The sequence below is a fragment of the Oncorhynchus kisutch genome, linkage group LG21 (genome assembly GCF_002021735.2).
Source record: "Oncorhynchus kisutch isolate 150728-3 linkage group LG21, Okis_V2, whole genome shotgun sequence".
Taxonomy (NCBI): domain Eukaryota; kingdom Metazoa; phylum Chordata; class Actinopteri; order Salmoniformes; family Salmonidae; genus Oncorhynchus; species Oncorhynchus kisutch.
Genome location: NC_034194.2, coordinates 30,194,698 through 30,266,786, shown reverse-complemented (window position 1 = coordinate 30,266,786; position 72,089 = coordinate 30,194,698). Strand labels below are relative to the sequence as shown.

General features: G+C 43.4%; 3 protein-coding genes across 4 annotated transcripts; 2 read left to right on the top strand and 1 right to left on the bottom strand.

The window, feature by feature from the left end:
* Positions 1 to 27,525: 27,525 nt before the first annotated feature.
* LOC109878076 (N-alpha-acetyltransferase 30) lies at positions 27,526 to 32,970 on the top strand. Its single transcript, XM_020470296.2, has 4 exons — positions 27,526 to 28,758; positions 30,502 to 30,625; positions 30,800 to 30,855; positions 31,190 to 32,970. Exons 1-4 carry the CDS (start codon positions 27,901 to 27,903, stop codon positions 31,325 to 31,327), a joined length of 1,176 nt encoding a protein of 391 aa, XP_020325885.1. The 5' UTR covers positions 27,526 to 27,900; the 3' UTR covers positions 31,328 to 32,970.
* Positions 32,971 to 36,509: 3,539 nt separating this feature from the next.
* LOC109878074 (armadillo-like helical domain-containing protein 4) lies at positions 36,510 to 46,514 on the bottom strand. 2 transcript variants are annotated; one of them, XM_020470293.2, is made up of 8 exons: positions 46,260 to 46,514; positions 41,560 to 42,767; positions 39,588 to 39,950; positions 39,247 to 39,402; positions 38,970 to 39,122; positions 38,770 to 38,801; positions 38,337 to 38,489; positions 36,510 to 38,063 (listed from the first exon to the last, which is right to left on the bottom strand). In XM_020470293.2, exons 2-8 carry the CDS (start codon positions 42,662 to 42,664, stop codon positions 37,989 to 37,991), a joined length of 2,037 nt encoding a protein of 678 aa, XP_020325882.1. In that variant the 5' UTR covers positions 42,665 to 42,767; positions 46,260 to 46,514; the 3' UTR covers positions 36,510 to 37,988. The 2 variants fall into 2 exon arrangements, with proteins under 2 accessions (XP_020325882.1, XP_031656041.1); XM_031800181.1 differs by lacking the exon at positions 46,260 to 46,514 and adding an exon at positions 45,024 to 45,146.
* Positions 46,515 to 46,936: 422 nt separating this feature from the next.
* LOC109878075 (actin-related protein 10-like) lies at positions 46,937 to 66,880 on the top strand. Its single transcript, XM_020470295.2, has 12 exons — positions 46,937 to 47,159; positions 47,575 to 47,647; positions 61,046 to 61,128; positions 61,290 to 61,398; positions 61,843 to 62,018; positions 62,393 to 62,472; positions 63,485 to 63,520; positions 63,731 to 63,810; positions 63,992 to 64,065; positions 64,469 to 64,550; positions 65,499 to 65,700; positions 65,831 to 66,880. The coding sequence occupies exons 1-12, from the start codon at positions 47,083 to 47,085 to the stop codon at positions 66,010 to 66,012; spliced, it is 1,254 nt and encodes a 417-aa protein (XP_020325884.1). The 5' UTR covers positions 46,937 to 47,082; the 3' UTR covers positions 66,013 to 66,880.
* The last annotated feature ends 5,209 nt before the right edge of the window (positions 66,881 to 72,089 follow it).

The following is a 72,089-nucleotide window of genomic DNA, read 5'->3' as shown; positions in this document are numbered from 1 at the left end:
GTGACCCTGCTATAGAAGATATAGAAGGTAATTAAGAGCAGAATGTTGAAGTAGATGGGTCTGGAAAGGAGATTTAAGAGGGGAACTGATTGTGCATGTCTGATTCCAGCTCTTCAGAGAGTTCTCAGTCCCAAGGCTTATAGCTTTCAAAGGACTGGTTCTCTCTCTCTTTCTCTCTCTTTCTCTCTCTTTCTCTTTCTCTCTCTCTCTCTGTTTTCTTTTCTAAATCAAAACCACTTTATTCATACTTGTTACAGATACTAAGAAAGAGGGTCGCTGTTTGCCTCGCTCAGATGCTTTCTCTGGTGAAATAGGTTCAGCCTCTTGCGAGTTGAACTAAAGGTGTGAAACGATAGACACGAATGAGAAATAACTTGTATATTTGTTTGTTTCTTTTTTTAATGTAAATTGTTTTTGGTAAGCCTGGCTTTCCTTGCCATGCAGGAATACACACCACTTTGTAGGTTGAATGTCACTACACTTATGGTGTTTGTAATAGATGTCCCATTCCATTCAAATGGGGGAACTAATCGGATGCTGGACTTATTTTGAAGTAGAAGAACTTATGCAGGTAACCTACTTAACCTACTTTTTTAAGTGAATTGTTTGACAACCAGATGACAACATCATGACTGGTTGTGTTCATGACACATTAAAAGTTCATACATTTTTACAGTTAAATTGCATGTCTTTACTTATAAAACATTTCACACATAGGAGGTCCCGTTGAAAAAGTTGAGACTCCCGAATGACATCATGAAGTGCTTTGAAAGGCTAGTTAAGGATCATATCAACTCTACCTTCCCTGACACCCTAGACCCACTTCAATCTGTTTAGCGCCCCAATAGATCCACAGATGATCGCAATCACACTGCACCCCGCCCTATTCCATCTGTACAAGAGGAATACATATGTCAGAATGCTGTTCATTGACTATAGCTCAGCCTTCAAAACCATAGTACCCTCCAAGCTCATCATTAAGCTCGGAGCCCTGGGTCTGAACCCCGCCCTGTGCAACTGGGTCCTGGACTTCCTGACTGGCCGCCCCAAGGGGGTGAAGGTAGGAAACAACACCTTCACTTCGCTAATCCTCAACACAAGGGCCCCATGCTCAGCCTCCTCCTGTACTCCCTGTTTATCCTGTGGGGCTGTATCAATGCCTGGTAAGACAACTGCACTGCCCGCAACTGCAGGGCTCTCCAGAGGGTGGTGCGGTCTGCCCAATGCATCACCGGGGGCACACTGCCTGCCCTTCAGGACACCTACAGCACCCGATGTCACAGGAAGGCCAAAAAGATCATCAAGGACATCCACCACCTGAGCCACAGCCTGACCACCACACTATCATCCAGAAGGTGAGGTCAGAACAGGTGCATCAAAGCTGGGACCGATAGACTGAAAAACAGCTTCTATCTCAAGGCCATCAGACTGTTCAATAACCATCACCAGACGACTACCACTCAACCCCTGCACCTTAGAGACTGCTACGATATAAAGTTGAAGTTTACGGAGGTTTACATACACCTTAGCCAAATACATTTAAACACAGTTTTTCACAATTCCTGACATTTAATCCAAGTAAAAACTCCCTGTCTTAGGTCAGTTAGGATCACCACTTTATTTTAAGAATGTCAAATGTCAGAATAATAGTAGAGAGAATTATTTATTTCAGCTATAATTTATTTCATCACATTCCCAGAGTCAGAAGTTTACATACACTCAATTAGTATTTGGTCGCATTGCCTGTAAATTGTTTAACTTGGGTCAAACATTTTGGGCAGCCTTCCACAAGCTTCCCACAATAAGTTGGGTGAATTTTGACCCATTCCTCCTGACAGAGCTGGTGTAACTGAGTCAGGTTTGTAGGCCTCCTTGCTTGCACACGCTTTTTCAGTTCTGCCCACTAATTTTCTACGGGATTGAGGTCAGGGCTTTGTGATGGCCACTCCAATACCTTGACTTTGTTGTCCTTAAGCCATTTTGCCACAACTTTGGAAGTATGCTTGGGGTCATTGTTCAATAGGAAAACCCATTTGCGACCAAGCTTTAACTTCCTGACTGATGTCTTGAGATGTTGCTTCAATATATCCACAATTTTTCCACCTCATGATGCCATCAATTTTGTGAAGTGCACCAGTCCCCCCTGCAGCAAAGCACCCCCACAACAAGATGCTGCCACCCCCATGCTTCATGGTTGGGATGGTGTTCTTCTGCTTGCAAGCATCCCCCTTTTTCCTCCAATCGTAACAATGGGCATTATGGCCAAACAGTTCTATTTGTTTCATCAGACCAGAGGACATTTCTCCAAAAAGTATGACATTTGTCCCCATGTGCAAACCGTAGTCAGTCTTTTTTATGGAAGTTTTGGAGCAGTGGCTTCTTCCTTGCTGAGCGGCCTTTCAGGTTATGGCGTTATAGGACTCATTTTACTGTGGATATAGATAATTTTGTACCTGATCCTCCAGCATCTTCACAAGGTCCTTTGCTGTTGTACTGGGATTGATTTGCACTTTTCGCACCAAAGTATGTTCATCTCTAGGAGACAGAACACGTCTCCTTTCTGAGCGGTATGACAGTTGCGTGGTCCCATGGTGTTTATACTTGCGTACTATTGTTTGTAGAGATGAACGTGCTACCTTCAGGCGTTTGGAAATTGCTCCCAAGGATGAACCAGACTTGTGGAGGTCCACAATTTTCTCTGAGGTCTTGACTGATTTCTTTTGATTTTTACATGATATCAAGCAAAGAGGCACTCAAATGATGTCAATTAGCCTATCAGAAGCTTCTAAAGCCATGACAACATTTTCTGGAATTTTCCAAGCTGTTTAAAGGCACAGTCAACTTAGTGTAAGTTAACTTCTGACCCAACGGAATTGTGATACAATGAATTATAAGTGAAATAATCTGTCTGCAAACAATTGTTGGAAAAATGACTTGTGTCATGCACAAAGTAGATATCCTAACTGTAACGGTTCTCTTGTGGTGAAGGAGAGTCGAACCAAAATGCGGCGTGTAGTTTGCGATCCATGTTTAATAAACAAACGTAATCAATACAAACACTACAAAAACAAAGAACGTAATGAACGTAACGAAAACCGAAACAGTCCTATCTGGTGCAAACACAGAGACAGGAACAATCACCCACCAACACACAGTGAAACCCAGGCTACCTAAATATGGTTCCCAATCAGAGACAATGACTAACACCTGCCTCTGATTGAGAACCATATCAGGCCAGACATAGAAATAGACAAACTAGACATGAAACATAGAATGCCCACTCAGCTCACACCCTGACCAACCAAAACATAGAAATATACAAAGTAAACTATGGTCAGGGTGTGACAGTACCCCCCCCCCCCCCCCCCCAAGGTGCGGACTCCGGCCGCAAAACCTGAACCTATAGGGGAGGGTCTGGGTGGGCATCTGTCCGCGGTGGCGGCTCTGGTGCTGGACGTGGCCCCCACTTCACCGTAGTCTTACCCCACCTTGTCCGCTTCCGTGACCTCCTAGCCACGGCAACCCTACTTAATAACACGGGACAGAGGGGCAGCTCGGGACAGAGGGGCTCTTCAGACTCCGGCAGCACAGGAGAGGAGGAAGGCTCTGGCAGATCCTGGCTGACTGGCGGATCTGGAAGAGTCTGGCAGACTGGCGGATCTGGAAGAGTCTGGCAGACTGGCGGATCTGGAAGAGTCTGGCTGACTGGCGGCTCTGGCGGCTTCTTGCAGACTGACAGCTCTGGCTGCTCCATGCAGACTGGCAGCTCTGGCAGCTCCTTGCAGACTGGCAGCTCCTTGCAGACTGGCAGCTCCTTGCAGACTGGCAGCTCCATGCAGGCTGGCAGCTCTGGCAGTGCTAAACAGGCGGGAGACTCCGGCAGCGCAGGAGAGGAGGAAGGCTCTGGTAGCGCTGAACAGGCGGGAGACTCCGACAGCGCAGGAGAGGAGGAAGGCTCTGGAGAGGCGAGGCGCACTGTAGGCCTGATGTGTGGTGCTGGCACTGGTGGTACTGGACCGAGAACACGCACAGGAAGCCTGGTGTGGGAAGCTGCTACCGGAGGGCTGGGGTGTGGAGGTGGTACTGGATAGACCGGACCGTGCAGGCGCACTGGAGCTCTTGAGCACCGAGCCTGCCCAACCTTACCCGGTTGAATGGTCCCAGTCGCTCTGCCAGTGCGGCAAGGTGGAATAGCCCGCACTGGGCTATGCAGGCGAACCGGGGACACCGTGCGCAAGGCTGGTGCCATGTAAGCCGGCCCAAGGAGACGCACTGGGGACCAGATGCGTAGAGCCGGCTTCATGGCATTTGGCTCGACGCTCAATCTAGCCCGGCCGATACGCGGAGCTGGAATATACCGCACCGGGCTATGCACCCGCACTGGGGACACCGTGCGCACCACTGCATAACACGGTGCCTGCCCGGTCTCTCTAGCCCCCCGGTAAGCACAGGGAGTTTGCGCAGGTCTCCTACCTGACGTAGCCATACTCCCTGTGAGCCACCCCCCAATACATTTTTGGGGCTGACTCCCGGGCTTCCTTACCAACCGTGTTCCCTCATATCGCCGGCTCCTCTCTCCGGCTGCCTCTGCTCTCCTCCACCTGTTCCCATGGAAGGCGATCCCTTCCCGCCAGGATGTCCTCCCATGTGTAGCAACCCTTGCCATCCAATATATTGTCCCATGTCCATTCCTCATTGCGCCGCTGTTGCTGTTGCCTGTTGTCACGCTGCTCCTGCTGCTGCTGTTGCCTGTTACCACGCCACTTGGTCCTGTTGTGGTGGGTGATTCTGTAACGGTTCTCTTGTGGTGAAGGAGAGTCGGACCAAAATGCGGCGTGTAGATTGCGATCCATGTTTAATAAACAAACGTAAAACACGAATCAATACAAACACAAAGAACGTAACGAAAACCGAAACAGTCCTATCAGGAACAATCACCCACCAACACACAGTGAAACCCAGGCTACCTAAATATGGTTCCCAATCAGATACAATGACTAACACCTGCCTCTGATTGAGAACCATATCAGGCCAGACATAGAAATAGACAAACTAGACATGAAACATAGAATGCCCACTCAGCTCACACCCTGACCAACCAAAACATAGAAATATACAAAGTAAACAATGGTCAGGGTGTGACACTAACCGACTTGCCAAAACTATAGTTTGAAGAAATGTGTGGAGTGGTTGAAATACGAGCTTTAATGACTCCAACCTAAGTGGATGTAAACTTCCAACTTCAACTGTATGTAACAATAATTCATCAGAAATGCAGCAATTTGCGTCAATATTTTTTCTAAATCTTTGCATATAATAATTTACTTGTGAAAAACAAAAAGCTGAAACATAAAACAAATTCCAGGGCTGCAATAATTGAAAAAAAAAACATCAACAACATGTATAGTAGAATCACTCATACTGTACTGTGAGTGTTCTAGTTCTCCCTCTCTCCTGCATTTGACCACAAGTTCTCATCAACATCACATCTTATGTTTTCTCTGGGGAAGTATCTTCTGGAATATCATATCCAACCCGGGCAGTCTTCAGTTAGATACTACTGCACTGCTGGAGCTAGGAACACAAGCATCGAGTTAGATACTTCTACACTGCTTGTCCAAGGAACACAAGCATTTAGCTAGATACTACTGCACTGCTGGAGCTAGGAACACAAGCATTTAGTTAGATACTACTGTCCTGCTGGAGCTAGGAACACAAGCATTTAGTTCTATACTACTGCACTGCTGGAGCCAGGAACACAAGCATTTAGTTAGATACTACTGCACTGCTGGAGCTAGGAACACAAGCATTTAGTTAGATACTACTGCACTGCTGGAGCTAGGAACACAAGCATCGAGTTAGATACTACTGCCCTGCTGGATCTAGGTACACATGCATTTAGCTAGATACTACTGCACTGCTGGAGCTAGGAACACAAGCATTTAGTTAGATATTACAGCACTGCTGGAGCTAGGAACACAAGCATTTAGTTAGATACTACTGCACTGCTGGAGCCAGGAACATAAGCATTTAGTTAGATACTAGTGCCCTGCTGGAGCTAGGAACACAAGCATTTAGTTAGATACTACTTCACTGCTGGAACGAGGAACACAAGCATCGAGTTAGATACTACTGTATTACTGTAGCTAGGAACACAAGCATGTAGTAAGATACTACTGCACTGCTGGAGCTAGGAACACAAGCATTTAGTTAGATACTACTGCACTGCTGGAGCCAGGAACACAAGCATTTAGTTAGATACTACTGCCCTGCTGGAACTAGGAACACATGCATTTAGCTAGATACTACTGCACTGCTGGAGCCAGGAACACAAGCATTTAGTTAGATACTAGTGCACTGCTGGAGCTAAGAACACAAGCATTTAGTTAGATACTATTGCACTGCTGGAGCTAGGAACACAAGCATTTAGTTAGATACTAGAGCACTGCCGGAGCCAGGAACACAAGCATTAAGTTAGATACTACTGCACTGCTGGAGCTAGGAACACAAGCATTGAGTTAGATACTAGTGCACTGCTGGAGCTAGGAACGCAAGCATTTAGTTAGATACTACTGCCCTGCTGGATCTAGGAACACAGGCATTTAGTTAGATACTAGTGCACTGCTGGAGCCAGGAACACAAGCATTTAGTTAGATACTAGTGCCCTGCTGGAGCTAGGAACACAAGCATTTAGTTAGATACTACTTCACTGCTGGAACGAGGAACACAAGCATTTAGTTAGAAACTACTGCACTGCAGGAGCTAGGAACACAGGCATTTAGCTAGATACTACTGCACTGCTGGAGCTAGGAACACAAGCAACGAGTTAGATACTACTGCACTGCTGGAGCTAGGAACACAAGCATTTAGCTAGATACTACTGCACTGCTGGAGCTAGGAAGACAAGCATTTAGTTAGATACTACTGCAATGCTGGAGCTAGGAACACAAGCATTTAGTTAGATACTACTGCACTGCCGGAGCCAGGAACACAAGCATTAAGTTAGATACTAGTGCACTGCTGGAGCTAGGAACACAAGCATTTAGTTAGATACTACTGCACTGCTGGAGCCAGGAACAGAAGCATTTAGTTAGATACTAGTGCACTGCTGGAGCTAGGAACAAAAGCATTTAGTTAGATACTACTGCACTGCTGGAGCCAGGAACACAAGCATTTAGTTAGATACTACTGCCCTGCTGGATCTAGGAACACATGCATTTAGCTAGATACTACTGCACTGCTGGAGCCAGGAACACAAGCATTTAGTTAGATATTACAGCACTACTGGAGCTAGGAACACAAGCATTTAGTTAGATACTACTACACTGCTGGAGCCAGGAACACAAGCATTTAGTTAGATACTACTGCACTGCTGGATCTAGGAACACAGGCATTTAGTTAGATACTAGTGTCCTGCTGGAGCTAGGAACACAAGCATTTAGTTAGATACTACTTCACTGCTGGAATGAGGAACACAAGCATTTAGTTAGATACTACTGTAGTACTGTAGCTTGGAACACAAGCATGTTGTAAGATACTACTGCACTGCTGGAGCTAGGAACACAAGCATTTAGTTATATACTACTGCACTGCTGGAGCCAGGAACACAAGCATTTAGTTAGATACTACTGTATTACTGTAGCTAGGAACACAAGCATGTTGTAAGATACTACTGCACTGCTGGAGCTAGGAACACAAGCATTTAGTTAGATACTACTGTCCTGCTGGAGCTAGGAACACAAGCATTTAGTTAGATACTACTGCACTGCTGGAACTAGGAACACAAGCATTTAGTTAAATACTACTGCCCTGCTGGAGCTAGGAACACACGAATTTAGCTAGATACTAAAGCACTGCTAGAGCTAGGAACACACGCATTTAGTTAGATACTACTGCACTGCTGGAGCTAGGAACACAAGCATTTAGTTAGATACTACTGAACTGCTGGAACTAGGAACACAAGCATTTAGTTAGATACTACTGCCCGGCTGGAGCTAGGAACACACGAATTTAGCTAAATACTAAAGCACTGCTAGAGCTAGGAACACAGGCATTTAGTTAGATACTACAGCACTGCTGGAGCTAGGAAGACAAGCATTTAGTTAGATACTACTGCAATGCTGGAGCTAGGAACACAAGCAACGAGTTAGATACTACTGCACTGCTGGAGCTAGGAACACAAGCATTTAGCTAGATACTACTGCACTGCTGGAGCTAGGAAGACAAGCATTTAGTTAGATACTACTGCAATGCTGGAGCTAGGAACACAAGCATTTAGTTAGATACTACTGCACTGCCGGAGCCAGGAACACAAGCATTAAGTTAGATACTAGTGCACTGCTGGAGCTAGGAACACAAGCATTTAGTTAGATACTACTGCACTGCTGGAGCCAGGAACAGAAGCATTTAGTTAGATACTAGTGCACTGCTGGAGCTAGGAACAAAAGCATTTAGTTAGATACTACTGCACTGCTGGAGCCAGGAACACAAGCATTTAGTTAGATACTACTGCCCTGCTGGATCTAGGAACACATGCATTTAGCTAGATACTACTGCACTGCTGTAGCCAGGAACACAAGCATTTAGTTAGATACTACTGCACTGCTGGATCTAGGAACACAGGCATTTAGTTAGATACTAGTGTCCTGCTGGAGCTAGGAACACAAGCATTTAGTTAGATACTACTTCACTGCTGGAATGAGGAACACAAGCATTTAGTTAGATACTACTGTATTACTGTAGCTTGGAACACAAGCATGTTGTAAGATACTACTGCACTGCTGGAGCTAGGAACACAAGCATTTAGTTATATACTACTGCACTGCTGGAGCCAGGAACACAAGCATTTAGTTAGATACTACTGTATTACTGTAGCTAGGAACACAAGCATGTTGTAAGATACTACTGCACTGCTGGAGCTAGGAACACAAGCATTTAGTTAGATACTACTGTCCTGCTGGAGCTAGGAACACAAGCATTTAGTTAGATACTACTGCACTGCTGGAACTAGGAACACAAGCATTTAGTTAAATACTACTGCCCTGCTGGAGCTAGGAACACACGAATTTAGCTAGATACTAAAGCACTGCTAGAGCTAGGAACACACGCATTTAGTTAGATACTACTGCACTGCTGGAGCTAGGAACACAAGCATTTAGTTAGATACTACTGAACTGCTGGAACTAGGAACACAAGCATTTAGTTAGATACTACTGCCCTGCTGGAGCTAGGAACACACGAATTTAGCTAGATACTAAAGCACTGCTAGAGCTAGGAACACAGGCATTTAGTTAGATACTACTGCACTGCTGGAGCTAGGAACACAAGCATCGAGTTAGATACTACTGCACTGCTGGAGCTAGGAATGCAAGCATTTGGTTAGATACTACTGTCCTGCTGGAGCTAGGAGCACAATCATTTAGTTCTATACTACTGCACTGCTGGAGTCAGGAACACAAGCATTTAGTTAGATACTACTGCACTGCTGGAGCTAGGAACACAAGCATTTAGTTAGATACTACTGTATTACTGTAGCTAGGAACACAAGCATGTAGTAAGATACTACTGCACTGCTGGAGCTTGGAACACAAGCATTTAGTTAGATACTACTGCACTGCTGGAGCTAGGAACACAAGCATTTAGTTAGATACTACTGCACTGCTGGAGCCAGGAACACAAGCATTTAGCTAGATACTACTGCACTGCTGGAGCTAGGAAGACAAGCATTTAGTTAGATACTACTGCAATGCTGGAGCTAGGAACACAAGCATTTAGTTAGATACTACTGCACTGCTGGAGCCAGGAACACAAGCATTTAGTTAGATACTACTGCCCTGCTGGATCTAGGAACACATGCATTTAGCTAGATACTACTGCACTGCTGGAGCCAGGAACACAAGCATTTAGTTAGATATTACAGCACTACTGGAGCTAGGAACACAAGCATTTAGTTAGATACTACTGCACTGCTGGAGCTAGGAACACAAGCATCGAGTTAGATACTACTGCCCTGCTGGAGCTTGGAACACAAGCATTTAGTTAGATACTACTGCACTGCTGGAGCTAGGAACACAAGCATTTAGTTAGATATTACAGCACTGCTGGAGCTAGGAACACAAGCATTTAGTTAGATACTAGTGCCCTGCTGGAGCTAGGAACACAAGCATTTAGTTAGATACTACTTCACTGCTGGAACGAGGAACACAAGCATTTAGTTAGAAACTAATACACTGCAGGAGCTAGGAACACAGGCATTTAGCTAGATACTACTGCACTGCTGGAGCTAGGAACACAAGCAACGAGTTAGATACTACTGCCCTGCTGGAGCTAGGAACACAAGCATTTAGCTAGATACTACTGCACTGCTGGAGCTAGGAAGACAAGCATTTAGTTAGATACTACTGCAATGCTGGAGCTAGGAACACAAGCATTAAGTTAGATACTAGTGCACTGCTGGAGCTAGGAACACAAGCATTTAGTTAGATACTACTGCACTGCTGGAGCCAGGAACAGAAGCATTTAGTTAGATACTAGTGCACTGCTGGAGCTAGGAACAAAAGCATTTAGTTAGATACTACTGCCCTGCTGGATCTAGGAACACATGCATTTAGCTAGATACTACTGCACTGCTGGAGCCAGGAACACACGCATTTAGTTAGATATTACAGCACTACTGGAGCTAGGAACACAAGCATTTAGTTAGATACTACTGCCCTGCTGGATCTAGGAACACAGGCATTTAGTTAGATACTAGTGCACTGCAGGAGCTAGGAACACAAGCATTTAGGTAGAGACTACCGCACTACTGGAGCTAGGAACACAAATATTTAGTTAAATACTACAGCACTGCTGGAGCTAGGAACACAAGCATGTAGTAAGATACTACTGCACTGCTGGAGCCAGGAACACAAGCATTTAGCTAGATACTACTGCACTGCTGGAGCTAGGAAGACAAGCATTTAGTTAGATACTACTGCAATGCTGGAGCTAGGAACACAAGCATTTAGTTAGATACTACTGCACTGCTGGAGCCAGGAACACAAGCATTTAGTTAGATACTACTGCCCTGCTGGATCTAGGAACACATGCATTTAGCTAGATACTACTGCACTGCTGGAGCCAGGAACACAAGCATTTAGTTAGATATTACAGCACTACTGGAGCTAGGAACACAAGCATTTAGTTAGATACTACTGCACTGCTGGAGCTAGGAACACAAGCATCGAGTTAGATACTACTGCCCTGCTGGAGCTTGGAACACAAGCATTTAGTTAGATACTACTGCACTGCTGGAGCTAGGAACACAAGCATTTAGTTAGATATTACAGCACTGCTGGAGCTAGGAACACAAGCATTTAGTTAGATACTACTGCACTGCTGGAGCCAGGAACACAAGCATTTAGTTAGATACTAGTGCCCTGCTGGAGCTAGGAACACAAGCATTTAGTTAGATACTACTTCACTGCTGGAACGAGGAACACAAGCATTTAGTTAGAAACTAATACACTGCAGGAGCTAGGAACACAGGCATTTAGCTAGATACTACTGCACTGCTGGAGCTAGGAACACAAGCAACGAGTTAGATACTACTGCCCTGCTGGAGCTAGGAACACAAGCATTTAGCTAGATACTACTGCACTGCTGGAGCTAGGAAGACAAGCATTTAGTTAGATACTACTGCAATGCTGGAGCTAGGAACACAAGCATTAAGTTAGATACTAGTGCACTGCTGGAGCTAGGAACACAAGCATTTAGTTAGATACTACTGCACTGCTGGAGCCAGGAACAGAAGCATTTAGTTAGATACTAGTGCACTGCTGGAGCTAGGAACAAAAGCATTTAGTTAGATACTACTGCCCTGCTGGATCTAGGAACACATGCATTTAGCTAGATACTACTGCACTGCTGGAGCCAGGAACACACGCATTTAGTTAGATATTACAGCACTACTGGAGCTAGGAACACAAGCATTTAGTTAGATACTACTGCACTGCTGGAGCCAGGAACACAAGCATTTAGTTAGATACTACTGCACTGCTGGATCTAGGAACACAGGCATTTAGTTAGATACTAGTGTCCTGCTGGAGCTAGGAACACAAGCATTTAGTTAGATACTACTTCACTGTTGGAATGAGGAACACAAGCATTTAGTTAGATACTACTGTATTACTGTAGCTTGGAACACAAGCATGTTGTAAGATACTACTGCACTGCTGGAGCTAGGAACACACACATTTATTTATATACTACTGCACTGCTGGAGCCAGGAACACAAGCATTTAGTTAGATAGTACTGTATTACTGTAGCTAGGAACACAAGCATGTTGTAAGATACTACTGCACTGCTGGAGCTAGGAACACAAGCATTTAGTTAGATACTACTGTCCTGCTGGAGCTAGGAACACAAGCATTTAGTTAGATACTACTGCACTGCTGGAACTAGGAACACAAGCATTTAGTTAAATACTAATGCACTGCTGGAACTAGGAACACAAGCATTTAGTTAGATACTACTGCCCTGCTGGAGCTAGGAACACACGAATTTAGCTAGATACTAAAGCACTGCTAGAGCTAGGAACACAGGCATTTAGTTAGATACTACAGCACTGCTGGAGCTAGGAACACAAGCATCGAGTTAGATACTACTGCACTGCTGGAGCTAGGAATGCAAGCATTTAGTTAGATACTACTGTACTGCTGGAGCTAGGAGCACAAGCATTTAGTTCTATACTACTGCACTGCTGGAGTCAGGAACACAAGCATTTAGTTAGATACTACTGCCCTGCTGGAGCTAGGAACACACAAATTTAGCTAGATACTAAAGCACTGCTAGAGCTAGGAACACAGGCATTTAGTTAGATACTACAGCACTGCTGGAGCTAGGAGCACAAGCATTTAGTTAGATACTGCTGCACTGCTGGTGCTAGGAACACAAGCATTTAGTTAGATACTACTGTCCTGCTGGAGCTAGGAACACAAGCATTTAGTTCTATACTACTGCACTGCTGGAGCCAGGAACACAAGCATTTAGTTAGATACTACTGCACTGCTGGAGCTAGGAACACAAGAATCGAGTTAGATACTACTGCCCTGCTGGATCTAGGTACACAAGCATTTAGTTAGATATTACAGCACTGCTGGAGCTAGGAACACAAGCATTTAGTTAGATACTACTGCACTGCTGGAGCCAGGAACATAAGCATTTAGTTAGATACTAGTGCCCTGCTGGAGCTAGGAACACAAGCATTTAGTTAGATACTACTTCACTGCTGGAACGAGGAACACAAGCATTTAGTTAGATACTACTGTATTACTGTAGCTAGGAACACAAGCATGTAGTAAGATACTACTGCACTGCTGGATCTAGGAACACATGCATTTAGCTAGATACTACTGCACTGCTGGAGCCAGGAACACAAGCATTTAGTTAGATACTGCTGCACTGCTGGTGCTAGGAACACAAGCATTTAGTTAGATACTACTGTCCTGCTGGAGCTAGGAACACAAGCATTTAGTTCTTTACTACTGCACTGCTGGAGCCAGGAACACAAGCATTTAGTTAGATACTACTGCACTGCTGGAGCTAGGAACACAAGCATTTAGTTAGATACTACTGCACTGCTGGAGCTAGGAACACAAGCATCGAGTTAGATACTACTGCCCTGGTGGATCTAGGTACACATGCATTTAGCTAGATACTACTGTATTACTCTAGCTTGGAACACAAGCATGTTGTAAGATACTACTGCACTGCTGGAGCTAGGAAGACAAGCATTTAGTTATATACTACTGCACTGCTGGAGCCAGGAACACAAGCATTTAGTTAGATACTACTGCACTGCTGGAGCTAGGAACACAAGCATTGAGTTAGATACTAGTGCACTGCTGGAGCTAGGAACGCAAGCATTTAGTTAGATACTACTGCACTGCTGGAGCTAGGAACACAAGCATCGAGTTAGATACTACTGCCCTGCTGGATTTAGGAACACATGCATTTTGCTAGATACTACTGCACTGCTGGAGCTTGGAACACAAGCATTTAGTTAGATACTACTGCACTGCTGGAGCTAGGAACACAAGCATTTAGTTAGATATTACAGCACTGCTGGAGCTAGGAACACAAGCATTTAGTTAGATACTACTGCACTGCTGGAGCCAGGAACACAAGCATTTAGTTAGATACTAGTGCCCTGCTGGAGCTAGGAACACAAGCATTTAGTTAGATACTACTTCACTGCTGGAACGAGGAACACAAGCATTTAGTTAGAAACTACTGCACTGAAGGAGCTAGGAACACAGGCATTTAGCTAGATACTACTGCACTGCTGGAGCTAGGAACACAAGCAACGAGTTAGATAATACTGCACTGCTGGAGCTAGGAACACAAGCATTTAGCTAGATACTACTGCACTGCTGGAGCTAGGAAGACAAGCATTTAGTTAGATACTACTGCAATGCTGGAGCTAGGAACACAAGCATTTAGTTAGATACTACTGCACTGCCGGAGCCAGGAACACAAGCATTAAGTTAGATACTACTGCACTGCTGGAGCTAGGAATGCAAGCATTTAGTTAGATACTACTGTCCTGCTGGAGCTAGGAGCACAATCATTTAGTTCTATACTACTGCACTGCTGGAGTCAGGAACACAAGCATTTAGTTAGATACTACTGCACTGCTGGAGCTAGGAACACAAGCATTTAGTTAGATACTACTGTATTACTGTAGCTAGGAACACAAGCATGTAGTAAGATACTACTACACTGCTGGAGCTAGGAACACAAGCATTTAGTTAGATACTACTGCCCTGCTGGATCTAGGAACACAGGCATTTAGTTAGATACTAGTGCACTGCAGGAGCTAGGAACACAAGCATTTGGTTAGAGACTACCGCACTACTGGAGCTAGGAACACAAATATTTAGTTAAATACTACAGCACTGCTGGAGCTAGGAACACAAGCATGTAGTAAGATACTACTGCACTGCTGGAGCCAGGAACACAAGCATTTAGCTAGATACTACTGCACTGCTGGAGCTAGGAAGACAAGCATTTAGTTAGATACTACTGCAATGCTGGAGCTAGGAACACAAGCATTTAGTTAGATACTACTGCACTGCTGGAGCCAGGAACACAAGCATTTAGTTAGATACTACTGCCCTGCTGGATCTAGGAACACATGCATTTAGCTAGATATTACTGCACTGCTGGAGCCAGGAACACAAGCATTTAGTTAGATATTACAGCACTACTGGAGCTAGGAACACAAGCATTTAGTTAGATACTACTGCACTGCTGGAGCTAGGAACACAAGCATCGAGTTAGATACTACTGCCCTGCTGGATCTTGGAACACAAGCATTTAGTTAGATACTACTGCACTGCTGGAGCTAGTAACACAAGCATTTAGTTAGATATTACAGCACTGCTGGAGCTAGTAACACAAGCATTTAGTTAGATACTACTGCACTGCTGGAGCCAGGAACACAAGCATTTAGTTAGATACTAGTGCCCTGCTGGAGCTAGGAACACAAGCATTTAGTTAGATACTACTTCACTGCTGGAACAAGGAACACAAGCATTTAGTTAGAAACTACTGCACTGCTGGAGCTAGGAACACAAGCAACGAGTTAGATACTACTGCAATGCTGGAGCTAGGAAGACAAGCATTTAGTTAGATACTACTGCAATGCTGGAGCTAGGAACACAAGCATTTAGTTAGATACTACTGCACTGCCGGAGCCAGGAACACAAGCATTAAGTTAGATACTAGTGCACTGCTGGAGCTAGGAACACAAGCATTTAGTTAGATACTACTGCCCTGCTGGAGCCAGGAACAGAAGCATTTAGTTAGATACTAGTGCACTGCTGGAGCTAGGAACAAAAGCATTTAGTTAGATACTACTGCACTGCTGGAGCCAGGAACACAAGCATTTAGTTAGATACTCCTGCCATGCTGGATCTAGGAACACATCATTTAGCTAGATACTACTGCACTGCTGGAGCCAGGAACACAAGCATTTAGTTAGATACTACTGTATTACTGTAGCTAGGAACACAAGCATGTTGTAAGATACTACTGCACTGCTGGAGCTAGGAACACAAGCATTTAGTTAGATACTACTGTATTACTGTAGCTTGGAACACAAGCATGTTGTAAGATACTACTGCACTGCTGGAGCTAGGAACACAAGCATTTAGTTATATACTACTGCACTGCTGGAGCCAGGAACACAATCATTTAGTTAGATACTACTGTATTACTGTAGCTAGGAACACAAGCATGTTGTAAGATACTACTGCACTGCTGGAGCTAGGAACACAAGCATTTAGTTAGATACTACTGTCCTGCTGGAGCTAGGAACACAAGCATTTAGTTAGATACTACTGCACTGCTGGAATTAGGAACACAAGCATTTAGTTAAATACTACTGCCCTGCTGGAGCTAGGAACACACGAATTTAGCTAGATACTAAAGCACTGCTAGAGCTAGGAACACACGCATTTAGTTAGATACTACTGCACTGCTGGAGCTAGGAACACAAGCATCGAGTTAGATACTACTGCACTGCTGGAGCTAGGAATGCAAGCATTTAGTTAGATACTACTGTCCTGCTGGAGCTAGGAGCACAATCATTTAGTTCTATACTACTGCACTGCTGGAGTCAGGAACACAAGCATTTAGTTAGATACTACTGCACTGCTGGAGCTAGGAACACAAGCATTTAGTTAGATACTACTGTATTACTGTAGCTAGGAACACAAGCATGTAGTAAGATACTACTACACTGCTGGAGCTAGGAACACAAGCATTTAGTTAGATACTACTGCCCTGCTGGATCTAGGAACACAGGCATTCAGTTAGATACTAGTGCACTGCAGGAGCTAGGAACACAAGCATTTAGGTAGAGACTACCGCACTACTGGAGCTAGGAACACAAATATTTAGTTAAATACTACAGCACTGCTGGAGCTAGGAACACAAGCATGTAGTAAGATACTACTGCACTGCTGGAGCCAGGAACACAAGCATTTAGCTAGATACTACTGCACTGCTGGAGCTAGGAAGACAAGCATTTAGTTAGATACTACTGCAATGCTGGAGCTAGGAACACAAGCATTTAGTTAGATACTACTGCACTGCTGGAGCCAGGAACACAAGCATTTAGTTAGATACTACTGCCCTGCTGGATCTAGGAACACATGCATTTAGCTAGATATTACTGCACTGCTGGAGCCAGGAACACAAGCATTTAGTTAGATATTACAGCACTACTGGAGCTAGGAACACAAGCATTTAGTTAGATACTACTGCACTGCTGGAGCTAGGAACACAAGCATCGAGTTAGATACTACTGCCCTGCTGGATCTTGGAACACAAGCATTTAGTTAGATACTACTGCACTGCTGGAGCTAGTAACACAAGCATTTAGTTAGATATTACAGCACTGCTGGAGCTAGTAACACAAGCATTTAGTTAGATACTACTGCACTGCTGGAGCCAGGAACACAAGCATTTAGTTAGATACTAGTGCCCTGCTGGAGCTAGGAACACAAGCATTTAGTTAGATACTACTTCACTGCTGGAACAAGGAACACAAGCATTTAGTTAGAAACTACTGCACTGCTGGAGCTAGGAACACAAGCAACGAGTTAGATACTACTGCAATGCTGGAGCTAGGAAGACAAGCATTTAGTTAGATACTACTGCAATGCTGGAGCTAGGAACACAAGCATTTAGTTAGATACTACTGCACTGCCGGAGCCAGGAACACAAGCATTAAGTTAGATACTAGTGCACTGCTGGAGCTAGGAACACAAGCATTTAGTTAGATACTACTGCCCTGCTGGAGCCAGGAACAGAAGCATTTAGTTAGATACTAGTGCACTGCTGGAGCTAGGAACAAAAGCATTTAGTTAGATACTACTGCACTGCTGGAGCCAGGAACACAAGCATTTAGTTAGATACTCCTGCCATGCTGGATCTAGGAACACATCATTTAGCTAGATACTACTGCACTGCTGGAGCCAGGAACACAAGCATTTAGTTAGATACTACTGTATTACTGTAGCTAGGAACACAAGCATGTTGTAAGATACTACTGCACTGCTGGAGCTAGGAACACAAGCATTTAGTTAGATACTACTGTATTACTGTAGCTTGGAACACAAGCATGTTGTAAGATACTACTGCACTGCTGGAGCTAGGAACACAAGCATTTAGTTATATACTACTGCACTGCTGGAGCCAGGAACACAATCATTTAGTTAGATACTACTGTATTACTGTAGCTAGGAACACAAGCATGTTGTAAGATACTACTGCACTGCTGGAGCTAGGAACACAAGCATTTAGTTAGATACTACTGTCCTGCTGGAGCTAGGAACACAAGCATTTAGTTAGATACTACTGCACTGCTGGAATTAGGAACACAAGCATTTAGTTAAATACTACTGCCCTGCTGGAGCTAGGAACACACGAATTTAGCTAGATACTAAAGCACTGCTAGAGCTAGGAACACACGCATTTAGTTAGATACTACTGCACTGCTGGAGCTAGGAACACAAGCATCGAGTTAGATACTACTGCACTGCTGGAGCTAGGAATGCAAGCATTTAGTTAGATACTACTGTCCTGCTGGAGCTAGGAGCACAATCATTTAGTTCTATACTACTGCACTGCTGGAGTCAGGAACACAAGCATTTAGTTAGATACTACTGCACTGCTGGAGCTAGGAACACAAGCATTTAGTTAGATACTACTGTATTACTGTAGCTAGGAACACAAGCATGTAGTAAGATACTACTGCACTGCTGGAGCTAGGAACACAAGCATTTAGTTAGATACTACTGCCCTGCTGGATCTAGGAACACAGGCATTCAGTTAGATACTAGTGCACTGCAGGAGCTAGGAACACAAGCATTTAGGTAGAGACTACCGCACTACTGGAGCTAGGAACACAAATATTTAGTTAAATACTACAGCACTGCTGGAGCTAGGAACACAAGCATGTAGTAAGATACTACTGCACTGCTGGAGCCAGGAACACAAGCATTTAGCTAGATACTACTGCACTGCTGGAGCTAAGAAGACAAGCATTTAGTTAGATACTACTCTAATGCTGGAGCTAGGAACACAAGCATTTAGTTAGATACTACTGCACTGCTGGAGCCAGGAACACAAGCATTTAGTTAGATACTACTGCCCTGCTGGATCTAGGAACACATGCATTTAGCTAGATACTACTGCACTGCTGGAGCCAGGAACACAAGCATTTAGTTAGATATTACAGCACTACTGGAGCTAGGAACACAAGCATTTAGTTAGATACTACTGCACTGCTGGAGCTAGGAACACAAGCATCGAGTTAGATACTACTGCCCTGCTGGAGCTTGGAACACAAGCATTTAGTTAGATACTACTGCACTGCTGGAGCTAGGAACACAAGCATTTAGTTAGATATTACAGCACTGCTGGAGCTAGGAACACAAGCATTTAGTTAGATACTACTGCACTGCTGGAGCCAGGAACACAAGCATTTAGTTAGATACTAGTGCCCTGCTGGAGCTAGGAACACAAGCATTTAGTTAGATACTACTTCACTGCTGGAACGAGGAACACAAGCATTTAGTTAGAAACTACTGCACTGCAGGAGCTAGGAACACAGGCATTTAGCTAGATACTACTGCACTGCTGGAGCTAGGAACACAAGCAACGAGTTAGATACTACTGCCCTGCTGGAGCTAGGAACACAAGCATTTAGCTAGATACTACTGCACTGCTGGAGCTAGGAAGACAAGCATTTAGTTAGATACTACTGCAATGCTGGAGCTAGGAACACAAGCATTAAGTTAGATACTAGTGCACTGCTGGAGCTAGGAACACAAGCATTTAGTTAGATACTACTGCACTGCTGGAGCCAGGAACAGAAGCATTTAGTTAGATACTAGTGCACTGCTGGAGCTAGGAACAAAAGCATTTAGTTAGATACTACTGCCCTGCTGGATCTAGGAACACATGCATTTAGCTAGATACTACTGCACTGCTGGAGCCAGGAACACAAGCATTTAGTTAGATATTACAGCACTACTGGAGCTAGGAACACAAGCATTTAGTTAGATACTACTGCACTGCTGGAGCCAGGAACACAAGCATTTAGTTAGATACTACTGCACTGCTGGATCTAGGAACACAGGCATTTAGTTAGATACTAGTGTCCTGCTGGAGCTAGGAACACAAGCATTTAGTTAGATACTACTTCACTGTTGGAATGAGGAACACAAGCATTTAGTTAGATACTACTGTATTACTGTAGCTTGGAACACAAGCATGTTGTAAGATACTACTGCACTGCTGGAGCTAGGAACACAAGCATTTAGTTATATACTACTGCACTGCTGGAGCCAGGAACACAAGCATTTAGTTAGATACTACTGTATTACTGTAGCTAGGAACACAAGCATGTTGTAAGATACTACTGCACTGCTGGAGCTAGGAACACAAGCATTTAGTTAGATACTACTGTCCTGCTGGAGCTAGGAACACAAGCATTTAGTTAGATACTACTGCACTGCTGGAACTAGGAACACAAGCATTTAGTTAAATACTACTGCACTGCTGGAACTAGGAACACAAGCATTTAGTTAGATACTACTGCCCTGCTGGAGCTAGGAACACACGAATTTAGCTAGATACTAAAGCACTGCTAGAGCTAGGAACACAGGCATTTAGTTAGATACTACAGCACTGCTGGAGCTAGGAACACAAGCATCGAGTTAGATACTACTGCACTGCTGGAGCTAGGAATGCAAGCATTTAGTTAGATACTACTGTCCTGCTGGAGCTAGGAGCACAAGCATTTAGTTCTATACTACTGCACTGCTGGAGTCAGGACACAAGCATTTAGTTAGATACTACTGCCCTGCTGGAGCTAGGAACACACGAATTTAGCTAGATACTAAAGCACTGCTAGAGCTAGGAACACAGGCATTTAGTTAGATACTACTGCACTGCTGGAGCTAGGAACACAAGCATCGAGTTAGATACTACTGCACTGCTGGAGCTAGGAATGCAAGCATTTAGTTAGATACTACTGTCCTGCTGGAGCTAGGAGCACAAGCATTTAGTTCTATACTACTGCACTGCTGGAGTCAGGAACACAAGCATTTAGTTAGATACTGCTGCACTGCTGGAGCTAGGAACACAAGCATTTAGTTAGATACTACTGTATTACTGTAGCTAGGAACACAAGCATGTAGTAAGATACTACTGCACTGCTGGAGCTAGGAACACAAGCATTTAGTTAGATACTACTGCCCTGCTGGATCTAGGAACACAGGCATTTAGTTAGATACTAGTGCACTGCAGGAGCTAGGAACACAAGCATTTAGTTAGAGACTACCGCACTACTGGAGCTAGGAACACAAATATTTAGTTAAATACTACAACACTGCTGGAGCTAGGAACACAAGCATGTAGTAAGATACTACTGCACTGCTGGAGCCAGGAACACAAGCATTTAGCTAGATACTACTGCACTGCTGGAGCTAGGAAGACAAGCATTTAGTTAGATACTACTGCAATGCTGGAGCTAGGAACACAAGCATTTAGTTAGATACTACTGCACTGCTGGAGCCAGGAACACAAGCATTTAGTTAGATACTACTGCCCTGCTGGATCTAGGAACACATGCATTTAGCTAGATACTACTGCACTGCTGGAGCCAGGAACACAAGCATTTAGTTAGATACTAGTGCCCTGCTGGAGCTAGGAACACAAGCATTTAGTTAGATACTACTTCACTGCTGGAACGAGGAACACAAGCATTTAGTTAGATACTACTATATTACTGTTGCTAGGAACACAAGCATGTAGTAAGATACTACTGCACTGCTGGAGCTAGGAACACAAGCATTTAGTTAGATACTACTGCACTGCTGGAGCCAGGAACACAAGCATTTAGTTAGATACTACTCTATTGCTGTAACTAGGAACACAAGCATTTAGTTAGATACTACTGCACTGCTGGATTCAGGAACACATGCATTTAGCTAGATACTACTGCACTGCTGGAGCTAGGATCACAAGCATTTAGTTAGATACTACTGCACTGCAGGAGCTAGGAACACTGGCATTTAGCTAGATACTACTGCACTGCTGGAGCTAGGAACACAAGCATTGAATTAGATACTACTGCACTGCTGGAGCTTGGAACACAAGCATTTAGCTAGATACTACTGCACTGCTGGAGCTAGGAACACAAGCATTTAGTTAGATACTACTGCACTGCTGGAGCTAGGAACACACGCATGTAGTAAGATACTACTGCCCTGCTGGAGCTAGGAACACAAACATTTAGTTAGATACTACTGCACTGCTGGAGCTAGGAACACACACATGTAGTAAGATACTACTGCCCTGCTGGAGCTAGGAACACAAACATTTAGTTAGATACTACTGCACTGCTGGAGCTAGGAACACAAGCATCGAGTTAGATACTACTGCACTGCTGGAGCTAGGAATGCAAGCATTTAGCTAGATACTACTGCACTGCTGGAGCTAGGAACACAAGCATCGAGTTAGATACTACTGCACTGCTGGAGCTAGGAACACAAGCATCGAGTTAGATACTACTGCACTGCTGGAGCTAGGAATGCAAGCATTTAGCTAGATACTACTGCCCTGCTGGAGCTAGGAACACAAACATTTAGTTAGATACTACTGCACTGCTGGAGCTAGGAACACAAGCATCGAGTTAGATACTACTGCACTTCTGGAGCTAGGAACACAAGCATTTAGTTAGATACTACTGCACTGCTGGAGCTAGGAACACACGCATGTAGTAAGATACTACTGCCCTGCTGGAGCTAGGAACACAAACATTTAGTTAGATACTACTGCACTGCTGGAGCTAGGAACACACGCATGTAGTAAGATACTACTGCCCTGCTGGAGCTAGGAACACAAACATTTAGTTAGATACTACTGCACTGCTGGAGCTAGGAACACAAACATTTAGTTAGATACTACTGCACTGCTAGAGCTAGGAACACAAGCATTGAGTTAGATACTACTGCACTGCTGGAGCTAGGAACACAAGCATTGGGTTAGATACTACTGCACTGTTGGAGCTAGGAACACAAGCATTTAGTTAGATACTACTGCACTGTTGGAGCTAGGAAAACACGCATTTCGCTACACCCGCTATAACATCTGCTAAATGTGTACTGTGTATGTGACCAATAACATTTGATTAGATTTTAAGTCACACTCTGGTAGGTACTTTCAAGTGAATTAGCTGCTGTTTGCTAATAGTTTTTCATAAAATCCTGACCTTGCATGCAATGACCGTAATTTGACTTTTTGAACAAGGAAAAGTACCAAACCTAAGCTGAAGAGGGAACGACAATGCCTCTTCCCCTCAGGAGGCTGAAAAGATTTGGGATAGTCCCTCAGATCCTTTAAAGTTCTACAACTGCACCATTAAGAGCATCTTGACTGGCTGCATCACCTCATAATATGTCAACTTCTTCGCATCCAACCGCAAGGCATCACTGGGGCCGAACTCCATGCCATCCAGGACTTCTATAACAGGCAGTGTCAGGGAAAGGCCCTAAAAATGGTAAAACACTCCAGCCACCCAAGACTGTTCTCTCTGCTACCGCACAACAAGCAGTACAGATGCACCAAGTCTGGAACCAACAGGACCCTGAACAGCTTCTACTCCCAAGCCATAAGACTGCTAAATGGGTGTTTAAATAGTTAACCAAATAGCTACCCGGGAAATCTAAATTGACGCTATTTGCACGAACTTTTTTTGACTCATCACATACGCTGCTGCTACTGTTTATTATCTGTCCCTTTATTCCTAGTTATACAGTTGAAGTCGGAAGTTTACATACACTTAGATTGTAGTCATTAAAACTTGTTTTTCAACCACTCCACAAATTTCTTGCGAACAAACTATAGTTTTGGCAAGTCGGTTAGGACATGTACTTTGTGCATGACACAAGTCATTTTTCCAACAATTGTTTACAGACAGATTATTTCACTTACAATTCATTGTATCACAATTTCAGTGGGTCAGAAGTTCACAAACTCTAAGTTGACTGTGCCTTTAAACAGCTTGGAAAATTCCAGAAAATGTTGTCATGCCTTTAGAATCTTTTGATAGGCTAATTGACATAATTTGAGTCAATTGGAGGTGTACCTGTGGATGTATTTCAAGGCCTACCTTCAAACTCAATGCCACTTTGCTTGACATGGGAAAATCAAAAGAAATTAGCCAAGACCTCAGAAAAAACATTGTAGCCCTCCACAAGTCTGGTTCATCCTTGGGAGCAATTTCCAAATGCATGTTAATCTGTACAATCAATAGTATGCAAGAATAAACACCATGGGATCATGCAGTCGTCATACCGCTCAAGAAGGAGTCTTGTTCTGTCTCCTAGAGATGAACGTACTTTGGTGTGAAAAGTGCAAATCAATCCCTGAACAACAGCAAAGGACCTTGTGAAGATGCTTGAGGAAACAGGTACAAAGGTATCTATATCCACAGTAAATTGAGTCCTATATCGACATAACCTGAAAGGCCGCTCAGCAAGGAAGAAGCCAGTGCTCCAAAACTGCCAAAAAATTGCCAGACTACGTTTTGCAACTGCACATGGGGACAAAGATCGTACTTTTTGAAGAAATGTCCTCTGGTCTGATGAAACAAAAATAGAACTGTTTGGCCATAATGACCATTATTTTTGTTTGGAGGAAAAAGGGGAGGCTTGCAAGCCGAAGAACACCATCCCAACCATGAAGCATGGGGGTGGCAGCATCTTGTTGTGGGGGTGCTTTGCTGCAGGAGGGACTGGTGAACTTCACAAAATAGATGACATCATCAGGGAAGGAAAATTATGTGGATATATTGAAGCAACATCTCAAGACATCAGTCAGGAAGTTAAAGCTTGGTCGCAAATGGGTCTTCCAAATGGACAATGACCCCAAGCATACTTCCAAAGTTGTGGCAAAATGGCTTAAAGACAACAAAGTCAAGGTGTTGGAGTAGCTATCACAAACCCTGACCTCAATCCCGTAGAAAATTAGTGGGCAGAACTGAAAAAGCGTGTGCAAGCAAGGAGGCCTACAAACCTGACTCAGTTACACCAGCTCTGTCAGGAGGAATGGGACAAAATTCACCCAACTTATTGTGGGAAGCTTGTGGAAGGCTACCTGAAACGTTTGACCCAAGTTAAACAATTTACAGGCAATGCGACCAAATACTAATTGAGCGTATGTAAACTTCTGACCCACTGGGAATGTGATGAAATAAATTCAAGCTGAAATAAATCATTCTCTCCACTATTATTCTGACATTTCACATTCTTAAAATAAAGTGGTGATCCTAACTGAACTAAGACAGGGAATTTTTACATGGATTAAATGTCAGGAATTGTGAAAAACTGAGTTTAAATGTATTTGGCTAAGGTGCATGTAAACTTCCGACTTCAACTGTATGTACATATCTATCTCAATTACCTCGTACCCCTGGACATCGACTAGCCAAGTTAGCCAAGTTATAATTTCTCGTGTTTTTATTATTACTTGTATTATTATGTTTTACTTTTCTATTATTTCTCTATTTTCTGTCTCTTTGCATTATTGGGAAGGGTCCGTAAGTAAGCATTTCACTGTTAGTCTACACCTGTTGTCTACGAAACATATGACGCATAACATTTGATTTGAAGCATATAATGCGTTGAACCATTATAATTATTGTATCAGTTAAAATTTTGGACACACTTATTCATTCCAGGGTTTTTCTTTATGTTTACTATTTTCTACATTGTAGAATAACAGTGAAGACATCAAAACTATGAAATAACACATATGGAATCATGTAGTAACCAAAAAGGTGTTAAAACAAATCAAAATATATTTTAGATTTTAGATTCTTCAAAGTAGCCACCCTTTGCCTTGATGACAGCTTTGCACCAACCTTGCATCGATTAAGGTTCCAAATGTTATGCCCCCCTCCTAAACTGGGTCTGTGCCCTACCTAGGCCACCCCATTCAAAATGTTCTGGACACGCCACTGAGTCATTGCACTTCCACAGTACGTGGCTGCTGAAGAGATAGCTTCAGATAGGACTTGACAAAGTTATAGGGCAACACTGCCACCTGTCTATTTTAAAAGAGCACTACACAAACCAGTTAGTAAGTGCATGCATGTGTGCCTGTACCAGAGTTGATGTCAACACAATCTAATTTCCAGTCAATTCTACAGTTGAATTATTTTCCTGCAGAGAATTCCATGTCCAATTCATCTGACAGGAATTCAGCTGAATGGGGTGGAACTCTGATTGTGTGTGTTTACATCATAATCTGGTGAACCCTTATCCAGCCTCTCCAGTTCATCTAATCCCTCCACCTGCTCAAACACCCAAACAGTCCAGGCCACACCCCCACCCCCTAAACACACATACGCCTCCCAGCTTCCCCCTTATTGCCCTCGGCTGGGAGTGCTCCATCCGCCTCTGATGCCCAGTTGGGCTCTGCCACCCCCTAACCGTGCTCCAGCTGGAGTGTGTACCCCCTTCCCTTTTACTACATCCACTCTGTGCCCCGTCTGCTGCCTAGCTTTGCCAAGGTCTTCCCCGGTGTTAGGAGTCCAGCAGTGTGTGTATGCACATAGAGTCACTGTCTGTCAATGAAAATAATATTACAAGCAGTTGTGATTAGGGTTAACGCATTTGCAGAGATATTACTTTTGTTTATTATTTTTCACCTGTATAGTATAGTTCTCTCCATTACACACTTGATCAGTGCTTGACTTTGGCAGGAGCTCACTGGAGCTGAGTATCGGCACCTCAAATGTTCTACTGCTTGAGCTCCTGTTCTTCTTATTGAATATTAGCTCAAATATATTGTGGAGCAGCTCCTGCACCTAAATACTATATAAATGGTACAGGCACCCAAAATTAGCACCGGAACCTATTTCAGTCCAAGTCAAGCACTACACTTTACATTACTTCACCATTAGAGCCTACTGCATAATACTTGGGGAGAAACTGGACATTTGCACCATATTGCAATGTGCATAACAGTAGCACCCTCTGCTGGCAAGAGAGTATTGGATCCGGAGATGGCCTGTGTAATTTATGAATTTGACTTAAAGGTGTGAAAGGGAATGCATTTGTAAAACGTCGAAATTATAGATGTTTTATTTGGTCACTATTTACTTTGTTAATAGCCAGCCCATTCATGATTTTGATAGATTTACAGAGGTTTGAATGGTCTATTTATGCCTAAAACTGCGGTCTCTAGATACACCAAATAATGCACCGTCGATTAACTCAAATTCATTTGTGAGCTTCGCTGATTGCTCGAGGAGGGAGAGACAAAAAAAGTTGTGCAAACCGCGCATAGATTATGCTTCTCATCACTGTCGTAAAGCGGCACCCGCTTTTAGGGTAGTCACTACTTATCACAGCCACAAAATCATAATTTTGTCTAAACCCCGCCTATTTCTACAATTTAGCTTCTTAAAACATGATTTGAAACCTTAACCATACTGCTAACCGTATTCCTAACCCTAACCTTAAATGAATACCAAAAATAATTTTTTTGTTTTCATTCATTTTTACGTTAAATCCAATTCTGACTTTGTGGCTGTAGTAAGTAATGACAACCATCTTTCGGCTGCAATGGCGTTTGCTGCGACAGCACTTTTCGGCAGCGGGGAAACGGAGGAGAAAGCAACGACAGGCGTTGAAAGTAAAGACGAAATTGTTTCGGAAACCCTCGGATTTATACAATTATCGCCTAAGTGAAGTGAGCTTTGTTTATAAACCCGTTGACGAAACTATATTTCGAGTTTTTTTTCCTAACGTGCATTGCCCCCTTGATGAGGTGGGATGGCTGCAGTGCCGACTGGGCCTAGCAGCGCATTGCCAGCATCCCCGGCTGAAATTTCTCCCTTCCCCGGGGAAGGGGAGCAGCCCGGCTGCGGTTGGGAGGGCTCTGTAACACGACAGGAGCAGCGGGTCAGCGAGGACAAACGGCCAAGTAAGAAAAAACAGAAAAACATGCTATCGCATGCTAACCCGGCTGCGCTACACCTCAAAACGCAGGCCCTACAGGAACAGCAGCTGAACGGGTTGGTCAGTCCGTCTGAAGACGGTGAGATCTACAACCACACAACGGAAAACCGATCCGACAATCCGAGACCGTCCATGGAGCTCTGTGACAGCAGCAGTTTTGGAGACGACCCGAGTGACAAAAATAATAGCGACCATTGCTGGCAACATGAGGACCACAGTCCGTGTTCGAAAGGCAGCCGCCACCCTCACTTGAACAACAATGGCATGAACGGTATGTTGACTATCACAAGAACTGAGGCTTTCCAAAGCCACACTGTAACCGGACACAGCCCCGGTGGTAACGTTAGGAAAAGGGAATGTGACCCCACAGAAGCCCATCGACCACCGAGCCAGCAGCCCCCAGACTGCGAAGGCCTTGGCGAGCACCGGGCTGGAGTAGAAAGTGAACCCGACGTCATACACCAGCCGCCGGTGTCAGAATTAGCGAGGCTGGATCTGAACTGTTCGCCTGACCGAGAAGCGGAAGAGAGCCAGGGGATTCATTATGTCCGCTACGAGTCCGAGTTACAGATGCCAGGAATCATGAGGTTGATCACCAAGGACTTGTCTGAGCCGTATTCCATTTATACCTATAGGTACTTCATCCACAACTGGCCTCAGCTCTGCTTTCTGGTGAGTATGACATAGCACTATCTAGTAAAACACCTTCTTGACTTGGTTTTGGTTGGTGAACATTAGCAAAATAAAAAGAGGCCAGTCGCTTCTGGGGCAACAACGCGAATTTGTTGGGAGTGTTGGGGGTGTTGCTGCTGACCCTAAGAGGCCAGTAGTGTCTCTTACCACCGTTTTGATTTAGGCCTAGATACTGTTACAGTGTCTGCTTCAATTGTGTTTTTTTCCCCATCTTTCTGTATAGCAGACCTGTTCATTTGATGTTCCTAAAGTTCTAGGTAAAGGGTAGGCTTCTCTTTAGGTAGATCCAGACAATAACACACCCTTATTCCTCCCTGTTGTCTTGTCTGACAGTGAAACTAGTTTTTAAGTTGGGCTAAAAGGGTTGGTTAGTCTTGGTGTGACTGCTAGTGTAGACTTGTTCACTATGTCTATATTTAATCATCTGGAGGTGTCACACAGATACAGTTGAACATGAAGTGGCATGTACATGCGCTTGCACACAACACACACACACACAAATAAACCCCCTTTGACAGCCTAACCCTAGCTTAGTGTTGTAACCTCTGAGGCTTGCTGACTGTGAAACACTTGCAAGTGTCAAGTTTTTTACATTTCTAGTCTTAATAATTAATTTGGTACTTTGAGGTGAACTAGGCTAATACGAAACAATTTGTGTCCTCAAATTCAATGAGGTCCATTTTTATTTTTTTATTTCACCTTTATTTAACCAGGTAGGCTAGTTGAGAACAAGTTCTCATTTGCAACTGCGACCTGGCCAAGATAAAGCAAAGCAATGTGAACAGACAACACAGAGTTACACATGGAGTAAACAATTAACAAGTCAATAACACAGTAGAAAAAAAGAGTCTATATACATTGTGTGCAAAAGGCATGAGGAGGTAGGCGAATAATTACAATTTTGCAGATTAACACTGGAGTGATAAATGATCAGATGGTCATGTACAGGTAGAGATATTGGTGTGCAAAAGAGCAGAAAAGTAAATAAATATAAACAGTATGGGGATGAGGTAGGTAAAATTGGGTGGGCTATTTACCGATAGCCTATGTACAGCTGCAGCGATCGGTTAGCTGCTCAGATAGCAGATGTTTGAAGTTGGTGAGGGAGATAAAAGTCTCCAACTTCAGTGATTTTTGCAATTCGTTCAAGTCACAGGCAGCAGAGAACTGGAACGAAAGGCGGCCAAATGAGGTGTTGGCTTTAGGGATGATCAGTGAGATACACCTGCTGGAGCGCGTGCTACGGGTGGGTGTTGCCATCGTGACCAGTGAACTGAGATAAGGCAGAGATTTACCTAGCATGGACTTGTAGATGACCTGGAGCCAGTGGGTCTGGCGACGAATATGTAGCGAGGGCCAGCCGACTAGAGCATGCAGGTCGCAGTGGTGGGTGGTATAAGGTGCTTTAGACAAAACGGATGGCACTGTGATAAACTGCATCCAGTTTGCTGAGTAGAGTGTTGGAAGCTATTTTGTAGATGATATCGCCGAAGTCGAGGATCGGTAGGATAGTCAGTTTTACTAGGGTAAGTTTGGCGGCGTGAGTGAATGTGCTATGTGCAGTGTAATCAAACTAGACGTCAGGGTAGATGTGTTCTTGATGCTCATTGGCTAGAAGCATTGGGTTTTGTTTACTCCTTGGTTATGTCTGGTCTTAAGAAGGCTTCAAAAGCTTTAGGTTGGTCACAGCACTAACATGACTCACTGTTTATTCATTTCCAGGCCATGGTGGAGCAGGAGTGTGTGGGGGCCATTGTCTGTAAGCTGGACATGCACAAGAAGATGTTTCGTCGTGGCTACATCGCCATGCTGGCTGTAGACTCAAAACACCGGAGGAAAAGCATTGGTGAGAACCAGCATGCTCTCTCATTTTCTCATGACGACCAATCACGTTTTGTTAATAGCCCTTTTTGCAACAACAAAAAAAATTGATCTCAAAGTACTTCCATTTTCTTTACCTCCACAAACTTCTATGCGTACCATCCCGCTGAATTGATTTTCTGTTGCCTGTATGTTGCAGGTACTAACCTGGTGAAGAAGGCCATCTATGCCATGGTGGAGGGGGATTGTGATGAGGTAAGCGGACTGGTACTGTCTGTCTGATGGTGACGTCCGAAGGCCCTGTTGTCCCTCTGGGGCCTTCACTCAGCTAGTGGCCCTGACTGTACTTGGCCTGAGGTATTAACCACATATTATATATCCACACTAGGTGGACTCTAGTATAGAAAAATAAGTGCTCTAGTGAATAACATGGGGATATAATATAACAATATGAACTTATGACAAACCCCCACAAAATGATACAAAGACTACTTGAATTGCTTCAGCTCTGACAAGCAGTATCTCTCCCCGTCCTCCCTCTCTCCTTCCCTCCCTCTCTCCTTTCTCTCTCTCTCTCGCTCACTCCTAGGTGGTTCTGGAGACTGAGATCACTAACAAGTCAGCTCTAAAGTTGTATGAGAACCTTGGTTTTGTCCGAGACAAGCGGCTCTTCAGATATTACCTGAACGGTGTGGACGCACTGAGGCTCAAACTGTGGCTCCGCTAGAGAGAGGAGAAGGAGCATGACAGGTGCTGCCCTCTTACTGAAGCAGCTCCAGTCTCACTCTCAACCCTGCCCTGGTCCCTTGTCTCACACGTGTGTGTGTGTGTGTGTGTATATATATATATGGGGGTGTTGTGTGTGTGTACACACACACACACCCACCCATATATATACAGTTACACACACACACACCCACACACAGTCATACACCCATATGCACACACACATCGTCATACACCCACAAGCATAGATTCACCTACATTTGCATATACATAGACACACGCACATGCACACTACTCATACACAGTACACACACAGTACATACAACCCTCCCTTTTTTGATCCTTGACATCTTGGAAAACAGCTCAAGGCTAAACTGGACAGACAGACAGACAGAAATCCCACAATGTTTTAATGAAGAGGCCCTTGCCCTGTTAGCTGTAGGATCCTGTGAGAGGGGGAAGGAAGAGGAGTGTGTGATGTGGTCTGGTGACCTTTAACCTCAGAACATTGCCCCCCCCCTTCCAACGGAGCAGTATCTAAGGCATGATGTCGAGGGTGAACCCACAAACCCCCGGAGGGCGATGCATCACGCAAAATCACCCACTGGAACACAGGAAAACAGAAGAAGAATAATAACACAGGGTGAAAATAAGGAAGAAGGTGGGAAAACGACAGATTCGAAGGAAATATTTGTGGAGTTTATTTTTTGTGTATATTTTTTAATCTCATGATTCAACAGGGGGTTGAAAAAGCTATTGTGTGTGTGTGTTCGTGAGAGTGTGTGTTTTCCCTAGGAGTTTGGAAAATGAAGTGTTTAGGTTATTGTGTACATGTGTAAGGGATGTGAAGTAATGTAGTGGATGGGTGTGTGCGCACGCATGCTTGGTGGGAATCATGAGTTGTGTGTTAGTGTGCTTTTCTCCCCCTGTCTGTGTTTTCATTAACCCTACGTTGTGAGACGAACACGCCAGCTGCTTGCTGCTCAGTTTTCACCCCGTGCCCCAGACCAAGAGCTGGAGCCTGTAAAGATATGCATGCATTTATTTTAACAAGAGTGGTGGTATGAGTGATGAGTGTGTGTTGATTAACACTCGGAACATTGCCCAGTTCCAAACAGACCCATAGTCCTAACTCCTAGGCGCTTGTGTAGATCTGAAAGGTTTGGATAGGTGTAAGCAATATGGTGCAAATTCTTCCTGCCTGTCAGAGGAAAAGGTGGAGCTATTTCCATTTTAGTAATACCTATTCAATCATTTCAGATACACTTGGTAAGTGCTTAGAGGGGTAAGAATGAGGGGCCTATTTGAGATTGGGGACTTGTGTTGGCCCTTTTTGCAGATCAAAGCTAATTTTCCCAAAATGCACTGCCAGCCACTGGAACATTGCTCAAAAATCTCCTGAGAAAGATAAATAATTATTGACAAAGGAGAAGTTTGTTTGGGCTCGGAAACTATTTCCCTATTGCAGGTTGTTCATTCAAATTCCTCCTAACTTGGAGACTATTTTTTCCAAGCACCCCTCTGTCTTTCAATCATCACAGTTGTCTATGAATTAACAACATGCAGAGCACTGGAGTCCTGTTTCAGTATGGCAAAGTGTCAGGCTGGAGTAATAGTGTTATTAAATATGTTGGATTCCTGTTGGCTTCGCTCTGTGTGTGTGTTTGAGTCAGTGTGTTGATCTTTGGTTGACCTCTGGTAAAGGAGGGCAAAGGTATTGTTTGCAGTTGACTTATTTCCTGTTTGCTCTCTGAGTTTATTTAGATTGTGTATTATACACTCGTACACTCACTCCCCTTAGTGGCCAAGCCTAGAGTGCACTTTCCAGGGGCCCTACTCTGATGCAGCACACACTCCAGTAACATTTGAGAGCTCCTCTGTCTGGGAAAGACAGACACACCAGGCAGTTCCTATCAACTCCAATCATGGCAAAGAAAATATGTGTTTGTGGCTGCTTTTTGTCCAAAAAAAAATGAATTTTCTTTTTCAGAGTAAATGAACAAAGGTCGGCTGTGTGTGTTTTGACTGATGGTGTAAAATCGGTTATTTCAGACTAGATAACCCTGAAGTATAGTAAAGACACAGGGACACCAGGAGCTAGGTATAGAAGGTGGTGGTGGTAATAGTGGTGGTTGTAGTAGTAATGGTGGTGTTGGTGGTAGTAGTAGTAATAATGGTGGTTGAGGTGGTGATGGTAGTAGTAATGGTGGGTGGTAGTCGTAATAATGGTGGTTGAAGTGGTGGTGGTAGTAGTACTAGTGGGTGGTAGTAGTGATGGTGGTGGTAGTAGTAGTGGTAATGGTGGTGGTGGTAGTAGTAGTAATGGTGGTGGTAGTAGTAGTAATGGTGGTGGTAGTAATGGCGGCGGTGGTGGTAGTAGTAGTAATGGTGGTGGTAGTAGTAGTAATGGTGGCGGTGGTGGTGGTAGTAGTAGTAGTGATGGTGGTGGTGCTAGTAGTAATGGTGGTGGTAGTAGTAGTTATGGCGGTGGTGGTAGCACTGCTGGGTTGGTAGTGGTGGTGGTGGTAGTAGTACTAGTGGGTGGTAGTAGTGATGGTGGTGGTAGTAGTAGTGGTAATGGTGGTGGTAGTAATGGTGGTGGTGGTAGTAGTAGTAATGGTGGTGGTAGTAGTAGTAATGGTGGTGGTAGTAGTAGTAATGGTGGTGGTAGTAGTAGTAATGGTGGTGGTAGTAATGGCGGCGGTGGTGGTAGTAGTAGTAATGGTGGTGGTAGTAGTAGTAATGGTGGCGGTGGTGGTAGTAGTAGTAGTGATGGTAGTAATGGTGGTGGTGCTAGTAGTAATGGTGGTGGTAGTAGTAGTTATGGCGGTGGTGGTAGCACTGCTGGGTTGGTAGTGGTGGTGGTGGTAGTAGTAATAGTAGTGGTGGTGGTGGTGGTAGTAGTAATAGTAGTGGTGGTAGTAGTAGTAGTAGTAGTAGTAGTAATGGCGGTGGTGGTAGTAGTAATGGCGGTGGTGGTGGTAGTAGTAGTAATAGTGGTGGTGGTGGTGGTAGTAGTAATAGTGGTGGTAGTAGTAATAATGTTGGTGGTGGTAGTAGTAATAATGGTGGTGGTAGTAGTAATAATGGTGGTGGTGGTGGTGGTGGTAGTAGTAATAATGATGGTGGTGGTAGTAGTAATAATGGTGGTGGTGGTGGTAGTAGTAGTAGTAGTTACTAAAGATCTGCTCCTTGTCTAGCAGAGACACTAATGTACTGTACTGCTGAGCTGTGATGAAGTCCCATAGGCTGAGAGAGCAGCTATAAGAGGTGAACAGTAGCATACACAACACATTATGGGCCAGGTTTACTCAGTGTCTGCATCTCTGTAAAGTTTTAGCAGCTGTTATTTCAGAGTTTGCCGCTTTAATAAAACAGATGCAAACAGTTAGGAGCTGTTACTCAACGTCTCTTCAATTCAACCGGCTAACATTGCAGAATAGGAAGTGAGAAGGGATGTCGACAGATACTTTACACACAGGCTGCTGTGTGGGTGGTTATAGTATGTGTGTGAGTGCGTTTGAAAACACCGATCAAATGACCTTTAGTTTTTTTTATTGACGATTTGTATAGAGTGTTTGCGCTCTATTCATTTGACATCTGAGGGCATCTTTTTTTGTGTATTGTGTTTTTGGAGGGATTGATTAGTTAGGTTTTTTGTTTCTTTTCTCTGCTAATTTATTTTCACCCATCCAGACTATTAGGACTAGAATAAGAATGAAGGATTGGACAGCAACGATGTCATCAGAGATCCGGAAGCACAGATGGGAGCTAGGCTAGCTGTTCCAAAGCCATACTGCTTTGAACTGTTCCAATGGCATTCTGTTCCATTCACTGGGAAGACTTCCATTTGGCTCCCTGTGCAGATACACTTCCTGTTGAATCTTGACTCTTTCTGACATCACTCTGATCCTGCTTCAGTCTAGAGGTGTGAGGGGGCTCCTGTCCCATTTCAAATTAAATTGGTCTTTGTTTTGGTCCAACCCGCTTTCCTCATTCTCATAGAACGTCTCTATTTCTCCCCTAGTTTTTAAAAGTGTGAACCCCTGGCAGTGCCAGTAGGGACCATGGACATTATTGCCTGCCATGTTAGGCTAGACAGCTCCGTTTGACCATCTACACCAGAGGTCTGTTCATGAGGGTGTCCTGTTAGATATAAATCTTTCTAGCTGCATTGTTCTTAACTTTGCACCTCATTGAATGCACCCCAGTTGAAGGGCTTCCTCGTCAGTCTGTTTGTGGCCAAAGTCTGGTGTGATTTCAAACGACATTGACATCTATTTAATGTATATCTATGGCTCTGGTCTGTTTTGACAAAGGAGTGAGCTAAAGAAGAAACAGACTGGCATCCAGGTTAGCTGATACCTTCCCATCCCTTGTGGCTTCAAAGTAAGTCAATGAATGGTCTTCACTACAGAGAAATCAAAGGTTGTCTTGCCATTTCAGAGTTTAGGATCTAAGAACATGACAAGGCTACTTAAACTGGTCTTGGAGGGCCACCCTCCCACTGGTTGCCTAGCTACCATTCACCCCAGTGACCAACCACTCTTCTCCCATCTCCTTGTACGAGAGGAAGAGTTGTCAAGCTTTTTATTAGATATTCCAGTTGGTTTCTTGCTCTGGCTAGAATTTTCTATTTTGGTACACCGATCTAAGATCAGTTTACCCTGTCCAAATCCTAACCTTCACCATTACGGATGGGGGATGCAAACTAACCTTAGCTCAGTGGGCATCTACTCTCTTCTTACCACTCCACTTGGGGACCCCACACACTGCCCCCCCCCAGGACCAGCTAAAGGGGTCTCTATTTTTTGTAGTGACTAGCCCTGGACCCCTGTGATCTGTAAGGGAAGAGAGAACGGTATTTTTGCATGTCAGAGTTTTGTTCCCCTGCCCCTCTTCCTCTGTCTCTGATTTCAATCTGTCCAACGATATCTTTTATTTAATGTGGGAATAGTACACAGAAATAAATTATTCGTTTTTTTTTAATGCTGTAAAGTGGATTGGTTGACTCTTGGTTGTCTGATGGTTATCTTGGTTCCAAAGCAAGCAAATGGCACATCTGAAAGAGTGCAGTATTTTACATTGTATCATGTGATTCATTCATGATTAGGCATTTTGTCTTCCGACTGTGTTTAGCAATAGAAACAAAAATAGTGACCCCTTCCCACAAACAGAGATCCTTCTGGGTAAGAGAGAGCTTTATTGGTAACACTGCACATTTGGTATCTATAGAAAGAAAGCCCGAAATGTGGCCATCATTTTACAGAAGAACCCGTACATTACATTATTATTGCATATTCACAGGCAATGTATCTCAAGCAACCTACCAGGGGATGGTCACGCAACATGTGACATTTCAAACTTGAATGACTACAGTACAATGCAAGATTACTCAATTACATTGAATTAGACTTTTCAAAACACCTTTAATATTTAGTGCTAAAATGCAGACACTAGATGCATCAACCACAGAAATGAATAAATATATACATTTGGCTCACAACGGCATCAACCAGGGGGAATGGGAACCTTTGTCAACATTAAGTCCGTACACTAGCAGCAAGCGTCCTGTTTCTCCTTAGAGTTTTGGCTTTCACTTCAGTTCTTTCAGGTCCCAGTGCAAAATAAGAAAAGTGGATTGTTAGGCAATTAGGAGAAACAACAGTACAGAAGAGAGAGGTTGAGTGAAAATACAAGTAGTCTCCCTTTAAAAAATCCCTCAGCATGGCTATGGGATGTAATGATTCTGAATGACTTGGACTTTCTGTAGAGTAGGCTATTCAATAGTAAATTATATGGAGATGATTAAATAAGTATTAGCCTGGTATATACATTCATAAAAGAGGTTGCCTGCCACGCACTGGGGGAAAAACATTGTCAGGAGGAGCAACAATAGAATGATCAGTTTCCTGTAACTACACATAGAGAGAGCTGGTTTCCTGCTGAATGCTTTTAAAGGAGGATGATGTTCATTTGGCCTTAAACAGTCGACAAGGCTGAATCAAGCAATGGCTGTCTATGAAAGTATCTACAGTGCATTAATGCACACTGGTGTTGACAGCTTACGTTTTCTCAGTGTCTGTGATGTGTTATGAACTCAATAGTGTGTGACAATCTTACTCCAGTAACCGTGAGTGCATCTCTATAGCCTGTAGGGGCTTCATTTCTGAAGTGGCTTCCTAAATGTAGGAAAGGAGACAAGAAGAGGAAGCCACTTCAGACTATTGAAATGCACTCCTCGCCAGCTACATAAACAGAGATCCTATTAAATGGATTCTGCTCTAGCCTTTTTATTACATAGAAAGTAATTGAAAAAGAGGCTTCAGCACACGGTCATTCTTGTATGCTCTACACACTGTTGGTTTAAAGGATATCAAACACATTGTGGATCATACAAGAATGTCAATAGCCTGGAGTTTATTTTTCAAATATTGTATTGTTTTCCCTCTATGCACCTGTAACTACATAGGTGTTAAAATGTTCAACCCTGTTTTACATGTCAAATACCTGTCTTGTTGGTTAGACAGTCAAATACTCTCTGATGAATTATAGCCAATCGGCCCACAGTGATTGGAGATGTGGTACTCATGGAGATATGATGACCACGACAACACGCGGGCCGAGTCTCATCAGTTACAGGCACAGCGCTGTGGGCAGGATCAGAACTCGTCCTCAGAGCTGTCAGCCAATAGCATGGCTTGGTCCTGGCCGTTGCTGCTTGGCTCCCTGGGTTGCTGGAGACGACGGCAAATACCAAAAGTCAGGACATTCATTACATGGAGTTAAAGGTTGTATAAAGCTCAATAAGTCCAAAGTCTCTTCCATCACCTTTCATCTGCACTGATGTGAAAGAAACTGTCCAATGTCTTTAAATCAGAACAGATGGTGTGGAGATGAGGAAGCCACTTTAAACTACTGGTTAATGGCAAATTCTTAGTTAATGGCAATTTCTACCACAAGCTGATATATGCATATAGTGTAGCGCTAGTGAGCATATTCTTATTAACCTCAGTGTGCCTGGTCTTCCTCCTGCGCTGGTGTTTGAAGCTGTTCCTCCTCTTACGGTGGATCATCCTGATGCTGTAGAGGGCCCCAACGATGAGCAGGGCCCCCATGATGCCAATGCCCACCGGGGCCAACATCCCAGACACATACCCTGCCTGTAGGGAGAGGGAACATGGGTGAGGGACAGAGGTGAACGATAGGGGTGTGTGAGGGACGAGTAGGGAGAAGAAACTAGCCACACACAGGAAATACAGACCACTCGTAGACCAGAGTGTCTTAGAGACAACTCTTCCAGTTGATGTTTTTTGACTAATTTAAGGGTAATAGGGGTCAACATTATCTCTGCTACATACCCAAACAGCCTAAAGGACCACACTTTCTAAAAGTATAATGAGGATAGTATGGTTATGTCATGACCATTAATGGCGATCTTACCTTTTCTCTGATCAGTTCCACCCAGCTACGCACTGAAAAAAAGGGAGGAATAGTGGCTTTGAAGCACATTGAACCCACACTCGATTGTCACCCACTATTTCAATTACACTTCTTTCCTAATTGAAAATATCTCATATTTGATGGCCACAAAGAGCCAAAGTTTTATGTGCGCATGCATTCGTGTGTGTGTCTCCTCTCACTCAGGCCCTGATTGCGCTGCACCCAGACAGGAGGCGGGGGGATGAGGCTGTAGGGAGGTCGAGTGGGGGCTGGGATAGGGGTCTCCTTCTGTTCCTCTTCGCTGTCCTCTGACTCCTCTGTGTTCTCATCCTCCTCATCCACCTCTGGCTCCTCTATAGGAAGAAAAGAAGGAAAACAGCTGATTCAACTTCCTTTCAATTTGAATTGTGAACTTTTATCTTTACATTGTGTAAACAATGTGTGTGCATTATGTGTGTGTGTTAGTGTGACTCCTACCTTCAGACTCCAGTTCCTCCAGACCTGATTTGACCACAGGCAGATTGGTTGTCTTGGTGACCGTTGTCATGGTGATCTGCTGGGAGGCGATGCTTGTAGGGTTGGGTTCGGAGGTGGGCGAGGTTTCCTCTGGGTTCTGTATGGTCTCACTACCACCTAAATATAACCATCACGGCTGGATCATTATAGTGGATATAGTGAAGTATAACATCAACATCTAGTCCTTAGATACTACTGTAGAAACGTCTAGATCTAAACGGATGAGTGTTAGCAACATGGTGAAAAGATGAAGAGGACGAATGGAATAATGAAGAGGAAGATTAATAAGAAAGAAGTCTCACCTGGCTGTTCTGTCTCTGAAGGGGGAGGGTCTATGGGTGGACCAGAAGGACAGATAGGCTCAGAGATCTCAGCCCCGGATGTCTGCCATGGCGACGTCCAATCTGGTAGCACCAGTGGTGGGATACGGGATGGCCCCGTGTCACCTGTGCCCACCTGGTCAAACTCCACCTCTGACAGTAGCATCCCCGTGGTAGACATGGAGCCAGACAGCTGTGAGTTGCCGGGCGCGAGAACGGCTGTCGCTACCCCCGCCCCTTCAGGTGTGACATCATCAAAGGGCTCGAAGATGAGAGGGAGGTCCTCCGATGACATTGTGCCCTCTGTGGACGCGTCCTGCAAGGGAGGGGCACTGGCATCCACGGCTGTTAGTAAAATACACACACACCGACAGATGTTGGTTCAGGACTCACTGATGGTCCATAGACAATTCGTATAGGCTCAGTGACTGCTAGATATCAGCCTGTGACTAGAAACATGATGGTATGTACTGGTGAAGAGAGAGGAGTTTTAGATCCACAGCTCTGCTTCCAGTTCTCAACTACATTCTAACTGCTCTGCTCACACACAAAAAAAGGTATAAATCCAATATAACATAACCATGGAAGGGATCCACCACCATTCTCTAATTCTCTCCTTCTCTCTTTCTTTCTCTCTCTCGGAGGACCTGAGCCCTAGGACCATGCCCCAGGACTACCTGACATGATGACTCCTTGCTGTCCCCAGTCCACCTGGCCATGCTGCTGCTCCAGTTTCAACTTCCACCTGACTGTGCTGCTGCTCCAGTTTCAACTGTTCTGCCTTATTATTATTTGACCATGCTGGTCATTTATGAACATTTGAACATATTGGCCATGTTCTGTTATAATCTCCACCCGGCACAGCCAGAAGAGGACTGGCCACCCCTCATAGCCTGGTTCCTCTTGAGGTTTCTTCCTAGGTTTTGGCGTTTCTAGGGAGTTTTTCCTAGCCACCGTGCTTCTACACCTGCATTGCTTGCTGTTTGGGGTTTTAGGCTGGGTTTCTGTACAGCACTTTGAGATATCAGCTGATGTAAGAAGGGCTTTATAAATACATTTGATTTGATTTGATGATTTTTTTTTTTTTTTGCCATGTTGAAAAGGGTGTTCCAAAAAGAAAATCCTTCCTTCTACATACTACTCATCAAGGTAGCCTGGTTTCCCTTTTAGGGAAGCTTCATGTCCCCAAAGAGAAGCTGGAACACACACACACACAAATATACGCACATACGTATATGTACATACACGCACACGTCCCTGATGGATGCTAACAGGCTGCCTGTAGCGCTATCAGACAGGAACACATATTGGCTCAGACAGACTCCTCTATTCTACTGCATCACACAGTAATAAACTGCCTGGCTGGCCCTGCCAGTGCCTAGGTCTTTACTGTTCCTCTCTGATGGAGGGAGGGAGATGGAGATAAAGGGTGAGTGAATTCCCCAGACTTGTATAACAGTCCCTGTCAATGCTGTCTCCTGGCAGTCATGTGAGGTTTATTTCCACCGTCAGAAATAGAAAGTAATTAGACTGCTTCCCTGGAACCCTGCCTGCTAAGGTTCAAAGTGAAGCGTGGAAAACCAAGCATTCACCCCCCCCCACCATCCCCCCCGATCATCAAAGGAGATCTCTGCAGCTAGACATGTCACTTTCATTTCCCTTCCCTTTTTAATGAAACCTATTGAAACCCAGCGAAAGGCAAAAAGGCAACCCGTGTAATGGAATTCTGTGGTGTGACACAACAACAGCTAGAGCAGCACCTTACCTTGTTGTGAGGCAGAGCAAGTGTGTTGGTGTGTGCATGTGCAAAAACTCAACATAGAATGTGGCCCTCAAGTGCGTCTGTAGAGTAGACTCACTCCAGGTGGCTGAGATCCCAGTGGCTGAGATCCCAGTGGCTGTCTCTAACATATCCAGTATGTACTCATTGGACCATAGCATACTGCATACTCACCCCCATTTTGCTGTAGTGGTTCAGTCCAGAGGCTGTCAGGGTCATCCTGTCTGGAGGATCCTGTCAGGGCGGGTCCAAGGTCGGGCAGGAGGGGGTCTGGGAGAGCAAACGCTGTCTCTCCATCTGGGGGGTGTGGAGATGCAGGGCCAGCGCCCTCCAGACCACTAGGGGGCAGCGATGAAGCGTCTCTGCTGGATCTCCATACTGACAGAGGGATCGAGGTCAATGGGGAGTTTGTAAGGATACTATGGGGAGATGAGGAGCTCGGTCTGGTCGTCTCTGTCTCCTGCCCCAGAAGAGGAGCTCCGAGGTCGGGCAAGCTCTCTCTGAGTTCCCCTTCCTTTCCTCCTTGGAGATCTGGCCTCTCTTCCAGGATGAGGTCTCTTCTATCCCCAGCAAGGTGCGTCCCTGTCTGGCTATCTGGTTCTGGGGCTCTGGCTGCTGTGGAAGCACTATGTAGAGCAGCTCTGGGTGTTTTCATGGCCACTGTCATCCCTTGCCTCTCTCCTAGGGAAGCTATCATGGCACCAGTGGTGACAGTAGGCACATCCTCCATAGGATCCTCTTCGAGCCCAACTTTCATGTCTTTGTCTGTGTAGAGTTCTGGAGCTTCTACAGGCAGTCTGTGAGTCTCCTTCCCCTCAGAGAAGCTCTCAGATGCAACCCCTGTCTCTGCCTCCCTCCCGTGGCTCTTCGCCCCTCCCGATCCAGATATACCCTCATGACTGTCCACGTTTCGTGCCTGTGTCACCGGCTCTATCCCCCCTGGTTTGCGTCCCATCACATCAGGGCCAGTGCCTCCCCCTGCTCCAACATTCTCTGATAGGTCAGTCCAGCTGCCAGTCATGTGTTCTGCCATCCCATAGGACAGTCTGCTGGGATCAGAGGGCCCAGATTGGACACTTGTTGATGTCACACTGACAGGTGTTGCTGGTGTTACACAGGGCTCTCCCTCCATTGGCTCCCCAGCTTGTCCATCACAGCCACTGTCCTGTGAGACGGGTGCGTAGTCGTGGAAGGGCGGGACTGGGGTGCTGTAGACGCAGAGACAGACCCCTACCAATAGGAGGTGATGGAGAGTTGCAGGGAAGAGCATCTTTCCCATCTCTCACCACAAAGTAAACATGGAGACGTAGAGAAGGGTCGCAGTGGCTAGAATGGGGTGGTCAGATGACGGGGGCAGGTATGGAGATGGTATGGCGATTCAGCTGAGGAAAGAATTTCACCACTTATTTATTGCTGAACTCTAACCTAAGATAACTGAGGATTATATTAGCTTTTGTGTAAGCCTTTCCTTTGATGTTGCAGTCTGGCAGTTATGTGGACTTTTGAGCCCTCTCTCCGGTTGTTGTACTTCTACTCCATTCCTCTCCACACACACACACACACCAGTGTTAATTTTGTGACTATTTTATACAGTATTACATTTAGTCTAGTCATTTTGACTAACATATAATTAAGTCTTAATCACATTTTGTCATTTGAATAATGACTTAGTTATTGTCAAAATGACAACAACAGTGGGCCATTTTAGTCAACTAAATGCCCTTTCATTGTAGTCACATCACATTTGTTTTGCGTCATTAACCCTGCAGGAGTATTCAACTCTTACCCTACAAGGTCCAAAGCCTGCCGGATAATTAATTGCGCCCACCTAGTGTCCCAGGTCTAAATCATTCCCTGATTAGATGGGAATAATGAAAAAAGTTGAGTTTGAGGGATAAAGTAGCAAAATGTGCACAAAAATACATAGCCTTGTACTACAACATATTTTTTTTGAATAACATCCTATTCTCTTCCCAACAGCAGAAAAATGACAAACATACAGTATATAAGAATATATAAGAATTATCTGTCCATGTAAATTCTCAAGCACACAGAGAGAGAGGGACATAGAGAGAGAGAAAGTATTGGCAATTATTGGTTGCACATCCGTCACTCGGTCGTGTCATTGCCATTGTCATCCACGTTTCACTGACACCGCAGCCACATTGGTGTCCAACAGTAGAACGGGGGCTAATGACTTTAAATGGGAGCTAATTACTGTTTCGCCCAGTGATGTGGTCGAGTCACTAATTTTTGAGTCCGAATCGAGTCCCAAGTCCCCTGTGCGCGAGTCCAAGTCCGAGTCACCAATGGTCGGATCACGAGTCCCTATAGCTAAAGTCCGAGTTCCTATGTGTACAGTAGTCCTGATCCAAGTGCTCAAGTCTGAGTCACTTGGTCCACATTAACGCAAAATACATTTTGGTTAGTTCTACAAAACATATTTCTATCTGAACGTTCCAAAACGTTAAGTCCTGCCTAGGTTGTTAGCTATAGCTAGCTAATGAGGTAAAATGACTGAACAAGATGTAGCCTAAACAAATGGTTAATGGTCCGGTCCGCAAGTAGCCTAGTTTTAGAATTGGCCTGCAATATGCTTTATGAATGTAAAATGCGGCCCACCAATACACGATAGAAAGAAAAAAACGTAGCGCCTGGCAATGAAATGCAGTGGAGAAAGTGAGAGGGTTGAACGAGATTACAAATTGAAAGACAGCCTTCTTTTCTATACTCAATGGAGAGAAAAACATAGCTACACTGTTGTTTTACTATTAAACTCAATGCTGCTATTGATTTTAATTTCGTAAGGCAGCTTATGTTTCTTAACCAGGCAAAGGGTAGCTAACGAGAAGGCTGGTGGGTGACTGGTTAGCTATGTGGAAGCAAGAGGGTAATTTGTGCGATGTGTATAAATGAAGGCGGAGCCTGTCTGTCTGTCTGCCCACACTCATTGCTTGCTCCCCCGCAGCTCACCAGCTGATGTGGGCTGTGTGTGCTGGGTATGGTGCATCCTTCCCACTGCTGAACAGAACTGCGTGTGCATCTGTGCTGCTAATATTAAATATGTTATCACTGAAAAGCTCTCAATTTCTCCAAAAACTCTTGTCCAGTCCACTTAGTAGTCAGGTCACAGAGATAATTTTGTCTCGTCTCGTTTTAGTCTACTGAAATTAAAAATAATTTATGTTTAGTTATAGTATTTTCTGGGTCTATTTAGTCAGTTATAGTCTCGGCAATTGCCACTGAAAAACAAGTGTTTGACAAATATTTGTGTCACTATTTCTGTTGACGAAATTAACACTGACACACACACACACACAGTCAGTACATCCTGACACAGCAGACCCTTGCATTGTACTTTTAAAATAACTATAAATAGCAGGTTATCTCCAGAATGACTCAGTCCTGTTCAGTTGGACTTTGCAGGTTAATATTTTTAGATAGATAATAACACGTTTCAGTTAGTGCACTTTCATATAAAATGTACCATACAAATAGATAATACCATTATAATAACCGAAAGAACACATTCAAATATCAAGTGAGGAAGCACAAATACTTTGGTAATCTGCAAGGGGCATTATTCTTGGCAAATGGAGTTGACTTGTAAACAGAGAATTCTGTTCCCATTGGGTTACCTGAAAGACACCCTGCTTCCCTCAGGTTCCCTGTGTTGCTGCAGTGTGTCAGTAGCCTGGTCTCATAGACTAGACGTAACAAAGTAAATGTAAATCCAGTTCAGTCAAATTACTATGATATGTTACGTTTGGTATGGTTACATAAGACAAAAAGTTACTTAAGGCAAAAACTAAAGAAAGGTGGTTGGTCGGAGTGGGCGTGGGCTTATAATCCAAAAGTCTAGCAACAAAAAGGTTGTGTGTCAAATCTCATCACTACCAACTTCAGCATTTTAGACAATTAGCAAATTTTCAATTAGCACAACTTACTACTTTTTAGCTACTTTGCAACTACTTAGCATGTTAGCTAACCTTTCCCCTAACTTTAACCATTTTATCTAACCCATCCCCTAACCGTAACCTTAACCTAACTCCTAACCCTAAGTTTAACACTAAGCCTTAACCCCAACCCCTAGTTTAGCTAATGTTAGCCACCTAGCATATTCCTAACATATCATACGACTTGTAATTTGTAACATATACTAAATGGATTACAGCCATCCAAAAATGAATACATACCATACAAAACATAACATATCATACTAAATGGAGTGTCTGGTTTAGGTACACAATAATACAAAAGGCTCTGAGAGCATGTTGGTGTCAGACGTCAGACAGGCGTTTCACAGACATCAACGTCAAAACCTGACACACACACACACATTTTACATTTTAGTAGCATGTGTGCTTATCCAGAGCGACTTCCAGTTAGTGCATTGTACACACAAACATACACACACGCACCTTCTTACTCTAACAAACACTACCGACCCCAGCTGACCATCGCTAATCAATGTACACATGAGCCAAGAGAGCCGCCTGCTGCTTGACACCCACAATACCAGTTATGAACCAATTATGAGGATTAAAATAGACCTCCATCCGGTAAACAAACATCATCATCCAGACCCACACCACGCCACGCCGCTGTGGCGCAGGCATAAACCGCTTTAGTGTACAGATTCAATGCCAAGAGATCGAAGTAGCCTAGTCTTCTAGTGCATTCAAATCCGTGTATTCATATGTGCGTGTGTGACTATGCCACAGGCTACAGTAGAGACGGCGCTTCTCATCTTAGAAGCCTATCATGAATCATATTGTTCTATCAATATATCATGTTTTACATTTTAAACAAATGGGTTATGTTAGATGAAAAGGAATTTTAAAAAGATGCACTGAATAATGCATTGTCCTTACCTGCCGGAGTCGTAGACGGGAATGATGTTCACCTCATTGCACAGGGCGGTATATATTTCTCCCCAGCCTTTCCTTTAAATAACGGGTGTATATTACAACTGTACCAATATCATATCAATAAGCTGCCAATAGCGATCCGGAAGCAAGCTTAAGGAATAGCCTAGTCTTTATTAATGTGCTGATCACACAATGTAGGCTACGCTTCGGAGTGCGTGTGCATGCGCGCGCCTCAACTGGCAGAGTGCCTAGATCTGCTCTGTGATTGAGCGCGTGTAGAGATATGATTTATGAAGAACATTCAGTAATATTTTATGTCCAATGCGTTGCATAACAGGCCATTGTTTTAGTGTGGGGAAATGTTTTCAAATTCTATTTGAACCTCAGATTTTGTTTTTCCCGAGGCGGTGCTGAATGGACAGCTCCAAACGCCGAATTTCTCTCCTTTCATCCTTTCATGTCTACTCTTCAACGATCTATAAGAACATGAAATTGATTGCATAAAATATTGCCCAAACAATTTCATGTTCTTTATAGATCGTTCAAATTGTCAGTCCATATCTGGTGTGTAAAAATGACTTCTATAAATGTTTGGATATGACTAGTATAGACCGTGATGTATTTTTATTTTGCGTTTGATTTATAACATACAAGTATAATTGCATAAACTATTTTACAGCAGGGGCAAACTATTTTTAATCAGGCGAGTTCCCCAGACGTTATTCCTCAAACTGAAAGAAAGGACCCTGCCAAACCCAGCAGGAAATCATTTATTTGCGTTTGCATGTTGTATATTGGAAACGATTAAGTAAATATAAAATATAAAATGCCCTTGTTTGAAGGGTTGGGGAGTGGAGGGGAAAAAACTGCAGTCGTCATTGATTTAGGAGCAGCCTACACAAAGTAAGTATTTAGCTAGCTAGATATGTCGTTAGCTAGCAGAGCTAACGTTTACATGCTAACAACATTGGCCATTACCAGTCGCACATGTTAAGTACTGAACATCAGAGATTTAAGCAAATATAAACCGACTATCCTATGTTTAAAGCACGTTATAGTTGGTCAAAATGTGTTAAATATGTGTTTTTCTGAAAAAGGGCTAGCGATATTAACGAAAGCTAACGAAGGCTAATGTTAGCTAGCTAGAAATGTAAGGAACAGCAGCAGGCTAGTGCCTGGTCTGGGGAAGATCATATGAGAATCAGACACACTAAGGCCCTTTACTCATTAAATATACATTCATTGGCATTGAGTACTGTCTGACAAGTGTCAATGATTTCACTCATCACAAACTACATGGTTTTGTATGATGATGCAGGTGTGGCTTTGCTGGAGAAACGGGGCCCAGGTTCATCATTCCTAGTGAGATACAGAAACCGGGACAACAGCAGGTGAGTGAGTTAGTGAGCGAATTAATGAATGACAAGTGCTCTTTAACTTATGGACAGGCATTATTGAAATCGACTGTCTCTTCTCTCTGTGTGTGTGTGTGTGTGTGTGTGAGAGAGAAATAATGACTAGTGCTCTTTAAAGTGGAACTGACAGCGTTTTAACTACTTTTCAGATATGAAACAAACAGACAATCATAATATCAGTAAAATATATCAAATTCCCAGATTATGCTACAAAACCAACTTTATAAAAGGTTTTTCCATGACGAACACTAAGGCATTGTTGGCAGAATAGATTAGATGGACGCAGTTCAGTGCATGATTAATATAATTCACCAATACATTACTTGGTGGTCCAAAGGTTATCAGGTTGTAAATCCCAGCTGGCCTTGTACATTGTTTGCTGCCTCCACCCGGGGTGCACTGATTCTGTTTCAATTACTCAATATTTTTGACAAAAATGGGCATATGTAACTAAGACTGGGAATGTCAATACAATCAAACTAGCAATGGCAATGATCAGTATAATGGCAAAGTCAGTCATAATGTGCTAATAGGCTAGGGTATCTATTTATGTAGCAAGATAAAAACACGGAGCATCCCGTTAGCTAGCTAGCTTGCTGCTAGGAGGATAACATGTCATTGGAGGGGTGGGTGAGTGACTTCTCCCACTCATTGTTTTTCGGTGGCTATACACAGCTAGAGATGCAGGTGTCATTTTGTTAGCTAGCAAGAACCTGAACGACTGTATTATACAGTTAGCATATCTCTTGCGTTCACAAATTCACTCTGGCTAGCTACTCCAATTTCAGAGCACTCTCACCTGTGTGCCAGAGTGCAGAATAACTGTTTAATTTACAAATATGCAACATCTGCTGAGTCACGAACGCTCTAGATTTAGTATTTTTTAGGGTCCCCATAGTTGATACTTTTGCAACAGCTAACTCTTCCTGTGGTCCACATGAAACATGACATAATACATAGTAGGGAACATTATTAGTCAAAATACATACATTTAAAATGTTACATAGCCTACATATCAGTACATACACACAATATCTAGGTCTAATGCATAGTACAGTGCAAATTACAATACAATGTATATATAAAATGGATGTGTCTCTTCACAGTCCCCTTTGTGCAGTAAGGTGTTATTTTATCTGTTTTTTTAAACTGGTTTTATTGCTAATATATATATTTCTTTTTTCCGCCACATTTTCATACAGTACATTTATATTTTCCAATGGGGCTATACATTTGGGTGAGTTTTTTTTCCTCACCTGAGTAGCCTCATTTCACTGCCAAAAAGAAAATTAAACCATCTAGTGTTCAGCGAAATAACAACAATGTCAAATACAGGTAGCCTAGTCAAATAATTAACATCCAATCACCTCAACCGTTACTCCCTCGCGGTAATTCCACTAACGGTCCATATGTAGCCAAAAGTAGCTGCTGCTCATTCAAAATGGATAAATGTTGTTGTTTTTTAAAATTTAAGTACTGCTATTACCAGCAGTACTGCACCTGTCGACGACACAAATTGTTCTGCTTCCACGAGCACATCCAATGCTAGCATCAGTAATTCTATATTTGTTGTTAGCCCAGCTAGCATGGACACTGACAGTTGTGAATCTGATGCAGCCGAAGAGCTACTGCCCCCTTACCTGGGAAAGCAGCAAAATAAAAGACAGGGACATTGGACCATCGAAGAGGCGCAAATATGATGAGAACTATATTGATTGACATTTAGAAACAAAACATGCCAATTTGGAAAATTGGCCACAGGATTTTTTGAGCAAGAATTAAGACGACTTTCGAGTACTAAGACATGTATAAAAGCAACCGATACCATTAATAAGAAGGGGCTAGAAGCGTCTTATATGGTGAGCTACCGAGTGGCTAGGACAGTCAAGTCCCATACTATTGTGGAGGACGTAATTATTCCTGCTGCTGGGGGAAAAGGCCCAAAAAACGAATGCCTTCATCAAACAACACTGTTTCATGACGCATCAGTGACATGGGAGGAGATGTTTTGAAACAATTACTGCTTTGCATACAAGCCAGTGATTTCTATGCGTTACAGCTGGATGAGTCAACAGACGTAGCAGGCCTGGCACAGCTCCTGGTATATGTCTGTTACGTTTATGGGAGGTCAATTAAGGAAGATATCCGCTTCTGCAAACCACTGGAAGTCAGGACAACAGGAGAGGATATTTTTAAAGTACTGGACAGCTTTGTGACACCAGATGGACTTTGGTGGTAAAGATGTGTTGGTGTCTGTACTGATGGCGCAAAAGCCATGACAGGGAGACATAGTGGAGTGGTAACGTGCATGCAAGCAGTTGCTCCCAATGCCACTTGGGTACACTGCAGCATCCACCGAGAGGCTCTTGCTGCCATGGGAATGCCTGACAGCTTGAAAGACGTTTTGGTCACTACAGTGAAAATGGTTAACTTTGTTAAAGCAAGGCCCCTGAACTTGTGTATTTTCTGCACTATGCAATGATGTGGGTAGCGACCATGTAACCCTTTTACAACATACAGAAGTACACTGGTTATCAAGGGGCAAAGTATTGACACATTATTTCTTTTAAATTGAGAGACGAGCTTAAAGTTATCTTTACTGACCATAATTTTCACTTGTCTGACCGCTTGCATGATGACGAATTTCTCACACGACTGGCCTATCTGGGTGATGTTTTTTCTCGCCTGAATGATCTGAATCTAGGATTACAGGGACTCTCCACAACTATATTCAATGTGTGGGACAAAATTGAGGCTATGATTGCGAAGTTGGAGCTCTTCTGTATACATTAAGAAGGACAACACACAGGTCTTTCCATCATTGTATATATTTTTTTTGTGCAAATGAACTCAAGCTTACAGACAATGTCAAATGTGATATAGCGAAGCACCTGAGTTGGGTGCCCAATTACTATTTTATTTATTTTACCTTTATTTAACCAGGTAGGCTAGTTGAGAACAAGTTCTCATTTGCAACTGCGACCTGGCCAAGATAAAGCATAGCAATTCGACACATACAACAACAGAGTTACACATGGGATAAACAAAACATACAGTTAATAATACAGTAGAAATAATAAAACAAAAAGTCTATATACAGTGAGTGCAAATGAGGTAAGATAAGGGAGCTAAGGCAATGAATAGGCCATGGTGGCAAAGTAATTACAATATAGCAATTAAACACTAGAATGGTAGATGTGCAGAAGATGCATGTGCAAGTAGAGATACTGGGGTGCAAAGGAGCAAGATAAATAAATACTCTATGGGGATGAGGTAGATAGATGGGCTGTTTACAGATGGGGCTATGTACAGGTCCAGTGATCTGTGAGCTGCTCTGACAGCTGGTGCTTAAAGCTAGTGAGGGAGATATGAGTCTCCAGCTTCAGTGATTTTTGTAGTTCGTATCAGTCAATGGCAGCAGAGAACTGTAAGGAAAGGCGACCAAACGAGGAATTGGCTTTGGGGGTGACCAGTGAGATATACCTGCTGGAGCACGTGCTATGAGTGGGTGCTGCTATGGTGACCAGTGAGCTGAGATAAGGCGGGGCTTTACCTAACAGAGACTTGTAGATAACCTGGAGCCAGTGGGTTTGGCGACGAGTATGACGCGAGGGCCAACCAACGAGAGCGTACAGGTCGCAGTGGTGGGTAGTGTATGGGGCTTTGGTGACAAAATGGATGGCACTGTGATAGACTGCGTCCAATTTGTTGAGTAGAGTGTTGGAGGCTATTTTATAGATGACATCGCCGAAGTCGAGGCTCGGTAGGATGGTCAGTTTTACGAGGGTATGTTTGGCAGCATGAATGAAGGATGCTTTGTTGCGATATAGGAAGCCGATTCTAGATTTAATTTTGGATTGGAGATGCTTAATGTGAGTCTGGAAGGAGAGTTTACAGTCTAACCAGACACCTTGGTATTTGTAGTTGTCCATGTATTCTAAGTCAGAATAGTGATGCTGGACGGGCGGGCAGGTGCGGGCAGTGATCGATTGAATAGCATGAATTTAGTTTTACTTGCATTTAAGAGCAGTTGGAGGCCACGGAAGGAGAGTTGTATGGCATTGAAGCTTGTCTAGAGGTTAGTTAACACAGTGTCCAAAGAGGGGCAAGAAGTATACAGAATGGTGTCGTCTGCATAGAGGTGGATCAGAGAATCATCAGCAGCAAGAGCGACATCATTGATGTATACAGAGAAGCGTGTCGGCCTGAGAATTGAAACCTGTGGCACCCCCATAGAGACTGCCAGAGGTCCGGAGAAACAGGCCCTCCGATTTGACACACTGAACTCAATCAGAGAAGTAGTTGGTAAACCACGCAAGGCAATCTTTTGAGAAACCAAGGCTGTCGTGTCTGCCAATAAGAATGTGGTGATTGACAGAGTCGAAAGCCTTGGCCAGGTTGATGAATATGGCTGCACAGTAGTGTCTCTTATCGATGGCGGTTATGATATCGTTTAGGACCTTGAGTGTGGCTGAGGTGCACCCATGACCAGCTCTGAAACCAGATTGCATAGTGGAGAAGGTACGGTGGGATTCGAAATGGTCGGTAATCTGTTTGTTGACTTGGCTTTCGAAGACCTTAGAAAGACAGGGTAGGATAGATATAAGTCTGTAGCAGTTTGGGTCTAGAGTGTCACCCCCTTTGAAGAGGGGGATGACCGCGGCAGCTTTCCAATCTTTGGGAATCTCAGACGATACGAAAGAGAGGTTGAACAGGCTAGTAATAGGGGTTCCAACAATTTCGGCAGATCATTTTAGAAAGAGAGGATCCAGATTGTCTAGCCCGGCTGATTTGTAGGGGTCCAGATTTTGCAGCTCTTTCAGAACATCAGTTGACCGGGATAGGGGTAGGGGTAGCAAGGTGGCCAGCCAGGTGGAAAGCATGGCCAGCCGTAGAGAAATGCTTATTGAAATTCTCAATTATAGTGGATTTATCAGTGGTAACAGTGTTTCCTAGCCTCAGAGCAGTGGGCAGCTGGGAGTAGGTGCTCTTATTCTCCATGGACTTTACAGTGTCCCAGAACTTTTTTGAGTTTGTACTACAGGATGCAAATTTTTGTTTGAAAAAGCTAGCTTTACTTTTCCTAACTGCCTGTGTATATTTGTTCCTAACTTCCCTGAAAAGTTGCATATCACGGGGGCTATTCGATGCTAATGCAGAATGCCACAGGATGTTTTTGTGCTGTTCCAGGGCAGACAGGTCTGGAGTGAACCAAGGACTATATCTATTCCTAGTAAAAAAAAATTGAATGGGGCATGCTTATTTAAGATGGTGAGGAAGGCACTTTTAAAGAATAACCAGGCATCCTCTACTGACGAGATGAGGTCAATGTCATTCCAGGATACCCCAGCAAGGTCGATTTAGAAAGGCCTGCTCGCAGAAGTGTTTTAGGGAGCATTTGACAGTTATGAGGGGTGGTCGTTTGATCACAGACCCATTACGGATGCAGGCAATGAGGCAGTGATCGCTGAGATCTTGATTGAAAACAGCAGAGGTGTATTTGGAGGGCGTGTTAGTTAGGATGATCTCTATGTGGGTGCCCGTGTTTATGGATTTAGGGTTGTACCTGGTAGGTTCATTGATAATTTGTGTGAGATTGAGGGCATCAAGCTTAGATTGTAGGATGTCCGGGGTGTTAAGCATGTCCCAGTTTAGGTCACCTAGTAGCACGAGCACAGAAGACAGATGGGGGGCAATCAATTCACATATGGTGTCGAGGCACAGCTGGGGGCAGAGGGTTGTCCATAGCAAGCGGCAATGGTGAGAGACTTGTTTCTGGAAAGGTGAATTTTTAGAATTAGAAGCTCGAATTGTTTGGATACAGACCTGGATAGTAAGACAGAACTCTGCAGGCTGTCTTTGCAGTAGATTGCAACACCGCCCCCTTTGGCAGCTCTATCTTGGCGAAAAATGTTATAGTTAGGGATGGACATTTCAGGGTTTTTGGTGGTTTTCCTATGCCAGGATTCAGACACGGCTAAGACATCCGGGTTGGCAGAGTGTGCTAAAGCAGTGAGTAAAACAAACTTAGGGAGTAGGCTTCTAATGTTAACATGCATGAAACCAAGGCTTTTGCGGTTACAGAAGTCAACAAATGAGAGCACCTGGGGAGTGGGAGTGGAGCGAGGCACTGCAGGACCTGGATTAACCGCTACATCACCAGAGGAGAAGTAGGATAAGGGTACGGCTAAAGGCTATACGAACTGGCCGTCTAGCACGTTTGGAACAGAGAGTAAAAGGAGCAGGTTTCTGGGCACGATAGCATAGATTCAAGGCTTAGTGTACAGACAAAGGTAAGGTAGGATGTGAGTACATTGGAGGTGAACCTAGGCATTGAGTAATGATGAGAGAGATATAGTCTCTAGAGACGTTTAAACCAGGTGATGTCATCGGAGGAGGAACAACATGGTTGGTTAAGGCATATTGAGCAGGGCTAGAGGCTCTACAGTGAAATAAGACAGTAATCCCTAACCAAGACAGTAATGGACGATGCATATTGATATTAGAGAGAGGCATGCGTAGCCAAGTGATCATATGGGTCCAGTGACTGGTTGGGCTGGCTGGGGACACGGCGATTCAGGCAGTTAGCAGGCCGGGGCTAACATGCTATCAGTTAGTAGTCCAGGACTAACAAGCTAGCAGTTGCCAGACCGGGGCTAGCAAGCTAGCAGTTAGCAGACCAAGGCTAGCAAGTTAGCAGAATGGCCTTTGGGGGACGTTGTGATGGAGGTAAGTCTGTTTTTGCCTCTTCGTGCGGTGACGTTGATAGACCAGTCGTGGATTAGTGCTTGCTCCGGGATGGAAACGCTAGCCAGGAGTAGTCACCCGGGATTGAGGTTAGCTAGTTGCAAAGATCCAGATGAAAATGTTCAGAGTTTGAAGTAGAAATCCGGGGATATGGAGAGAAAAAAATAGGCCCGTTATGCTCTGGTTTGAGTCACGTTGTATGAACTGGTGAGAGCTTTCTGAGTTAAAGGTTAGCTGATGACCGCTAGCAGTGGTTTGCTGACTGATAGCTGGTAGCTAGTTAGCTGGCTAGCTTCAGTTGAGAGATTCCAGATCCGAAGTAAATAGAAATACTTCAGAAAAAAAACAGATCCATGCCACATTGGGTGACGCGGGTTGCAGGAGAGTATTTAGAAGTTGAGGTTTAGGAAAATATTTTTAAAAGATATGCGAAGAAAAAGATATACACAAGGGACACGACAGGACAAAGACATCTGACTGCTACGCCATCTTGGAATGAGCCAGGTACTTTCCAGAAACGGATGACACAAACAACTGGATTCGTTATCCCTATCATGCCCTGCCTCCAGTCCACTTATTGATATCTGAACAAGAGACCCTCATCAAAATTGCAACAAGTGGTTCTGTGAAAATTGAATTTAATCAGAAGCCACTGCCAGATTTCTGGATTGGGCTGCGATTAGAGTATCCTGCCTTGGCAAGTCGGCTGTTAAGACACTGATGCCCTTTGCAACCATGTACCTATATGAGAGTGGATTCTCAGCCCTCATAAGCATGAAAACTAAATACATGCACAGACTGTGTGTGGAAAATGATTTAAGACAGAGACTCTCTCCAATACAACCCAACATTGCAGAGTTATGTGCATCATTTCAAGCACACCCTTCTCATTAATCTGTGGTGAATTATTCACAATTTTTGATGAACAAATAAGGTTTTATATGTAGGCTGGATAAATATAGAGCAAAATTATTGATTATTATTATTTGTGCCCTGGTCCTATAAGAGCTCTTTGTCATTTCCCACGAGCCGGGTTGTGACAAACGGGACTATAAAAGGTTTGGAAACCACTGTTCTAGACCAACTGCAATTGACCTATGTCCTACTTTGCCTCACATGACCACACAGCTGGGCAGTAGTCCAGTTACGACAAAGCTAGATCCTGTAGGACCTGTCTGGTCGACTGAGCAACGCCCTATCATGGACAGACCTCTTCCCGTTTTAGCAACCATTTGAGTCACCATTTGATGTTTTTACCATGACAGCTTGCTATCTAGGGTTACACCCAGTAGTTTAGTCTCCTCAACTTGCTCAATAGCCACAAGGCTAAACAAGATTTAGCGTTGAGCGAGTGATTTGTCACAAAAATGATGCTTTTAGTTAAAATATTTAGCACCAGCATATTGCTAGTTACCCATTCTAAAACTGACTGGAACTCTGTTAAGTGTCTCAGTTATTTATTTTACTTTTGCAGCCAATGCGTATACTGTTGAGTCGTCAGCGTACATAGACATACAGGCTTTATTCAAGGTCAATGGAAGGTCATTTGAAAAAACAGAAAACAATAATGGTCCTATCCGGCTGCCCTGCGGTACACACATTCAACTGAATTTGCATGAGAGGCTTCCGTTCACGAAAACCCCTCTGTATTCTATTAGATAGGTAACTCTCAATCCATAATAAGTTAGAGGATCCAAATCCATAACAGCAACAAAAAAAAGTCAGCAATCGGTTATTATCAATGACATCAAAAGCTGCACTGTAGTCTAACAAAACAGCTCCCACAACATTCTTACTATCAATTTCTTTCAGGAAATCAGTAATTTGTGCCAGTTCCATTAACCATTAAAGGGTGCTCTGCTATTCAAGGGCACACACTTATTTTAGGCTTAAATTGAAGATGTGGCAAACAGGAGTCCCAATGTATTCCGCTACCAACCTCAGCAATTTACCATCCAGGTTGTCGGTACCAGGTGGTTTGTCCTTATTTATATATAGCAACAATTTTTCACCTCTTCCACACCCACATTGTGGAACTCCAAACTACAGTGCTTGTCTTTCATTATTTGGTCCATTATGCATGAAATGAAGGCTCAGCATTTGTTGTTTGAATGTCATACCTAAGTCCACTAATATTGTCAACAAAAAAGTTATTAAAGTGATTAAAGGGTTTTGTTATGAACAAGCCATCTGCTTGTGCTTCTACACCTGCATTGCTTGCTGTTTGGGGTTTTAGGCTGGGTTTCTGTACAGCACTTTGAGATATCAGCTGATGTACGAAGGGCTATATAAATACATTTGATTTGATCTGCCTCAATGCAGGATGCAGTTGTGTTTGCTTTTTTTGCCTAGAATTTCATTTACAGTACACCAGAGCTTCTTACTATCATACTTTATATCATTTATCTGTGTTCTATAGTATAGTTTCTTTTTGTTTAATTTAGTTACGTGATTTCTCAATTTACTGTATGTTTTCAAGTCTGCTGTGTTGTCAGACTTATCTGCTATTCCCTTTGCCTCATCCCTCTCTGCCATACAGTTTTTCAATTCATCATCTATCCATGGGGATTTGGCAGTTCTAACAGTCAGTTTGTTGATGGGAGCCTATCAGTAACCAGAAGAAGCAGTTTCATAAATTCTTCAAGTGCAGTGTCCAGATGTTCCTCATTACACAAATCAGACCAACAAATATATTTCACATCTTCCACATAGGAATCATTGAAAATCCTCTTGTATGATTGTTTATACACAATTTTAGGTCTCGTCTTTGGAACATAGTTTTTTGTAGATATGGCTATTATATTATGATCACTACATCCGATGGGTGTGGATACAACTTTAGAGCAGATTTCTGCAACATTAGTAAAGACCTGATCAATGCACATGGATGATTTAGGTAGGTTGACTGACTTGAACCAGATTGCAGTCTGGTTAGCGATTGGAGATTATTTTTGAGTGGACAGCTTGATGACAACCAGTCAATATTTAGGACACCCAGAAAATATACCTCTCTTATGATATCACAAACATTATCCAACATTTCACACACCAAGTCCAAATACTGACTTGTAGCACTTGGTGGTCTATAGCAACTTCCTACGAGAATAGGCTTTAGGTGAGGCACATGAACCTGTTGCCATATTGTTTCCACATCATCTGACATGAGATCCTCTCTCAGCCTAACATAACACTCTCATCAGCTCTGCTAGGGCGGGTAAAATGGTCAGTGTGGCGTTCTCTCATTTGTGTCTGGAAGTAGCTAGCTAGCCAACTTTAGCCAATTAACTTGTGTGCTTGGTTGGGACAAGGCAGCTGCAGAAGGACGAGTAGGCTGCAATTCCCCATCGTTTATCAGTGCAATTTTCACGGCCAACTAGCAGTAAAAGTTGAGAGGGTTTATTTAATGTGCCTTCGTTAGATTTTAGCTCATCTTGCTCTGGCTAGCATTAGTTGTTGGTGTGCATAACTGAGGGAGAGAGAGCCTACCTTTTTCATGGTTGTTTGATCAATAGGACTGTAAAGTTCCAAATGTAATAGAACTCCTGTGGTATTTACATACTTGCAGAAAACCATTCGGGTGCATTGTGGCTTTTGGCGAATGCATTCTACTGATCTGAAGTCGCGCTGTTAGAACTGCCTGCAAACATCCAGTTCAAAGTGAATGATGGCAGGCTTGTGTGGCAAAGGACTTTTGCGTAAAGGCCTACTGTACCTTTGATTGCCTATGGTGCACCAGTCTGCGTAGAGTCTGGTCCTGGACGAGACGGATGTTTAATGTAGTGCAGGGTCTATTAATTGTCCAAACGCATGGCTGCTTTCACAAATGCCTTATACATCATTCCCAAAACGAGCATATCTAATCCGTCGCTTGTCAGAATCTTACAAAAAACAAACATTTTTAAAGGTGTCATGCTGCCTTGAATGACAGATTTTAATAAGATTTAATGTTGCTAAAATGCTGTCAGTTCCATTTTAACTTTGGACAGGCAGTATGGTCCAGAATATGTGAGCGGAGCAGAGCGATCCCAATTTGATTGGAGCGCGGTGCAAGATTCCCAAAAGCTGATCATCGCTCCAATTTTGCCCCAGTAGCGCTCACTTCACTAGCTCATGCCATGCCCAGCCCAGCATGCATTTTTTGTCTACTTCTGTGCTACTGTAGATAACTGTCATTATAGCAAATTATTAATAAACAAAAAATCTTGGTTTGGTTCATTTTTGTTCTGTTATCTGTATACAAGAGGCCATCATTGATTTTGATCCCAATAGGCCTGGAATATTCCCACGTTCAAGGAGCTCTCTGTTTTGATTGGATTATTTTGCCTAAAAACCTTTAGGCCTGCCTATAGACAAATAAAAATAAGTCTGCATCTCTACCTGGCAAGAGTGGCCAAAGGGGTGTTTAGCATCCCCAGTGGCTTTGCCAGTGTAGAGAGGATATTCTCCGCTGCTGGCCTGCTCTCCAAGCACCATTGCATGAACCTGAAGCCACAGACTGGACAAACTCTGTCACATCTGCCCACGCTCCCCCTTTCTTGCGCTCGAGGTCGCCAGGCTGCTAATCATTACGCACACCTCCTGTCACCATCGTTGCGCGCATCAGTGCTGCCTGTGGGTAAAACAACCCATGGTTACCTTGATTACCCCATTGGCTCATAGCAAAAACTTGACATTTTTCAAACAATTTCTTATTGTCTGCTTGTTTAAGTCCATTACAAAACTACATTAAAGAAAAGTACAACATGTCTAAAGATTTCTTGGTGGCAGGCAATGTTGAAAAGTATTCTCACTACTACACAACCTAATATTGTAGGGCTTCCCTCATGCCTCTTTTCATGTAGATTAGCCACTTGAACGTTAGCTAGCTACCAATCAGAACATCATTAAGATAGCCAAGACCAACAACCCAAACAAACCGACTATAATGCTACAAGTAGTGAGTGGAATTAGTTGAATGTCTTACCTGTGATTAAATGTTTGCACACACATAACTGTGTGTAGCCTACTTGGACACCGGGTCCCCATAATTTCGCACTCTTACACAGAAGCTACAGGGCGCTTCTTGCAGGCTCCATTTCCCTACATGGGAGCATTGTGAACCGTAGGTTGGGATTTTTGACCAGGTTACATATACAGCGCCTTCGGAAAGTATTCAGACCACTTTACTTTTTCCACATTTTGTTACGTTATAGCCTTATTCTAAAATGTATTCAATTGTTTATTTTCCTCAATCAATCATCCATAATGACAAAGGAAAACGTTTTTAGAAATGATTGCTAATTTGGTTCAAGTCCGGGCTCTGGCTGGGCCACTCAAGGACATTCGAAGACTTGTCCCGAAGCCACTCCTGTGTTGTCTTGGCTGTGTGCTTAGGATCGTTGTCCTGTTGGAACTGTCGCCTCCAGTCTGAGGTCCTGAGCGCTCAGGAGCAGGTTTTCATCAAGGATCTCTCTGTACTTTGCTCTGTTAATCTTTTCCTCGATTCTGACTTGTCTCCCAGTCCCTGCCACTGAAAAACATCCCCACAGCAGGATGCTGCAACCACCATGCTTCACTGTAGGGATAGTGCCAGGTTTCCTCGAGATGTGATGCTTGGCATTCATGCCAAAGAATTTGTTGGTTTCGTATGGGCAGAGTCTTTAGGTGCCTTTTGGCAAACTCCAAGCAGGCTGTCATGTGCCTTTTACTGACTAGTGGCTTCCGTCTGGCCACTCAACCACAAAGGCCTGATTGGTGGAGTTCTGCAGAGATGGTTGTCCTTCAGGAAGGTTCTCCCATCTCCACAGAGGAACTCTAGAACGCTGTCAGGGTTCTTCGTCACCTCCCTAAGGCCCTTCTCGCTCGATTGCTCAGTTTGGCTCTAGGAAGAGTCTTAGTGGTTCCTATTTTCTTTCATATAAGAATGATGGAGGCCACTGTGTTCTTGAGGACCTTCAATGCTGCAGACTTATTTGGTACCCTTCCCCAGGTCTGTGCCTCAACACAATCCTGTCGCGAAGCTCTACGGACAATTCCTTCAACCTTATGGCTTGGTTTCTGCTCTGACATGCACTGTCAACTGTGGGACCTAATATAGACAGGTGTGTGTCCCTTTTCAAATCATGTCCAATCAATTGAATTTACCACAGGTGGACACCATGTTGTAGAAACATCTCAAGGATAATCAATGGAAACAGGATGCACCTGAGCTCAATTTCAAGTCTCATAGCAAATGGTGTGAATACTGATGTAAATAAGGTATTTCAGTTTTTTTATACATTTGCAAACATTTCTAAAAACCTGTTCTTCGCTTTGTCATTATGGTGTATTGTGTGTAGATTGATGAATTCATTTGATTTGATCCATTTTATAATAAGGCTGAAACGTAACAAAATGTGGGAAAAGTCTGAATGCTTTCCGAAGGCACTGAACAACACAGCAGCTTTTCGGCATGTTTTGTTATTTCTGTATAATAAAATAATTGACAAAGTTGGCTCTTTTACAATGGGGGTCAATGGGAAAGAATAATATTTTTTCCCCCAATTTGTGCTCGTGGTTGAGGGGAATTCCTTCATATGACATGAATACCGACTCAAAGTATTGAAATGGACAGCCTCATCATTTCTGTCGGTGTGTCTTTTCTCACAGTCTATCAAAGTGGTTCAGTACAACATCAACACAGAGGAACTCTACTCCAACCTCAAGGAGTTCATCCACACGCTCTACTTCAGGTAAGGAGCTTTTGACAAAGCTAGTAGTGTGTGTAATGACTGACACATCAGTGGCAATAACATTAAAGCAACCATGGGAGTCAGCCATTTTGGAGATGCACCCCAGGCCATAATACAATTAATGATTGAATGTCTGTCTACTACCTTTCTGTCTTGCCCAGGCATCTGCTGGTGAACCCCCGTGACAGGAGAGTGCTGATCATCGAGTCCATCCTCTGTCCCTCCCACTTCAGAGAAACCCTCACCAAAGTCTTCTTCAAACAGTTTGAGGTACTGAGACCAGCTGGACCAATGGTCTATGTCTATGGGTGCATTTACACATGCAGCCCAATTCTGATCTCTTTTTTTCCACTAATTGTTATTTTGACCAATTAGATCAGCTCTGAAAAATGTCTGATGTGAAAAGATATAATGTGATTGGTCAAAACCAATTATTGGAAAAAATATCAGAAATGGGTTGCCTTTGTAAACTCAGTCTCTTATGTGTAGAACTACTTTACCTGGTACAAAAATGCTATCCCCTTCTCCTAACCCAAACTGGATGGGTGTAAGCTAAATGGTGAATGCAATGCTCCCCTAAGCCAATAGGGAGGCTAGATGGAGCCATCTCCATAGTGCTCACACCTGACAGTAGTTGGAACACAAAGGGGCATGGATTTTATATTTTTCAGATCAGGCAATGGATGTTTAGGAGGATGCCTCTGTGTTTCCCAGGTGCCCTCAGTGCTGTTTGCTCCCAGTCACCTCATGTCCATCATGTCTCTGGGCATCAACTCAGGCCTGGTGATGGACTGTGGCTACACTGAGACACTGGTGCTGCCTGTGTATGAGTGCATCCCCATCCTGTCAGCCTGGGAAGCCCTGCCTTTGGGTGGCAAGGCCATTCATAAGTAAGTCGTGTGCATGTGTTTGAGATGGTGTAATTATGTAAAGATGTTGCCGTGTGTGCTACTTTACTTGTGTCACGTACTGAACTTCAGGGAAACAACCTTTTGTTCACCTCTTGAGAGCTGTGTGTTTCAAGCCCCAGTTTCTTGACTACTGACAGAATCAAGTGTATCAATGTGTGTGCTTTCAGGGGGTACTTGCCCCCTTTGTTCTAAGTGGCTGTGTGTGCTTTCAGGCGGTACTTGCCCCCTTTGTTCTAAGTGGCTGTGTGTGCTTTCAGGGGGTACTTGCCCCCTTTGTTCTAAGTGGCTGTGTGTGCTTTCAGGGGGTACTTGCCCCCTTTGTTCTAAGTGTCTGTGTGTGTTCTAACCCTCAGGGAGTTGGATGTGCTCCTGGTGGAACAGTGTACAGTAGACTCAGACTCCAGTACTGGACAGAGTCTACCTACAGTCATTGGTAAGACCCCGACATCAGAAACCTACTTGTCAAAAACATAAGTCACTTACCGTACAACTCAAGCAGTGCTTTGTCATTGTATAAACTGTCTCAGCTGTCCCATGGATCCTCTTGTTTTCTTGCTGTGGCTATATCATGCTTTGTGAATAGCTGTTGTTGGCATTCTTGTTAATTGATTTTCCTAATTAGCTTCATAATGATGCTGGTGTTCTATTGTTATATGTAGAGGAAGGAAGGAATTTATAATTGCTCTCTCTGGGTGAATCAATCATGCAACATTTTGTATTCAGAAGTCGTTGCTATAGCCTGATGTGAAAGGAAGGACCTGCTCTGTCTTTTTTAAAATTATATATGTATGTATATATATATATATATATATATATGTATATATACACACGCACGCACATGGCCTATTTGAGTTATTTTTCTCCTTGTGTACTGTATCCTGGAAGTACTGTTCTTTTCTGATCCGAGAGTGAATTCCTATGTAGAGCAGCAGTAGCTCACTAGCTAGCTGATGCAGGGCTAGGCAGGCCTGATGGGCATAAATCATTTAAACAGGCATATTATAGACCATCTCTCTCTCTGCACTACTGAACCACACCACTACAGTACCACGGCACAACTGAATGCACTATTACAGTCAATTGACTGATGTAGCCCATGTAATTATTGGCATGAGACTGTTGTGAATGCAAACACTCAACTGTAGCAAACGTATTCAAGGGAAGCAAAGAAAAGTATGTATTAAAATTGGGACAAGTAAACTGCTCTGAACTTATCAAGACTTGATATAATCTACTTTCTTCACTTTCTCCATACTTCCTCAACCAATGAGTGCACCTCTGGTGTCCTCTCCTTGTCTCGGACACACACCATTTGACTACAATGAGACACAATCATTTATTACAGTAATAGAACCATTGACGTGAAAGGAAGGGCTCTATGTGAGGGAGGATAAGTGGGTCATTGGTAAATAGATCTCACTTTTCATCCTGTATTTTGTTCCCAGGCTCCATCCCAGAGGAAGTTGTGGAAGATATCAAGGGTATGTTCAAAAGAAACTGAAACCACTTGTTTTTATTGCCTTTATTACAGACAATGCTGGGATTCCAGTTTAGCAGCTAAAGTAAATGGATTTAGCTACAAAAGGCAGCTAAAGCTAATTCATTTTTAAAAAGATATCTTCGCCCCATTCATGTATGTTGGTGGTAGCATACTCTCATAGACCCTCTTGTTTGTGTTGTTTCTTGTCCAGTCAGGACCTGTTTTGTCAGTGACCTAAAGAGAGGCCTGAAGATCCAGGAGGCCAAGTTTAACCTAGAGGGCACGGCTGAGGTCAGTGACCTTTAACCCCCAACTGGGCAGTCGGTCATTTCTATATTTGCATTGTCTGGTATATTCAAGCAGTAGCTATTGCTGTGTTCTTCCAGTAAATGCCATTTGTTAAAGTTAGTTTGGTGAGTATTATAGTCCAGTGCATTTGAGACCCTTGCATCCATGTTCTTCCACCTTATAGCGACCAACACCACCCCCTGATGTTGATTACCCATTGGATGGGGAGAAGATTCTGCATATCAAGGGAACAATCAGGTAGCTGTTTTTTATATATATCTTCTCAACTGAAATGTGATACAATTACAAAACACAGCCAAAGGGTTGTGTTTACTGATGTAATCTGTGTCCATTTCATTCATGTCCAGAACATTTCAAACCTAGATATTTGGTTCTGTGTCTCCTCTTTAATATCTGGGTCACCTTCTTCTATTATTGAATCTGGGTTGTCTCTGCAAGGTTTTCATCATGTCTGTCTGTATGCTCTTCTCAGGGGCGGCTAATGAACCTACAATTGCTCCTTGGGGCCACAAAAACGTTTATCAAATTGAATTGAAATCAAGACTGTCTTTTTGCCAACTTATTGCAGGGACTCTTGATTGATGTGTTGGTTCTGTATTGTAGGGATTCTGAGTGACGTGTGGGTTGTTGTGTTTTGAAGGGACTCGGTGATGGAGATGCTGTTTGAGCAGGACAATGAGGAGAAGAGTGTGGCCACTCTAGTGCTTGACACTCTGGTCAAGGTAACATTCGTTTTCATAATTGAAAAATACCATGTATTAATCTGGGGTTTCTTTCTGCTCAAACCGCAAGAGATGAGATGCTGCCAAAATGGGTACGGAATTCATGTTACTTCGTCAGTAATTACTGGACAATGTTTTGTTCGCAACGACCTTTCATCAGACATCTGCATCTTCTAATTAAAATCGTCAGCTATTTCATAATTCCTTTTTCCATTTTGAAATGACGAACGCATTTCACCAACACGTATGGGGAGAGACTTTAACCCTGTTACTATAGCAACAGTCCCAGCCTCCCGGGACACTCCAGTTCACTGAGGTGAAATCGTCTCGGTTCCTTCTCAATTTGCCTGAAGAACCGATGTTGAATTGCATAGAATTCTACTTTGGGCAGAAACTAGCATTTGTATCAGGAAAGTTTCCTCTCACGACCTCTACAAGCCAGAATGCTGAATAAAATGATACTTTACTGGTTGTCTGTGTAGTTGGTCCTTTTGCAGGTAGGAATGTGAGACAAAATATCCACAGAGTGTAGTAAGCTTGTAAACAGTCCACTTCTCTACCGTGTAGGGTCAGTCAATGAGATTTCTCTCCTGAGAGACCAGCACTGTGGACGAATAGGTTTCTGTGGATGAACAGGTTTCGTCCCACCCAGTCCTTAAGGAGTTTTTTCTTGCCTCTGTCGCCTCTGCTTGGCACCGGTTGCTGTGAACCACTTAACAAGTACAACTGATTTAGTAAATGAAACAAATCTGAATGACTGATACATTTCTTCTGATCACATGTTTTTTTTTTTTTGGTCTTATTAAATCCTTATTTCTGTCCCATAGACAGTCTTAAGCAGCTTGGGAGTTTAAGCCCAGTTTACTGTTAATCTTGTGAAAAGTACATTTGAGAAAATACGAAAGATTGATACATACTGATGTGTTTCTATCTGATGAACCCCCTCAGTGTCCCATTGACACTCGTAAGGCGCTATCTGAAAACCTGGTCATTATCGGGGGCACGGCCATGCTGCCTGGCTTCCTGCACCGGCTCCTGGCTGAGATACGCCTCCTGGTGGACAAACCCAAGTATCGTGACGCCCTGGCCACCAAGAGCTTCAGGCTGCACAGTCCTCCAGCCAAACCCAACTGCACTTCATGGCTCGGAGGTGAGAGACAGAGTAGTCTGATAACCAACCTTGTCCTTGGACTCTATGGATCAGTTGGGGGTGGTAATGCAGGGAGGTATAAACCAGCTTTGAATAACACTGTGTCTCCTGCTTTCCTCTCCCTGTTTAGGAGCGATCTTTGGAGCACTGCAAGACATCCTGGGTAGTCGTTCTGTGTCGCGCGACTATTACAACCAGACAGGCCGTATCCCCGACTGGTGCTGTCTCAGCTCCCCGCTGCCAGAATCAGTCTATGATGCAGGGAAAACCCCCCCACCACTCATGAAGAGAGCCTTCTCCACAGAGAAATAAACCAGCAGACACTATTGTCTACCCCTGGTCTGCGTCTACAGTGCCACCCTAAACCAAAAATAGTGCACTATATAAGGAAAGTGGTGCCATTTTAGTGGCACCACTAAAACTCACCCCAAACTCACCCCAGACTTGAACATATCAGACATTATGGGTGTGTCTCAATAGTCTATTACGGTTTCCTCTACTCATGCCCTTCCCCTCATCTGTAAGGCGAGAGAGCCACTTTAGACTAGAGATGCACCCAGCATCTCAACCCCCAGATGGCTGTGGATTGTGGGGGTTTTAGTTCAATCAGTCTTTATGTGCCTGTTCTGTAAGACTCCTGCCACACTGTGTTCCAGATTCTGCTCACTCTATTGCTAACTAGATGTTTTGTCTAAGGATTGCACTGGTACAGCAGTCAGCATTTGAATTGAGAGTACTGTGCTGGGGTCAGGGAGAGCAAGTTCTGGGTCCAGATCCTTGTACACAAGGTGGTCTTGAACAGAGTTGCCATGTGTTGACTATCCCCTTGAGGCAGAAGTGTGGATTTGACTCAGTTTTCCAGCTGAACTGAGGCTTGTCATGTTAACACTCTTGAGCTGTATATAGAAACTGTCAGTAAGAAAGTGTACTGCATTTCAACCAGATAAATTGTAGTTCAACCAATTTAAATTGCAGTTTTGATATTTGGCTGTCAAGTTTCTCTTTATGTAGTCCTTGTGAATGCTACCTCCAGGCATTCCTTTTCAGCTAATATGTAGTGTTTTATTTATTTTTTATCTGCCATGTAAAACATTAATATCAGTTTCAATCTCCCCAGAGCTCTTATCCTGTAATGCATCAACTCAAACAGCGCTAAATAAACATTCCTGCTGTTGCATGTTGTCGTTCCTGTCTTGTCTGTTTGTTGTTCTGCCCCGTCTCTCATGAGGCTTATTTCTCACTCTCCAGAGCCTTTAAGTGATGTTTCACACAGATATGCCCACTACTAGAAAGCATACTATAGAGTACACTGGCTGAATAATGTTCACTCCATGAGACAGCAGTCAGGAGGATTGTTTGAATATGGTTTATGGGTATTTCCCAGCACTGTCACTATCAAAGTAATGAACACCAGGCCAAATAGTTACCAGTTGTATCATGCTTATAAGAAATAACAGGCTGAGCAGCACACACAGATCTCTGAAGTAATGTCTTTTCTAACAGTCACTGGCTGCTCTGGTATGGAGTGCCATGAGTCTAACACATGAAATAAAGAAAAAATGCCTGCACACAAATTAATGCTCAAGTTGTTTTATTGTGCAACACTGACAAAGGTCTGTGTCATTTTGGGTTGTAACATGAGCATTGAGAAGTGTGCGGGTATCCTCTTTCATTTTTTTTAAACCAGTACCTGCAAATCATTTAATGTGTGTACACTGTTTAAAACATGAATTATCATCCATTTCTGGCATGAATAAAATACTGCAGTCAGAACTGGAAGAAATTAAATGTGGCTGTATTTGATTCAAGGTCTTCTATATTCCTGGGTCCATATCAACTTTCACACACACATTCCCCAATCCCACAATGACCTGTAATCATACAGCTGAGATCACCATATACCTGTGATTGACTGTATCCTTAAATCAACCCTGACTGAACCTGTATGATCTGGCCTGGTCCCAGTCTAGTGGATTATGGATCCAATATGGACATTGGTAGGTAATTCTGGCTGGTTGGGCAGGTAGGTTTTGAGTACAACATGTATCGCCCACAAGGAGGCGCCATAGTGAAACCAAAGTGTGCCTCGAGGTCACAAATCATATACTGTTTAGGCGGTTGTTACTGTGTGTCTGTCTGGGAACTGGTGTGGCGTCATTACCCAAAATGCAGCTGGGCCCAGAGACTGGGAAATCTGATATAGCTCAGAGTCCAATCCCCAGTTTGACTTAATCTCTTCCTGTACACACACACACCAATTGCAGACACACAAAAAACACCCACCGTCACTGTCTCCCTCACTCTCTTTAGGCTTCCTCGGAGCTATCTCTGTTGGGGTCTCCCCTGCAGCCCCACAGGATCACCTACATATGGAGATGGGTATAGACTGAAGGATAACAGTGTCTAGTCTACCAATCCTGCATACTAACCAAACGGTACTAATCCCCAGAGTAAGTGATTCAACTCCCCAGTGTAAGTGATTCAACTCCCCAGTGTAAGTGATTCAACTCCCCAGTGTAAGTGATTCAACTCCCCAGTGTAAGTGATTCAACTCCCCAGAGTAAGTGTTATGTGAGAAGAGTGAGATGCAAGGGGGAAGAAGAGAGAAAATAATGGAGATCGAGAGCAAGAGAGAGCGAGAGATAAGGAGGGAGGGAAGGATAAAGATAAGGAGGGAGGGAAGGAAGGATAGAGATAAGGAGGGAGGGAAGGAGAGAGGGATAAAGGGAGGGAGGGAGGGATAGAGATGCAGGAAGTAGGGAGGGATAGAGAAAAGGGGGGAGGGAGGGATAGAGAGAGGGAGGTATGGATAGAGGGAAGGATGGAGGATAGGGAGAAAGAGGGAGGGAATCTTATACGCTGCTCGTCTCTCCTCCAGACACTCACATTCAAAACAAACCTCCCTAATTAGCTCGTTGTCAATCACTCTGGTTTTAATAACAGAAATTATGATTCCACAGAATCACTACCAGTAACTTTATTCACCATCATCAGTGAGAGTTGTTTTTTCAACTAATAACAGGGCTGTACCATTATCATGAATGGAGATGGAAGGTAATCTCTCCTAAGGTGTGAGTAGCATGGCCTATGAGTTGCACAACCCAAGTCGATGTTTTATGTACACTGGCCCGCAGAGTGTTGTCCAGACCGATAGTGCTTGTGTCTATTGCAGGGTTCTACTCATCTTCATCCACTTTAAAGACTAGCTGCTGCCGCAGGGTCAGGAGCACCAGCTCACTTTAACTTGGGTGGTAAAAACATTTGTTCTGAGCCCACTGAGCGCAGACGTCAGTTTAACATCTAGTTTTGAATTAAATTTGGTTGAGTTGTCAACTAATGTGAATTCATGCTCAAAAAAGTCACCATGTCATTGGATTTAGGTTAAAAGTCACCATGTCATTGATTTAGGTTAAAAGTCCCCATGTCATTGATTTAGGTTAAAAGTCACCATGTCATTGGATTTAGGTTAAAAGTCCCCATGTCATTGATTTAGGTTAAAAGTCCCCATGTCATTGATTTAGGTTAAAAGTTGGGTAAAAAAAGCCTTTACGTTGATGACTTTTTTCAAATTCAATCAGTTTCCATGTTGATTAAACATCATCACATAGATTTTGGGGGTTAAAATGACAGAAAAACATGGATTGAGACAGTTTTTGCCCAGTGGGAGAATACTGTATTGGTAGTGGATGTAAGGGGTGCTTTCCTCCCTTATGAAGTGCTTTGAGCACTTGGAATTGAACCAAATCCAGTTCATTATCACAATGAATTCATTATCTGTTAAGATAAATAATGATGATAATCTAGATGCTCTAGATGCTGAAGGTCATCAATCTGGCTTTAGTGTGAGGGAGGGACTGGTATATGGAGAAATAATGTATCTCCTCCTGCACAGGTCACAATAATGAACTGTCATGTTCCTTCCCTCATCAAATATCATCCTCTATCACCTACAATTACACCACATTAGTTGTATTAAACTGCACATAAAATGATTCAGAGTGCATGGTAGTAATAATTTAAAAAACTAAACAGGAGACAAAATACTCATTTAAAAGTAGGTCTTAAACACATGTAAATACAAAATCTCAATTCGTTTTGGTTAACATCAAGGTGGACTGACAACCATTTACTGCACATAACTGAGGAGAGAGAGAGAGAGCAAGAGAACGCGAATGACATTATGGGACATTTGAATGCTTTGATTAACACTTTAGTTAAAGTAACCTAATTGAATTTCACTTCACTTATCATTTTTTGGATTATGTCCAAGCGCCGCAATATAGTAAATGTATTTGGCTAAGGTGTATGTAAACTTCCAACTTCAACTGTAGCTGGCAAAACAATCCAAGCTATTTTCACATGGCCTATGTGCCCATGAACCTGCTGGCAGTCTCTGAGGGGGTAGGTGCAACTCATTAGGAAGGTGTTAATGTTTTGTACATTCAGTGTATTTTTTAAATAAAAATATTGTAACTTTTTTTTTTTTACCAACTGCTAAAATAAAGGAAACACCAGCATTACCTTTCTTAATAGGGTGTTGGGCCACCCCGAGCCACCAGAACAGCTTCAAAGCGCCTTGGCATAGATTCTACAAGTGTCTGGAACTCTATTGGAGGGAAGCAACATCATTCTTCCATGAGAAATGTTGACGGTGGTGGAAAACACTGTCTCAGGCACCGCTCCAAAATTTCTCATAAGTGTTCAATTGGGTTTGAGATCTGGTGACTGACACACACACACACACACACACACACACACACACACACACACACACACACACACACACACACACACACACACACACACACACACACACACACACACACACACACACACACACTTTAAACCCCCCCATGCTCATTGGAGACCCCTCTTTCAAAGATCTCTACTAGCCATGGTAGCCAAAATAATGGTCAACTGGGCATTTTTATACATGATGGGATGTTAATTGCTTAATTAACTCAGGAGGCTACACCTGTGTGGAGACACCTGCTTTCAATATACTTTGTATCCATAATTTACTCAAGTGTTTCCTTTATTTTTGCAGTTACCTGTAGGTTACATAAAGACTTATAATGATGTCGGTGTTAACAAGGGAACCTGAGAGTCCCTATAAGAGGATATCATCTGCTGTACACACACACACATTTACACTCTGCAAGGGTCTTCATATGTAGGATTATGCTCTTGACAGGGTTAGAAATATGAAATAACTCCTTTGGGTTCTAAGTTGTAACTTTCATCAGACAGTAAAGAATAACTAATCATATGGATTCCTCTGTATGAAATTTGAAAATGAAATGTATTCAAATGTAAATTAGTTTATAACAATGGGCTTGTGTATCGCATTATTTATCTGTATCAGACATGGCATGTGTGAATGACATTTTGAGTTGTTAACACAAAAGTGTCCTTGTCTTGGGAATGTGCTGGGTTCATTGTATTGGGGTCATGATGTGTTGTCTGACTGACTCTTGGAGAGGAAAAATGATCTGATTGTCCTCATGTGGGCTGTTTCGATTTTGTGTGTGTTTGTGTGTGTGTGTGTGTGTGTCCTGAGAACTTCCCCTCCATCCCATCAGTTTGTTTTATAGTTAATATAATGTAGGCCTACTATTCGGCCCTACCAAGCAAAAAGGCAGTAACTGCTCATAGCGTGGAATTGGGAAAAATGGCTTTTATTTACCTTGGTTTATGTATTTATTTATTTAACCTTTATTTAATTAGGCAAGTCAGTTAAGAACAAATTATTATTAACAATGACAGCCTACCAAAAGGCCTCTTGCGGGGACGGGGGCTGGGAATTTTAATATATATATATATATATATAGGACAAAACACACATCAGGACAAGAGAGACAACACAGCACTATATAAAGAGAGACCTAAGACAACAACATAGCAAGGCAGCAACACATGACTACACAGCATGGAAGCAAGACAACATGACAACAACATGGTAGCAACACAACATGGTAGCAACACAACATGGAACAAACATTATTGTTTCATGGTAACTTTATGCAGTTACTGCTAACACCCATTTTCTCCAAAACACAATACAACAGAGGCAGGATACTTGTCCACATGATTAAGCATGTATTTAATGTAGCAAAAATGACATTAACTCATTTATTACCAACTGAGCAGTTACTGCCTTTTTGCTTGGTAGGGCAGTATAGGGATTTTATGACTTTTGCATTATATGTTCTGATTATGTTATAATTATGTTACGATAATAACATAATGGCATGACCAGGGAAAACGTGTAGCCTATAAATAGTGTTCATCAAGTAAAATAACTGCAGGTGTGGCAGGTGATTACAGAATAATTTGTACAGTTATGTGTTTACTTTGCAAGAGGAGCCTTGACAGCCAAAGGTTAGGTT

What these genes read in the sequence shown, in the direction of transcription:
- LOC109878076 (XM_020470296.2), top strand. Translation starts at nt 27,901, where the DNA reads ATGGCTGCAGTGCCGACTGGGCCTAGCAGCGCATTGCCAGCATCCCCG. An exon ending in GGCCTCAGCTCTGCTTTCTG is followed by an intron (nt 28,759 to 30,501) that starts GTGAGTATGACA and finishes ATTCATTTCCAG; the next exon opens with GCCATGGTGGAGCAGGAGTG. An exon ending in ACACCGGAGGAAAAGCATTG is followed by an intron (nt 30,626 to 30,799) that starts GTGAGAACCAGC and finishes TGTATGTTGCAG; the next exon opens with GTACTAACCTGGTGAAGAAG.
- LOC109878074 (XM_020470293.2), bottom strand. Translation starts at nt 42,664, where the DNA reads ATGGGAAAGATGCTCTTCCCTGCAACTCTCCATCACCTCCTATTGGTA. An exon ending in GGAGGAACTGGAGTCTGAAG is followed by an intron (nt 39,123 to 39,246) that starts GTAGGAGTCACA and finishes TTCTTCCTATAG; the next exon opens with AGGAGCCAGAGGTGGATGAG. An exon ending in GGAAGACCAGGCACACTGAG is followed by an intron (nt 38,064 to 38,336) that starts GTTAATAAGAAT and finishes CGTCGTCTCCAG; the next exon opens with CAACCCAGGGAGCCAAGCAG.
- LOC109878075 (XM_020470295.2), top strand. Translation starts at nt 47,083, where the DNA reads ATGCCCTTGTTTGAAGGGTTGGGGAGTGGAGGGGAAAAAACTGCAGTC. An exon ending in TTAGGAGCAGCCTACACAAA is followed by an intron (nt 47,160 to 47,574) that starts GTAAGTATTTAG and finishes ATGATGATGCAG; the next exon opens with GTGTGGCTTTGCTGGAGAAA. An exon ending in CATATCAAGGGAACAATCAG is followed by an intron (nt 64,066 to 64,468) that starts GTAGCTGTTTTT and finishes TGTGTTTTGAAG; the next exon opens with GGACTCGGTGATGGAGATGC.